This window comes from Lontra canadensis, unplaced genomic scaffold (assembly GCF_010015895.1).
Source record: "Lontra canadensis isolate GAN:19392208 unplaced genomic scaffold, GSC_riverotter_1.0 scaffold36, whole genome shotgun sequence".
NCBI classification, from domain to species: Eukaryota; Metazoa; Chordata; class Mammalia; order Carnivora; family Mustelidae; genus Lontra; species Lontra canadensis.
In genome coordinates this window covers 17,497,172-17,567,463 of record NW_022631030.1, presented here as the reverse complement: position 1 = coordinate 17,567,463, position 70,292 = coordinate 17,497,172, and the positions used below count along the sequence as shown (strand labels likewise).

The following is a 70,292-nucleotide window of genomic DNA, read 5'->3' as shown; positions in this document are numbered from 1 at the left end:
TCTCCTAGGTTCATTCTTAGACCCCTCCATCAATAAATTCCTGGCACAAGAATCCCCATCTCAGGTTCCACATCTAAGGAACCTGACCTTAGACATAATTTACTCCAGGGAAGGTTGTGTGTGTGTGTGTGTGTGTGTGTGTGTGTGTGTGTGTAACGGGGAGAAAGAGAGAGAGGAGAGGGAGAAAAGGACAGAGGGAGAGAGAGAGAGAGAGAGAGATAATGAATCAGATTAATTCAATTTACTGAACACTTTCTATGAACCACAAGGAAAGGGTCAGGGGAGACGTTCACATAGAACAGAGATATTGAGGGAGAAGATCCAGGAAGACTTCAGAGAGAGGACATCTGTCCTGTGTCTTGAAGGATGAATGATAACAAACACAAAGGAAAGGAGGAGCAGCAGAAGTAAAGGACAGAAACTGAGCCTTAGACAAAGCATAGGCAACTTGCCCAAGTTCTCTCAGTGGTAAACACTGAAGCCAGGATCCTACCCCATCTGTCTGACTCCAGAGGCTGCCTTTCTTCTGCATGCCTCTCTCCTTTTGCTTGTCTGACTGTGTGGATACTAAAACTTCTGCTCTCCCTGCCCTTCCTACCCTGTCATGTCAGGACCTTGCTTACATGTGCCTTATATGTTTCTGTGGGCACAGTGCCAAGATAAATGGTTTGTGCTCATTAAATATCTGTTGAACTGAGCTGACAGCAAAACTCCTCTTAACCTAGCTTCACCTTGTCTGTCAAGCTTGAGTAAAAGAAAATTCTCCACTGTAGAGATTTCAAGCAGAAAGGGGCTTAATACAGAAATTTGGGGTCTTACACATTTGTTAGAAGTACAGAGGAAGCAGATTCAATATTGAGATTGTTAGAGTGACTCCTACAGCAATGCAGAATTAGGAATGCTACAGCTCTGAGGTGCTCCTGGGGCTAAGCCCATCAAGATTGAAGCTGCCATTGGCCCCAGAGAAACCTCTGGAGAGCTGGAGGTGGGAAAATAGACAGTAGAATCCAGGGATTAACAGTCAGATGAAGAGGCCGCTGCTGCTGTTTTTGAAACTCAGAAAATGAAGAAAGAACACTGAAAACTCCTACAAGACTATTATGACTTTGACAACCATCAGCAGCCTTACAAAGATCACCTCCATCTCCCATCTGTCCTCTAAATCTTGTGTAAATGCATTTAATGGGTGGCATCTAATTCACAAGGTGGGGGGCGGAGCCATCCACAGGCTTCTTTTCTGCAACGGATGACCCTGTGTTGGCCTATAAGTGACAGGTGAACAGCAAGAAATGTTCCTCAGTCCAAGCAGTTCTAGGTGCTGCAGTGTGGGGGCACAGGGGCATAACTGGTGGTCCTTAGGCCCTTAAGGGAGGGGTTGGAAAAGCTCTGTGTGAGTGAGACATGGCAACAGATTACATGGAGAAGTTTCAAACCATGCACTAGGAGAACATGAGTTTGGAGACTTCCTCATTACGTGGGAAGGTACAGACACTGGTGCTGGAGCCAGCAGGCATGCACAGCACGGAAAATTTTCTCCTCAGAACTTAGACACATCATCATTTGTTGTAATCCCATTAACTCATTTTGTTTTGGGGAAGACTGAGCCCAGAAGGTCTCAAGAAAGAATTTTCCTACTGTCACATAGGAAAATTAGTAGACAAAATTGGAGACAAAACAAAACTGGGCTTTCTCCATAGGTTGAAAACTATCTTAGCCACTCTGTTTTTTTTTTTAAGATTTATTTATTTATTTGAGAGAGAGAGGACAAGTAGGAGGGGCAGAGGGAGAAGGAGAAAGTCTGAAGCAGACTCTGCCCAGCGTGAAGCCCGACTTGGCGCTGGATCTAACAACCCTGAGATCACAACCTAAGTCAAAACCAAAAGTCGGTTGCTTAACTGGCTGCGCCACCCAGGTGCCCCTATCTTAGCCATTTTCAAGGCCTTCTTCTTGCATACAGGAGGTTAAGGTCACCCGCACATCCTTCCAAGGATCAGATTATGCCCAGGGTCTAGGTCTTCAACCTCTGCACACAGTCCCATATTAAGAACTGTGAGTAGAAGTGTAAAACAGTATTCCTTCCTGTAAGCATCTTCAGTAAGACCACCAACAATCTCCAATTAAGATGGCTTTCCTTCTTCTTCATGCCAATTGGTGGATATTATGGGAAGGAAGATTTTGACTCTGTGTTGAATTTTATAGTTCATCCAGAGAACTGGCTGCTTGATGAGAGTCCTCCATTCCTTAACGTGTCCCAGTGAACAAGTTCAGTATGATGGATAGTCCCTTGTTGAGAAAGTCATTAAGGAAATTTAGGCACTGAGAGGATGAAGAGGCTAAAAATCTCTAAGGGCTTTTCTACTCCTCATGTTGTGTATTTCTGTGATTTGACCTAGACGTGGACATGGCATGAAGCCAGTGGAGAGTAGACATGCTTGGCCTCAGGGGCAGGAGACAGTGTAATCTGAGGCCTCAGGGGCAGGAGGCAGTATAATCGGAGGTCTTGGGCATGTGCTTGGGCTGTTTTGAATGGGTGGTCCCATTCTGCACTTGACATTCTCTTTGTGTCCTCATATCTGTGCCTGATGAGATTTGGCTGGTGGCTGTCATTCTGCATTGGCTTCTGTAAGGCTTGGCACCTCATTTCCTATTGTTTGGGGCCTCAGGTGCAGATGTGCTCCAAGCTCCTCTGAGGATGGAGGTGCAGAGAAAGCCCAGCTGAGTTATAATGGGCTCTGTCTGGTATAGAAGTGGCTGGGCATTTCTCCAACACCCCCGAAGAGATTAGCAGGCAGGGCATGTCCCATGGGAGTAGGAGCCAAAGTCCTACACAACTGGCAGAAGAGCTTCTGCTGGTGGTGTGTGTCATAAGCGTGTCGGGCTCATCTCACCATGACTCACAGGCCGTGCATGTTCCTGAGTGTGCAGCTCAGAGGGCAGGTGGAAAGGGGGCTGGTGAGGAGCTAGAATTCTGTTCAAAACTTGGCCAAAACATGCTTTTTGTGATTCCAAAAGGGCCCTCTTCTAGTCAATGGCGTGTGTATGTGCCCCCGTGTGTTAATGTATGTGTGTGTTTGTGTACACATGTGTAGACATATATGAGAGTATCGAGGTCTATATATCAAACTATTTATGTGTCTCCATGTGAATATCTATGTGTGGCCCAGTGCATTTCATGAACATACTCATTCATATGCCTTCTTGTGCATATGCTCGTGTGTGTGTGCACTTGTGTTTTTGCTGTCAAAGTTTGGGTAGGCAGATCTCTCTGCTGGGCTTTGCCTTGGGCCATTGGTTTCCTAGAGGGTGAGTTTGGATTCGTCCTCCCTGTTCTGGGTCGATGGCATTGATCCAGGAGGAGTGAAGAATCAATTGTTATTTGGTTGGAAGGCCTGGCGCCAGAGTGTGTGAAAAGTAATTAGAGGGAGAGGAGCTGATGCCAAGGGCTGGGCCCACTGCTCTTGACAGGGCTGCTGGCCTAGGAGCAGACTGGGGCCCTAGGTGGCAGAGCATGGAGGAGAGGAGATTCATTTAAGGGGATCCAGGGCATTCTTCCTTGCACCCGTGATGCCAATTCAGGCTTCCTCTTTCTACCAGGCTCAGGACAAGCTCTGAGAAGATCGCCTGTGGAGTGGTGGGGACTGGAAGACAAACTTGTTTTTCTATCCTTGTTGATATGCAGCATGGGAACAGGATCTCTTGACAAATACAGTATCTTTCACTCTCTTGTATCTCTTGCATAGTTATAAAAACAAATGTCGTTTATTCAAGACTTCTAGCTTTTCAGCAAGCTTTCACTTCTCTCATTGAGCCTTACAACATAATTATGAGGTGAAAACACAAGAATCAGGCCCCATTTTTTGACAAGGAAATGGAGGCACACATGCAAAGTGATTTGCCTAAGCTCCCATAGGGAGTTAGGTGTGTGTGGGGGTCACAATCCCAGCTGTGGGCTGTAATAGGAGTTCTCCTATACCAATGATTCTCAGATAAGGCACAGACATACATGTGTATGACCTTAAGTCATCTGGAGTGAAGGCTGATGAGAAAATAAGTAACCCAGATGGCATTGAGGATGGTTCTTGCTACATTAAGGCAGTAGTTCCTCAAACTGTAGCATGCCTGAGGCACAAGAAACATTGTAGAGTGTGGGTTCTCAGCCTCTACCTTCAGACATTCTGATTCAGTAGGTCTGAGGCAGAGCTGAGATGGGGCCTGGATTCTGAGTTTTTTTTTTTTTTTTTTAATCACATGCTCTAAATGATCCTACTGCAGGTGACCCAGGAGACATGTCTGGAGAAACATAGCTTTAGGGAGTAGAAGGAGGAGGAAGGATGTAAGGAAGCAGCTGGTTCCAGCTCAGGTCAGAGAGCAACTACAAGGAAATATAAATGGTGGGGCATCTTGTCTGCCTGTGGCAGTTGGAAGAAGGAAGGGAAGCTGCTGGAGAGAGTGGGATCTATAAACCATGAATAAAGAGAGAAGGGTAGAATGACAATTCTTTAAAACTCAGGCTATTCTGGTGTTCACTGAGACTTCCTCACAGTTTTTCCAGATGGACTTAGAGGAGAAGATACAGTAGCTTTCTCAGGCAGTGGTGGGGGGTGGTCCAAATTAAGTTGTATGGAAACATGTTAGGAAATGGAAAAGGAGCAAGAACCAAATAGGGAGCCAGGAGTCCGTGTGTGCCCTCACTGCACTGCTAATTGTGTCAGGCTCACAGCCATTCCTATTAAACATCTGGTTCACTTTGTCAGCTTGAAGGTCTCAAGGAAAGAACTCATCAGCCAGGAGAAGAAGGGAGGAAGAGCGAGGCTGGGGAGATTCTAGAAAGAACAGGAGGATTGGGGGAAAGTAAGAGGTGGGATAACGTAAGGGGTTTAAGCACCCTCCTTCCCTGGCCAGTGACTATTCTATCCTATATGGTAGCCATCCAAGGATCAGGGAAACGGGACTTCAAAAAGATAATCCTCATTATACATGGAATGATTCTTTTCTGATGAATAGAGGATCTTCTTCAGAAAGCAGTAGGTCATATCAGCATATGTCAGGTAGGGAACCAAGGACAGTGTCCAGAGTTTTCCTTTTCCTGAAGTAAGTTGCAAACACAGTTCCTGGTCTCCTATCCTACTCTTGGAGAGAGCAGAGGGACCTGTTCTGATCCACAGGGGCCACTTGACTTGACTGTACTACCCAAGGATCCTCTGGGCAATAACAGCAGTCTTCCATAACCATGATACATCATGGAGTAGGGGACATGTTTACACAAGGGGCCGTGATTGAAGGGTAGTAATAAATGGTGCAGAGGGGAAAGGAGCTGGTGAGACCATGTGTTAGAATTAAGAGGAACACTTCAGGGTGACTTGACAAGTGATCTTCTTAATGTACTACAAAGTAGTTTCACCTCCAACCTGGTAATGGGTTAAGAGTGAAAAGCAATACAGAGATGCTTATGGCTGTTTGTCCCTTTTGGCCTATCCTCTACCCATTTCTCTCTTCTTGGTGTGATGTGCCATTCCCAGATGGCACCCATCCCCAACCTGTTTCCCGTATTCATCTTGCTTCTCACTCCTTGTGCAATTACTCATAGCCTGAGCCAGGCTGAGATGCATAACAACATACCTTCACATTTGTATAATGCTTTGCCATCTTCAAACTACTTTTATCCCCATGATGTCATTTGATGCCCACAACTCACTGTGAAGGAGGCAGTGCAGTTCATGGTTAGGAACCTGGATTCTGGAGGCAGGCTATCTGCGTTCCAATCCTGTCTCAGCTCCTACTGCTGGTGTGATGTTAGGCAAGCACTTTCATTTCTTCTTCTATAAAATGAGGATAATAACCAATTTTTAATATCACAGGGATCCAATGATTTAATCTTTGTAAGGTATTTATAACAGGACCTAAAGTGTAAAGCACAATTAGCGTTACTATCATTACCGTTATTATTCCAGGTTGATAAAAGAGGGAACTATGACTTAGATGGGGTAAATGATCTGCCTAAGTTTTAGAGCTAAAATGTGGCAAGTTTAGGGCTGAACTCAGATCAGCCAGCTCATGGTCCCACAGTACAGCAATGCCACATTACCAAGTCAATCAGTATTCTTTGCACAGACCATTCACCTTCTAGGCTGGAAGTTCATGAGGGATGGAACCCAGAACACGTGTGATTTCTAAAGTTTCCTCTGGTGCACGCCAGGCATAGTTCTGGGAGTGCTACAGTCTTCAAGTCATTTGATCCTCACAACAGCCCAGAAAGGCAGGTTTTTTTAATTCCCTGATCATAAGACTCCAAAGTCAAAGGACTTAGGACTTCAGTGTATCTGACTTCGCTTGCCCTTCTGGATGCCGGACACTGGGAGTGCCAGTGTCCTGAACCTCTGGGAACTGCTCTGGGGATGCAGGACTGCCAGCTGAGGCGCTGTCCACAGTGCTGAGGGATCTCAGCAGGACCCAAGGGCTAGGGAGTTACCACTGCTGCTCATGACTCCAGCAGACGGTGTGTAGAGTGGTTGTTTTGTGTGTTCCCACAATCCTCAGACAAGGGAGTTCTCAGATTTTACATATTTCTTTTTAATCCTCAGAGACTCAGAAATTAGGATGCTGTACAGGCCAGGAGAGTTATCCTTAACCTCTCTTTCCTTTTCCTGTGAGTGAGGTGGGGCACTGAGAATTTGGAGATACAGGACAGAATGTGCAATGCATACATGTACATGTGTGTGCAGGGCCAATGTGTGGCTGGGTGTCTGTGTGCGTGTTGGCTACCTCTGTATGTATTCCTGTGGTTCTGTACAGGGCCCATATATATGTGTGAAAGTGTGTGGGTGGGCAGGTCTGTACATGGCAGCATAGCACCTGTCTGTGTGGGTGGTGTTAGAGTGTGTGTGTGTGTCCCTGGAGTGTGTGTGTGTATGAAAAATGTGTGGGAGGGGGCTAACAACTGTGGTGTGTGTGGTGCCTGTGGCACTGTAGTTGTGAGGAGTCTAGTCTGCTCAGCTTCATCTTTATTCCTCCCTGAGCCATATAACACACAGCAGCATCCACAGATGCACTCACACACCTGCACTCTCAAGCTAATTCATACTTACTTCTTGCATATTCACTGACACACAAGTAACCCATCAGCATTATAATACAGCACTCAAATGTGCATGAAAACACTAACACATGTGCACACAAAACAGAAGAACCCATGTGAAAACTTCTGGCAGATCACACAGAAATGCTCTCTGATTTCCTCTTTCTCGTTTCTAGCCCTGATCTTCAGCTTCCCATCCTCCCTGGAACTCTCCATCTTTTGTTCTCTTCCTCCCCTTCCTTGGGAGTGGCTTTCCTTGGCCTGGTGCTCTTAGTAGATCTATTTACTGGGCTCATCCCTGGACATAGTAAGGAGGGTTACACACGGGCATAACCACTTTTTCCACCAGAAATGTGGATTTGTTCTCATTAATACAAATCTTGGTTACATGAGGCTCCTGCTGGCGCCATCTGCTGGTAGTTGCTACCCAGTGTCTGTAACAGGTTGGGGATGGAGAGCTGGGTACCCTGGAGACAAAAATTAGAGTGAAGCCTAGGGCAACCTGGACACTGGGCTCAGGATGAGTTTGAGAAGGTGGATTTCATGTGGACAAGTCTCCGTGGGGCCTGATTTGGCCAGAAGAAGAGAAGAACTTTCTAGGGACATCCATGCTGGGAGCTTTGGTATGGGAAAACAGGAGATCTCATACATATAAAAATGGATTAATGTGTGTCAGCCTTGTGATGCACGAGGATATGGTATGACATTCACTTGCTCATGTGATCAGCTTAAGAAGATGTGGACTTTGTAAATATGTACAGATGTAGGTATGACATAGGTGTGGTTATATGAAAAGATCCTACCTGATCCTACCTGTGAATGTGTGCACACACAGAGCATCCTGCATTCACGTATGTGATTTTGCATATGTGTGTGTGAGTCTTGAGAGCAATGTGAGTACAATGTATTGCCTGTGTGTGTGTGTGTGTGTGTGTGTGTGTGTAGACATGGATTTTAGTTTTATTAACCTACCATATGGCAAAAGCCTTGGCATTTTATACCAAATCTTTCAATCTGGACACAGGGCCCTGAGCTTGGGAAGTGTCAGCATCTCCTACTCTGCACTCCTGATCCTCCCTCCCTGCCTAGTCTGTCTAGTTTCCAGTTAACACTCAGTTTTCTCCCTTTCTCTCTGTCCTTCTTTAAATACCCATAGTTCATGCGGCAGTTAAGTTCTGGAATTCCATGCATAGAAATTTCTCAGTTACCGTCATCTCAGAGTCCAAAGGCAGTCAAACTAGCCTCCGACCCCTTCTTGTCTGTCAGGGGTACACCAGTTGCCTGGATGATGAATGGTGAAGCATCCATTCTGTCAGCCCACCCCCACCCCACGTGTTTTTGCAGGGCTCATGCCTCAAAGAACCTTCACAAAGGAACAGCAGCCTAGGGCAGAGAAAGGCCCCTTCTCCCCACAGCAAATGTTCTTTTCAGACTAGCCTCCCTCTTGTTGGAATGTTGCAGTGGCTTCTTGGTGTCCCTCCATTAACCTTGGGGAGTTGCCAGGAAAGCAGCCGTCATGGCAGCCTGCCCCTTCATCCCTTCTCTCCACATTCCTCCTTCTATCAGCTCATTGTCCGGGATTCCCTGTGAGACTCTCTTTTCAGTGCCTCAACCGGCCTCCTCCCACCAAACCCTCCTGCCCTGGGCTTCCCTGGCAGCTGTGACTACCCCCAAGTCCACAAGCTTTTCCAAGTTGGTTTCCTAGAAAGGGATGGAGAGGCAGCTTAGCTTCTAAATTGTCAGAAGTCAGGATTCTGGATGAATTCTTCTCCTTTCCCAAATATCTATTTATACTTACATAAATAAATCACTATTTATTTATTTCTCCCATCCTACCCCCAGGAATACACCCTTCTCAAGTATATCCACCAGAATCCCCCACATATCTGGGCCTTCCCAGGTTGGACAATCTTGTCTCCTATGCAGATAAATCTTCACTACCTCACGTTGTTCTCTAGTTTCTAACTACTTAGAAACAGACACTGAGCTGCAAGCAAGGTTAGAAGTTCAGCACCATCTTCTAATTTTAAATCAGTGTTGTAGCAGCTGCTACATGTATACAGCAGCTCATATCATGGGGACTATGCGGCCAGACCACCGTCTTCACTGGGCTTCTGAAATGCCTCCTGCGCACAGTGCCTCTTTAACACCTACTATGGGCTGGCCACCGTGTTAATCCTTTAACTCATTCTGTTCTTCTGAACAATGCTACCGGCTGTCAACTGTAAGTTCTATGAAGGGAAGAACCACGTCTGCATTGCTCATCCTGCACCTGTTAGAGTGCTTGGCTCACAATAGGTACTCAATACCTACTTGTGAATGCCAGCTGCTGCTTAAATGGTTGGACATTCGTGGAATTTCCAATGAGGCTTAGGGAAGTTGCACAAGTTGCTTCAGGATACGCTGCTGGTGAAGTAAGGCCGGGGTGGAGCTCAGGTCTTCCGACTCTGAGTCCAGTAATTGCTCCTTCATAGCATATTTACCTTGTGTCCAAGCACCATGGAAACTTGTTGCTGTGGTACCCTCTGCCATGGATGTTTTTTCTAAGAATAAATCCAGTTCTGTCTCTAGGCTTTCCATACCACTCTGAAGCCCAACAAGGGGAGGAACAGGGAGGAAGAGGAGAGAGTATTGAGGAGTGAGGTCTTGTGATAAGGGGGGCAGTGAAGGAAGGATGGGGATAGGGATAAAAGGGAGGGGATGAGATGGGGGTGCAGCTGATGGGGAGCCGGAGAGGAAGCACCAGAGAGTTAAGGGGGGTTGGACACAGGGAGGGAAGGGCTGACATTTCCATCTGACCTCTGGCTCACGTCTGGTCCCCAGCCCCTCTCTTCCTGTTTCCTGCACCTGGCAGAGCAATGCTTGAGCCAAGGCTCTGGGGAAGGAGGGGAGGGGAGGCAAGGGAATAAAGATGCATTTGGCATCTCTTAGCACTTCTACACAAGGCCTTTTTGTGTGGGGGTTGAGAACTAAGTGTGGAGGGGTCCAAGAATGAGAGGTCTGGGGGTCGAATGTGTGCCAGAAATCGACCCCCTAAAGCCCTCCAGCTGTGGCTCCAAAGCTTGTTCTCCTCCCCCATCCCCAGCCCATCCATGTGTGGGTCCAAAGCAGAAGCACAGGCTTTCCCACATCATTGCTTGGGCTCCTTGTCACTCCCCATCCCCCACCTCCTTACCCATTGGTTTTATTTGAGCCAAAAGAGATGCTTTCTCCTCATCTTTCGCTTGGGCCCAGACTTGCTTCTCACTGCCTCCCTCCTTTCCTCTCTAATTAACCCCACACTCACTTGTGTTACTCCTCTTTGCCTACTCCTCCTCTCACCTTTCTTAGCTGACCTATTTCCTCATTTCCCCTAAAACAGTCCCCGCTCTAAACATGGAAGCTTTCTCAGACATGCCAGCCATGTCACTCATTACCACTTCTGTACGTTCATTTCCCAAGAATCTCAATTGAACACCCACTTTGTGGCAGGTACCGGGGGGACACTAGACAGCAGTAAACTAGATAGACCAGTTCTTTGCTCTCAGGGGGTTACAGACCGGCAGTTTCCCATGACTGCAAGGCCTTATTCGACCCATTCTGTCTCTCATTCTCCTTCATCTGAGGTTTGGCTCACACCTCACTTCCTCCACTCAGCTCTTACTTATTCCTACTGTTTCCACCTTCTTGAGGTTCTACAGCAGTTCCAGCCTGGGCCACCCTCTCTCTCCAGGTTCTATGTTGGCAGTTTATTAAGTGCTGCTAAGGGGGTCATCTTTAGCTTTCCAATCAGGTACTAAGGTCTCGAGTGATAGGAATCCTGGTCTGTCACTGTTGTGTCCTTCTCAATACTTAGAATACTCAATGCTGTGAGTTGGTGCGCAGTGGCTACTCATTAATTGGAGAATTCCTTCTTCCAGTGTTTCTTGAGACTAGGCCCTTGATCTCTCCATTCTAGCATGACCTGCTTCTTGGCTGATTCCCCGTATCCTCCTGATCTTCTGCTAATATCAATCTTTTGCTAATATCAACGATGCCAGCTGCTCTAACCCATGAATCCATACCTCTGTGGAAGCTCCTATACCGTACTAGAATCCCTGACCATTCAGGACGCTTGGGGATAAAGTCAGGCCCAATTTTCCTCCTATATAATGTAACAGAGGCATGGAATTGGGCTATGGCTTGAGACTGTTGGAGACTGAGACAGAGCAACAATATGTAAGAGCCTTTAGATCATTCTCCTGCAATTCTTCACTCCTATCTCTGGTCTGCTGTCCTTCCTGTACAAAAAGAAACTATAACTCAGACAAAAGAATGACACTGATCCCCCCATTTGGTAGAGCCAGAGCTGGGATGATTCAGCAGAATTCTGATTCCCAGCTGTCTTTTAGACTCCTGAATGCCAGAGTGTGTAAGTGGGAACCACTGCTGCCCATCTGTTCTAGCACTTCACTGCTGGGCCTTTGGTCTTGTGTACACAAGAGCATACTCAGGTGGGCCAGAGTTGCCTGGGAGTCCTACAAATCACATTTTCTATGATGTAGCCCTTGGCAAGGTGAGGGTTGGTAAAGATTGATGGTAACATATTCCTGTGGGGCACTTCATAAGGAGGGCTATCATTAGAGTACCTGGGTTCTGTGGACAAATTGGATGCAAAGCAGAGACACTCTTTTCTTCATTCTTAAACTAAGTTATAGAAACAGGAAGCACGCCTTCTTTGAGATTGTTCAGAGCTGTCCTGGAAAGCCAAGAAGAAAGTAGTTGGTATGGCTGAGGGGGATATCTATCTGGTTTTCTGATAAACTTATCTTAAATTGTGGACCCACTTTCTTTCTTGGGCAAGAACTTGTTCCCCTGTCAGCTAGACAGGAAATGAATATAGTGTGGCTCAAATGCCAGGAACAGGTAAGTGTGCACACATATGTGACCAAAGCAGTTTGTGGGAGAGTGTCATCTCCTACCCACTCACTGATGTACTCTATCATAGGCACATGATGGCTAGGGTACAGTTAAGCAATGTCATACTGCACCTCTGTAGTGGTTAGGGTTCTGACAGCCTCTCTTCCACATGCTTGGAGATTCATCTGGATGAAATATCATAAGATGATCCTATGATGATCAGAATAAGTGTATTAAGCCAGAAAGGACTAGATGTGTCTCTGTGCTGGTCACCTCCACCTAACCAAGATATAGCTCTTAGGGGAAACGAGAGCAGAATAGGGAACATTGGATCCTCTGAAAAATTTGAGTCACAATTCAGTTTGAGTTTTATTAAGACAGAGTCTTCAGGAATTTATTTTTGGAGAGGGAAAAGTAGATTGCTAGAGTAGTTACTTATGTCTGGAAAAACAATATATGACCAGAGGCCAGCTGCCCAAGAAACAAGCAGGGATCTGGGAGAGAAGTAAGCCAAGCAGGGTGCCTGTAAAATTCTGTGAACATTTTGAGCCTAGATGGAAAATTTTTATGATAAGAAGTTTTGAAAATCCTGTAAAGCTTTTCTCCACTTCTCCTGTATCAGATCTTAAGATTAGATATTTATATTTTGGAAATCCAATTTCCTTTGTTTATTTTCTTCTCTTCTTCCAAGTTCTTTTAAAACATGCTGACTGGTCCCTGGTGTATTAAGAGAGAAGGAGGTGAGAGGATTTGCTTCACACATGGGTTAGACTTTTATAAGGGTCAAGCATACATCCTTCTGTGCCTGGGACTTGTGGCAGCAGCTTGAATTGAAGTGAGAAAATCCTAAGATCTAGATGATGTTTGCAAACCCTTTCTTTTTAGGGATTTTCTCTAAAGTTTATTTTTGTTTCAAGTTTGGAGATTATTTTTGTGGTAGAGCATATCATCCCCAAGTGGCTGCAACATTCCCTCCCATCCCATGAGCCCTCCTTACAATGAAACATGGACACTGCTGCTGTAGGGACCTACATCCTCTGCCTTGAAATTGAGGCAGAGTTTTGACTCTTGCAGAAGTCAGGCTAAGCCTCTTCTAAAGCTAGGACATAAGGGTAATATATCTTCCATTTGGTTCTATTAGGATGCCAGCTTTTGGAACCCAGCCTCCATGTTGTGAGGAAGCCCAAGCAGCCTGTGGAGAAGCCCATATGGAGAAAACTACAGTTCTGTCTACAGCTTTGGCTAACAGCCAGCATCAACTTGTTATCCATGTAAGTGAGCCATCTTGAAATACAACCTTCGCCCCTAGTTGGTCAGATATCATATGAAGTAAACAAGAGCTGCAGCCACCAAGCTCTGCAGCCACCAAGCTCTGTCTCAATGGTAGATGTTTAGCAAATCGATGACTCTTGTTGTTTTCGGTCACTACATTTTGGTATGGTTTTTATAAGGCAAGATAACTGATACGGTTCCTTAGTTAGATAACCCCTAAACATGGTTTCTGGTGCTTATTTTGGGTAAGTTGCTTTGACTTAGAGCTGCCTCTCTTTCTCACAAGCAGCTGTCCCAACAAGTGTTCTAACCTAGATTCTACAGAGATGTCTAGATCTGCTGAGGAAGCTAGGTGGTGACAGGTGAGTGGGCTGTTGTCTTTGAGTCCTATTTGCTCAGTGGATATGAAGAAGGAGTAAGGATGGTGTCCTCTTCTCCTAGGTTTGAAGCTTCTGTCAGCTCAAGGCCTATGGAGATGTGGAGGTAGGTGACCAGATGTGGTTTTTCATGGAGTAACTGATAAGACTAGCATTTTGTATTTCCAAAAAGAAGAAGGGATGTCATATACCCCTCCTTGATATACATACACTCTGTTTATTAGTGTCATTAATGATTAATCAGGTACACTCCCATGAGCAGCTCCTATTCTTCCCTAATGTCCCTCTTGGACAGCTGGGGTCCATGCTCATCTTGAATACTACACTGGATGTGTCCATGCCAGGAAGGGTCTGCCATCTTTATGGATCCAGAAATTAGCCATATGCCAAGAAGTGAAGGTTTAATCAGACTGAGTCCTCACTGTAACCTGAAATAGTCTAGCTCTTTTGAGCTCATGTGAAACCAAACTGAGGCATGTCTGATGATGATGATGATGATGATGATGATGATGACAGTGATGATGCTAACTTTCCCCTTTGTACCTCAATTTTCTTCCCTTTTCTCTCTGTCTTCACTTTCTTGTTCCTCTTCATCTCCAATAGTCTTATTCAGAAGAAATTTAGTCTTGGGGTGTCTGGGTGGTTCAGTCGGCTGAGCATCTGACTCTTGGTTTCAGCTCAGGTCATGATATCAGAGTTGTGGGAGGGAGTCCCAGGCCTGGCTCTGCGCTCAGTGCATAGTCGGCTTCAGATTCTTTCTCCCTTTTCTCTGCCCCTCCCTGCTTGTGCTCTCTCTTTCTCTCTCTCTCTCTCTCAAATGAGTAAATAAAAATCTTTAAAAAAATTAAAAAGATAGAAATGTAGTCACTTTTTTAGAAAGTTCCTTTGTAGTTCTTCCCAACGCAATTCATGCTTTTAAGCTTTTTATGTTTTTGTTTTTGTTTTTTTCTGCTGCCAACTTGACGGAGTTTTTGATTCTCTAGCAGAAACCTCCACACTGAGTAGGACAAAGCAGATGGCAAAGCAGCAGATACAATCAGGACGGATGGCAAGAGTGGCTCCATCTTTTTCTTTAACTCTGCAGGTCATTGGAAGAACATTTTCCTGAGCATAGATGATTCCCACTCCTCTGCCTTCTTTATGGAGCTGGGACTAGCCCTTGGGAATCCAGCATTTCTCTCTACGCCAGTTACTTGCTTAGAGGTTTTGGAACGAAAGTATTCAGTTATCACTACTGCTGCAAATGGATCCCTGTAATTCTTTACAGACCTGGAACCCTAGGAAAGTATGTGTATGTGTGTTTAGATATATGTTGAGGATGAAATTGTCATTCTTGGGTAAGCTAGCTGGAAATTAGCCTGTCAATGGGAGCTCAGAGCTTCTAATCCACTTCATAATCCCAAGAAAGGCATTGAGGCAGACAAAGGGAGCCTAGAGCAAAGACTCATGGAGAGATGTCCTCAGTGTTATGCTCTCGAGTGTGTTTGCTTGACTGGAGGGGGTGGGTAGGTTGGGATGTTCTGGTTCTCCAGGTTACATCCAGATGCTAAAACTTTATCAATGGGTCTGTTACTCTGCTAGGGGTCCCAATTTTTCATCTCCTGGCTGGCTGTGAACTGAAAAGGCTCAGGTTTCAGGGAAGGCTGTTCCTCCCGCAGTCAAGGCCAGTTTTGATGTGTGGCCATGTTGTGTGGGGATGTGTTTTCCCAGAAGCAAGTCTCCTTCTTGTTCTTTTAGGAGCTTCATGTCCTAGAGCCAGTGCTTTGTGGTCAATGAGTGCTTTGAGAGGGTGAAATTCCTGAGCTCTCCTTTGCTGCCCCTACGTCTTCCTTCCTTGGCCCATAGCCCATCCTAGGGAACTGTGCCACTCTCACATTGCTTTCACTCCTTGAAAGAACAAACATCTCTGCAGCCTCAGAACACTGGTGTGAGGTGATTGTTTATAGTAGATGTTTCCATGACACTCATTTATTTCTTCTGCAGATACAACTGTGTTGGGGGAGGGGATGAGAGGTTAGAGTAGAAAGACTGAGAAATATGGGAACCCTCCAGTTGCCTCATCTATCTTCCTCTGTAGGAATAAGTCCATCTGGCCTTTTCCCTGGGTCCCTCCATCCCAAACCCCTAAACTGTTCCACAAATCCATCTTGCCTTCCTGATGCTGAGATGCGACTAGGTTCCCAGATATGTGGGAAGGGGAGGGATTTTGTGCATGAAGAGGCAGGCTTTTTTTAAGAGAAGGAAAAAACAAAAAAAACTTTTATTGCTAAGAAGTAGAGACTTAGTAATGAGCAACGGTGACCTGCACTGGGGGTGGCAGTATGTGTGTATGTACTTGTGTTCCTGAGGAGGGGGGTCTCTGACACTCCCTCAGCTGGGCCAAATGACTCATTCTAAATTGGAGCGACTTTTGGAGGTCACTTTAGTCATCCCCCTGCCTTCAGGCCGGATGGAGTTTGACTTAACATCACGTTTGGGTTGAAGGGGGTGTATTGCGGAGGGAAGAATATCCGTGTGTGGAAAGGAGTGGGGGAGGGTATCCCGTGACCTCTTTGAAAAGATCTCCAGCGAAGGACGTTCCCTAGCTTTCCCAGGCTGCCTGTTCCTGGGTTTCCCCATCATTGAATCAGCATCATTCTCCAGGGAACAGCTTTTTGCTGGTTAAAAACCGGATGTTGGGTTTCCTGGGTGGGCGGGGGCGACATCCCCTCGGACCTGTTTGGGGGTAATTGAGATTCCCGGGGTCCCGTTTGCAAGCCCGAGAAGCTACCATTCCGTTCACCAGAAACTTGCCATGCAGTGTGAGCAGAGAACAGAGCAGAGCCGAGACGCTACAACGCCTTCTCCCTGGCAATGCGCATGATTCTGCGGCTCTGTGCTCGCCACACTTCAACGCACCTTGAAATGGGCTCGCCTCCTTCGCGCCGCGACGGACAGACATTCGAGCCAATCGGCCCCCAGGCCTGCGAGCAGTGTCCAATGGGAGGACGGCGGGGGCGGTCCCGGAGGCCCGGCCTGGCTAGGCTTCACCGTGGAGCTGGCTGCGCTCTGCCTGGGCTAGTAGTGCAGGTGCCGCTGCGCCGGGGGCCGGGGAGGCTGCGCGCCGAGCCGAGTGGAGCCGGGGAGGGATGGAGAGCGGGCCGCCCGGGCTGCAGGAGCACCGGCGCGGGGCGTAGGCGGGCGCGAGCGGGCGTGAGCAGGCGCTCGGGCGCGAGAAGTGTGCGGGCGCAGGAGCACTTTGCGATAGGATGAGGCTCTTGGCTGGCGCGCGGTAGTACTATGATTTGGTATGTGGCCACTTTGATAGCAAGTGTGATCAGCACCCGAGGTCTTGCGGCTCAAGGTGAGTTGGAGTGCAGCGCCCCTCCTCTGGCCCTCCCCGGCGCTTTCAACCCCTTCTTTCCCGCTTGGGGCTCCCCGGCCCGGCCGAGCGCTGCGCCTTTCCGCGGGCGAGGCTCCTGTTCCAGCGAGGTGCGCTCCGGGACACTGCAGGGAAGGGCTGGGGGCTGCGGGCCGGAGGGGCCCGGCGGGTAAGGGGCCCGAGTCCATACGCTGCCGGGAACTCGGGTAAAGATCTCAGGATTCGGGTCGACTTCGCCCACCTTCGGCCCCAGGACTTCATACCAGTGTGCCAAGACAGGTGCTCTTTGCCGGAGCAGCAGCCTCTTCTGGCGCTGGGGAGACGGCGGCTTTCCTAACTCTGGCTGCCGGGGAGTTTGCGGGTCTTTGGGAAGGCTGCAGCACGCTCGAGCCCCGCGCAGCGCCACCGCTCCGCAGGCGAGCCCTTGCAGGGAGGCGCGACCCAAAGCCTTGGGACTCTTGGCACCCACCGCTAGCTAAACGGACAGGTTTCTGGGCCCCGCGGGCGTCCCCCGCTCCAGCTCACACCCCTTCCGATCACACATCTGGCAGCTGGGAGTTGGATCCCCGTCGCGGGGCATGGGGCGCACGGAGCCAGGAGAGGGAAGAGCTGGTTAAGCGCTTGAGTCCCTCCGCCGGCTCGGGGAAGGAGTGTTCGCTTTTGCCTACCCCTGCCAGGTGTCCGCGCCTGTCTTAGCCACACCTGGGCCCGGGCCAGGCAAAAGTTCCCTGGGAGCGGGCCGCAGCCCGGCAGACCCTACGCCGCCGTTCCCCGCTGAGAGGCAGAACTGGCTGGGGGTGAGGACGGCGGACTAGGGGTCCCCTCTGCTCCGTCTCCTAGCGGAGGGAGGTTTTCCTTTTTCTGATTTTCCCTTTCTGAGCTGGGGGATGAGACAAGACGCAAGCCATCGAGTTGGGTGATGCGTGCGTGAGCGCGCGCGCTTTTGCTTTGGAGACCCGCAAAGCGACCTACGGGCCTCTGGGTGGCACCCCAGGCTCTCGGCCCTTGTATGGAAGTAGGAGCCAGCCTGAGGGTGCTAGGACTCTGAGCTCACTGTTTTCAGCACGCAGACACGACCCAGCTGCGGGCAAGTTCACGAAGCCGGCAGGAGTGGAGAGCCGGGAGAGAACCGGTTGGTGGGTGGTAATCAGCTGGGAGGACCCCGCGAAGAGAGATCCCGCTCCCAGCCGCCCTAGGGCAGAGGGGGTCGCAGGAGGCGCCTTTTACAGCCAGGGTTCTCTACTTATCTTGGTATGTGTAGGGGGAGAGGGGAGTCATTTGAAAAAGTTTCTAGAACGGAATGTCTTCCAAGCTATTTGAGGAAGGGAGTGAGTCTAAAAACCGAAGCAGAGGAGGGCGAAAGGAAGGGTGATTTTGTTAAATGGTATGTTGACTTGGGTGGTTTAAAAACTCCATTTGTCAGGTGGGAACACTGAGGCTAGGGAGATTCAGAAGCTTATGGAGTCGGGGTGGGGGTAGGGTGGGTCCAGTTGTGTATGAGAATCTGCCCTTAGCCTCAGCCTCCTCCTTTCCCCTATGTTCTTGTAGTCTTCCAGTGCCCTCGTCCTCCTCCCCTCCAGTTTTTGGTACATTCCTGCTATGGGACTGTCGCTGAAAGCACAAAAGGAGCTGCTGGGATCTTTGAATAAAAAAGAGACACTGAAAGGAGGCTCTGAAATAGCCTCCATCCTGAGAAGTCAGGGTGAGGGTAATGGACTTTGTGCAAGTTTAAATACAGAATAAAACCAAATGGGTTTATATTGCAGCAACACACAGAATGGCCAGACAGAAGGAAGGACTTCCCAGCATGGAAGGTTGTTGGGCATGAAGGTTATACCCTCTTTCTGGGTGTGGAGAGGTCCTTCTGTCCGGGATGGCTTGATCTGCACCCTTGAGCCTGCCACCCCAGTTGGTCTTGGGGTCCTTTTGGCTTAAAAAGACTATTTGTATGCTGGTTAAGGGCCAAGGTATAGAGTCAAAAGATCTGGTTTCAAATCCTGGCTCTGCCACTATTCTGGCCCTGTGACCTTGGACAAGTTGCTTAACCTTTTGAATGTCACTTGCCTCTGGAAAATAGGATGAACAGTATGAGCTTGTAGGGTTTTCTGGTGAACATTAGTGCTGTAAAGAAATGAATGACTACCTGATATATAGTAAGTGCTCAATAAATGTTAACATTATTATTATTATATTCAGTATCTCTGGGCTCCAGACCCCTTCTCAGTTTCTTTTCCTTGGACCATTCAGGGCATTGGGTGCTAGAAATGTCTTGAGGGAAGCTCAGAAGGCTAACCCTGTCAGGAACTAAGTACCCTTTGGCAGGCTGACCTTGTCTGGGGAGAACCTCTTGTTCCTCTGAATCCCAGGGAGGTGAGCAGAGGATGTGCAGACCTCAGGACTGCTTGGAAATCCTTTCAAAGATCTGTAGAACTGGGAGTTTTGTCAGTGGCCAGAGGCTTGTGGGAAGGATGCAGGAAACCGAGGAGGCAAGCAGGTTATAACATCGCAGCATCTGGAGGGAGGGAGGGGAGACCTGTGTGGCAGGTTTTTGCTCACATGGGAAATACCAGCCACTGTTCAAATGCAGGCTCTGTGTGAGAGCTCAGCTGTTCTCTGACTGGCAGAGGCAACTTCTGGGGGAGATTCCCGTGAGGTAGGGACTTGAAGATGCCACCTTTAGGGTTTGGCTGAAGCAGGGGTTGCTCTATCAGAGGGTTAAAAAGGAATGGGCTCTTAGTGTCAGGTTGGGACAGAGTTAGGGATGGGCTCCCCCTTTTGACTCTGATCATGTGTGTCTGGAAGGTGATAAAAGTCAGTGGAGAGGTTGGGGAGGGTATGGAGAAGATAGGTATCTGGATTCTGGGAGATGGTAACTGGAGACTCAGCATGCCAGACTGAGCAAGCTTGGGGGAGGACCCTGGGCCCTGTTGGGATGAACCTGGGCCTGGCATAGAGGAGAAGTCTGGGCCTTTATTCCCAAGGCTGCCTCCTGTCCACCACAGATTCTTTGGTTGGATTATCCCTGACTACAGTATACCCAAACCAAGAGGGGTTCTGACTCAGATCCTGCTGGTAGAGTGCCCTCTACTCTTGGCCTGGCCTTGACCCTCCGTTTTTCCCTTTGCCGATAAAGATGTGTAGGAGGAGGTGTAGATCAGGAGGCTGCTAGCAAGACCCCATGGGCAGTCCATCAGCAAAGAGGGACTCTGCTCAGCAAGTGGCCAAGTGGTATGTGTGTGTGTGTCCCCTGCACACACACCAAAGGCGGGGGTGTGTCTGGCAGCATGCATCCTGGGAGAAGCTGAGGACGGGATGTGTCGGAAAGGGCATGGCAGAGGGGCAGTGGGAAGAATCAGCTTTCAGCTCCTGGCCCGAGGCCCAACATGCGCCAGACTTGGAGTAGGCAGGTCCCAGAGCTGGGTGGTTTCATGTTTGTGGCTCTGAGACAGAAAGTTGGGATCTGGTTACCCAAGGAGCAGAGGCTGCCTAGTTGGGGAGATGCTGAAACTCAGAATCTCTCTGCTCCTCCCTCTTTCCTGGCTGCTGGCACTGCTCTCCTGATGCATTTTCTCTCCCCTCTGCCCACCCCAGCTAGGGTGTAGCTCTCAGAGTCTGGCCTGCTGCTCTGTCTTCTCCCTTGGCCCTGTCTTTCTCAGCCCTGCTGGCTGCTTGCTCCTCTCTCCCAGCCTTCTTGTGGGCTGGGGGCAGGGGTGGGGGGGTGCTGTGTGTGAGGGCAGGGAGATAAAGGGGGAGGTGGTGTGGTGGGGAGAAAAAGGGGGCTAGGCCTGAGATTTAACACACTTGTATTCCTCTTAAAAGTCTCCTCCTTCCCCAGACACATCCTATGACCTTCTCAGGCTGGGGCCTAGGGTCTCAGGGGGCAGTTTCCTTCTGTCTGCTGCCTAGGATGGGTTAAGTAGCTTTTATGAAGGGTTGATCTGAATTATGAAAGGAGCTGTAATTGGTGTGAGCTGTCTACAGATGTGTGCACATGCCTGTATAGGTGTGCATGTTTGCACACGTGTGTATACATGCCTGTGTTTATATGTGTGCATGTGTGTGTACATACCCTTATGTGTGTGTATGTGTTTACTTGTGTGTTGGCACGCATATGTGTAGAATGCAGGAGGGCAGGGGGACAGTTAGGTTCCAGGCATGACGTGGGGAGCCACTCCCTTCCAAGTGCTGTGGTTGGCAGTGAGACTCCACTCGGAGCAGACACCTTACTTTCCTCATCCCCCCGCTTTGCACCTGAATCTAGGCAGCCCAGAAGTTTTCGAAGTTGGAGGCTTAGCCCAAGGGTCGAATTGAAAGATACCTGAGGTCCCTGAGAGGAAGCCTAAAGGGCGGGGGAGGGGGGACAAAGCCAGGCAGAGCTCCGGGGGACATAGAAAATGGGCCTGTCTTGCTACAGTGGGCTCTGGCATCAGTTCCCTGTTAACCCAGTGCACTCTAGAGTAGAGAAGTGGCTGGATCCCTGGGGAGATGGGAGAGGGTGCTGGGGCTGCAGAGGCAGCTTGTAGCCTGGTCCCCTCTGGGGCACTGCCCACGGGTGCTAGCTCGGTCTGCCTGAGGCAGCTGACCTATTTTTCTTAGGAATTTTCCTGCTTTTCTGTTCTCTCTTGCGTGAATAAGCAGGAGACTGGTGAGCAGAGACAGGGCCTCTGTAAGGGTTTTGGAGAACAATTCCATGTGAGCCAAAGCTCTGAGGGGGGTGCCAACCAGCCTAACTGTCCTTCTGAGAAGAGAGGGGACTGGGACAGTCCCTCAGTCTGTCGTATCCCCGGGTCCTCACCACCCTTCTGGTCACAGGCACCCACCCACCCAGAAGGTTGGCAGATAGCTTGCACACAGGCTCGCCTTCACAAATTGTATGAGGTGAGCCACTGTCCTCATTTTCTGGCTTCAGTGTAGAGAATGCTGGTGCTTCACTGTGAGAATATATGGAGCTTCTGTTTTCTACTTCCCTATCTTGTCTTACCTGAGGGGAGGAGGGTGGCCTGGTGCAGGCAGAGCCCACAGTGCCCTCACCTGTCTGGTCCTGCCTGCCTGCTGGCTCTGGAGTACACGCGTGCACTTGGCCATGCGTGAGTGTGCAGGGTGCAAGCCTCCACCATGTGGCGGGGTGTGGGGGTGGGGTGTGGCTTTGCCTTTCTGCCGAGGAGCCATTAAAGGAGCAGAGCGGAGGTTGAATTACTGACTGCTTCCTGTCAGTGGCTCATGGGGAAAAGGCTCTTGGAAATACAATCTAGCTGAGAGCAAATTAAGGTTGCTAATAGCATCGCCTCGTGGGCTGCTGAGGGGAGCCCAGCCAAGAGGGTTAGGAAGGAGAGGCACCCACAGGAGGAAGGAGGCCTGCAGTTCCTGCCCCTCCCTCCCCAGTGCCTTGCTCTTTGAAAGATGGGAAGCTTTCCTGGTTAGGGCCCGTCTGGGCTCACCTGAACTCCGATTTCCCACCCTGAGAGGTTTGATGGGGAGTGCGACCTGAAAGGGCTGTGAAGACACTGATGGGGAGACCATGGAAGGGCTTTTCTGAGAGCCTGCCTAGGCTGGATATGGGGGCCCTTGCTGGAGGCAGAATGATGGCCAGATGACCGCTAGCCCACCTGCCTTCTGGAAGGAACAAGGACATGGCCAGATGTTTTAGTCCTGTGTCCATCACACACTTGTAGTGTTCGTTGCTCTGGGCAATAGGGAGTCTGTCCTCTGCCTTCCTCAGGCCATCCCTCTGGGTGTGTACCGCTGTGGGAGGCTCCCTGGAAGCCTGAGTCCCGGGCTTCCTGGAATCTCCTGGAGCCTCCTGGCTTGTTGGGGAGGAGCGATTGGGGGACTATTGGGGGCTGTGCCTTTTTTGGACTCAGCAGGGATTATTTTTAGGCTGGCAGATGGAGGTGGCGGTGGCTGTCGCTGGTATTATTAGACAACAGGCCTGTGGTTTGGGAGTCTGGTGCCCAGAGGAGGAGGGGGAGGGGGATGAGGAGGAGGAGGGGGCGGAGGACGAGGAGGAGGAGGAGGAGGAGGAGGAGGAGGAGGAGGAGGAGGAGGAGGAGGAGGAACAAGAACAGGAGGCTGCAGTAAGGACTTGTGCTCATGAATCATGGAGGCTGCTGCTCACCCCGAGGTTTTCCCTTACCACAGCCACTACCAGACCTAGCCAGAGACTGCAGAGTGATGCTGAGCCCAGAACCAGTCAGAGAGCACCAGCTGCGTCCCACAGCAGGCCCGCTGTGTCTTCCTTCTCTGGTGGAGGACTGAGCAGAGTGTGCCGTGGGGAGGGACTGCTCTCTGACTCAGGGAGGAGAGGGGTGGGGTGCTGTGTGTGGGGTGCAGTGCCAGAGAGGCCTTAGTGCCTGGGCCTGTGGTCTGGCAGGATGGTGTCCCTGAGTGTGGGCATAAGGGGGACATGGCAGCTGGAGCCTGACTCCCCCACCTGTCCCCTAGTGACTGCTGAGCCAGGTAGCCTCCCAGTTTGCTCATTTGTGAAGATGAGCTGGTAGTAGTTCTGTCAGGTGGGCATTGTGAGCATTAGGGGAAATTTGTGTTACATGCCCACCCGGCCCAGAGCCTGGTATGTGGTAGATGTTTAGGGGAACTTAGGTTGCCTGACAGCCAAAACTCTTCCTCCTCAGGCTCTTCCACCTTCTCAGGCATTTAGAGTGTTTCTCATTCTCAGGTGCCCTTCCTCCTGTAGCCCTTCCCTGGTGGAAGAGCCCCAGGCTGTGAGTGTCAGGCACAGGAGCCGTGCCAGGGCCTGGATCCTCATGGTTCTATGCCCACAAGGGATCCAATGGCAGCCTGAACTTGGCTACCCACCGGGCACCACCTGGCATAGAGAGCAGGGGATTTGTACCCTATGGGCTTCCCAAAAGGTCAGCCAGACAGCAGGGGCTACCTCGTTCTTCTTTGCTCTCCTGCTTTCTCTTCCCTATCCTGGTAAAACAAATCCAGAGTGGGTTGGGCAGAGCCCCAAAATGCAGATTTGCTCTGCTCAGGGGACTCCTGTTTCTTGCCTCCTCTAAAACAGGTATGCAGAATCCAGGGCACCTCAGGCCTCCTGCCGCCCTCACCCCTGCAGATGCCGCCCTCACCCCTACAGATGCCGGTTTCCCCTTTGAGGTTGGAGCCTCATCTCTAGGGGCTGCTGTAGGCTTCTTTGGTGGGGAAGGGGCCTGGGGGTGTCACCCCTCTTGCAGCCCCTCCTCACCCAGGTCACTATCAGTCCTTCCCTTCCCCTCCCTCCCTTCATCTCTCCCTCCCTCCTTCTTGCTCCCTTCAGAACTGGTGGGCAGTTACTCCAGTCAGTCCTGCTGGGGAGAAGTCCACTTGCTCCCTAAAGGAATCACCTCCATTCTGCCCCCCTCCTGGTTCTGGGGTCCTTTGAAGGCCTGTGTCTCTGTGTCCCCTGTGCCCCAGAGTTCTCTCTCCTGCCCTGGGCTGGGTTCTGCCTGTGTCCAGTTTGCACTGTGCCCATCCCTGCCTCTCTCTCCTTCCTGGTTTCTTGAGTCTTTCACTCCTCAATTTGGGTTTGGTGTCCTCCTGGGTCAGAGTTTATCTCTGCTCCACCAAGCCCCTCTTCCTTTTTTACTGCCTGCTTGTTTACTTTTTCTTTCTTGCTTTGAGCTTTTCTGGGGAATGTGTTTTATTAGACATGCTTTGGCTCAGAAATGATCAGGCTTAGGAAGAAGTGCTTGTAGGTGACGACTGAGAGTGCTGTGTGTGCGTGTGTGTTGAAGAATTGAGGAAGCTGATAAATATTTTAGGATTCAGGGGCACCTAGGTGGCTCAGTCAGTTAAGCATCTGCCTTTGACTGAGGTCATGGTCTTGGGTCCTGGGATGGAGCCCTGGGATCAGCAGGGAGCTTCTTCCTCTCCCTCTGCTGCTCCTTCTTGTGGGTTCACTCTTGCTCTTTCTCTCTCTCAAATAAATATAATCTTAAAAAACAATATTTTAGGGTTCAGAAAACCAGGAAGGTTGGACCAAGAGGGGCTCCCACCCCTCTACTTTCTTCTTGGGAAACACCCTCTCTTTTTTCCTTGGTTAGAATCTTTGTGATGCTTATCTCACCCAGTCCCCTCTTCTGTTGCCTGTCCTTGGTTGAAAGGGTCCTTACACAGAGAGGAGGGGTGGGATTGACTGGCTCAAGAGGGCTGACCTTGGGTTGGGTGCTTAGTCCTGAGCCCAGGGGCCAGCTAGGGGGTGGGGGTGGAAACCTGGAGCCAACACCAGTGCTGGGGGAGGTGTGAAAGAGGCTGCCTCATTGCCATGCGGTGAGAATGAGGCAGCACTGAGCAGCAGGCATTGTGGGGACCCATTTCAAAGCCGACCCACCTCCTGGCATTGCCCCCCAGAGCCCTGAACCCCGGGAGCTGGGGAGCTACAGAGTCAAGCTTTGCTGCTGACGGTGGGCAACTGCCTGCTCAGCAGTGCTGGCCTTTTCCTCACAGCTTCTTCCTCTTGCCTTGGGCTTCCGGGGCCAGGGAAGAAGCCCCCTGCTGTGGACAGCCTGTCTCCCCCATGTCTCCCCCACACCCAGTAACCAGGCCCTGGAATAACTCCTTCCTCTTCCCTAGGCTCCTGTATTTCCTTTTTTACCTCCTGGAAATTCTGCCCAACACACATTCACATATGCATGCACACAGTCACATACACCCATAGACATACTCACACATGCACACACACATTCTGCCACATACGCACTCATCCTTGTCCTTTTGCTAAGAGCTACACATATGCACATATTACACTCATACACACTTATGCATCCTTTTACCAAGAGCTACTCGCATGCACACAGACTCTCATGCATACACACGTTGCTCCCCCTGCTCGCTCACGGTGCCCGCTGCTTGCCCATTCTGAGTCCAGGATCAGCCTTTGTGCTCCTGGAGGCTGGGAGGCAGGCTCTGTCCCTCTCTAGGTACCCCTGGGGTTGTGGGGGAGGGGCCAGCTGCAGCTGAGCTCTCTCCTTGCTTTCCCTGAGGGGTTGGAATTCAAACCTAGCCTGAAGCAAGGTTGGGGGTGGGGGAATTGGGAAACCTGCTGGGGCCTCAGGCAGGTGAGTGCAACACTCTGCTCTGCTCCAAAAATACTCTGTGATCTTAGCTCTTTCTCTAGAAAACAGTGATGTCACCAGTAGCCAATCAGCTTCTAGAAGAGCTTGCCTCCTCCTCCTTCCGCACTTAGGGAGGAGAGGGAAAGGGGGATGGGGAGGGAGAGAAGGAGAGACACAGAGATGAACAGACAGCATGTAGGCAGACATGGAGAGAAATGCAAACACAGAAACGTAAGCACACAGAGGTCCCTCCACACAGGAAAGCTGGCAAAACCCCTTCTCGGTGCATAGGCAAGGGAAATCCACATATTTCCCCCAATACACACACACAGACACACATACTGATAGAGACATGTAAACTGAGAAAGACTGACAAGTGGAAGCATTCACATAGAGTGAGAGCTAAAGAGGAAAAGACAGAGACAGAGACTGGAAGAGAGACAGGATGGCGCAGAGAGACATGGAAAAGGAGTAGGAGAGCGACTTCTGTCTCAGAGCCAGAGAGACAGAGGAGGAGTCAGAGAGACAGACACATAGAAGGAGCCAGAGATGCAGGGGCATGAAGGAAAAAAGAAGAGAGAAGGAGATGGGCGGGAGCACACAGGGGTCAGAGATGCAGTCAGAGTCAGATGCTGAGGCACCACAACAGATAGGCAGACAGACAGAGATAGAAGGACAGGCGGGTGCCATTCTTCCGGGCATATTTTCTGTGGTGGGAGGACCCATCAGCACTTGGCTTTGCGCCTCTAGTAGAGCAGCTGCTGTCCTTGGTGCTGCCTGGAGGGGCCCAGCAGGGACTGGGAAGGGAGGTGAGTTTGGATGGGGAGAGCTGTGGTCTAGTCCGGAGTTGTGTTGGGTAGTGTGAGGGAAAACCGAGGGAGAGGCTTTTCCAGGCTGTCCCTTTCACTGGGAAACAAGCTGGACAAGGTGACTTTGTGGGCATGGAGTGAGTCCTTGTGTGGGAGGGAGCAGTTTCAGGCTGAAGGTGGGGATAGCACGCCTCCTATAGGGGCTCAGGAGCAGGCTGCCAGGCTAGAGAAGCCCTGGCTGGGTTAATCTGTCCTCTGTGTCCTCCAGCTTGGGGGTGGGGGTGGGGGTGGGTCTCGGTCTCTCTCCACGTTGCCCTCCCGATGCCAAGAGGATGGGTGCACCCTATCCAGCTGTATGTTTATCACTGCCAAAGGTGGGATGATTTCCCCTTAGCTGGCTGAGTTCAGCAGTCCCAAGGGCCCCACTCTGTCCCTGCATCCTGCTATCCTAGTGGTGATGTCTGGAGTTTAAAAATTGGAGGGCTAGAGGCCCCTCCTGCTCCACTCTCTGCAGCAGGTGCAGTGGGGCAAGGGAGGAGGGGCCTGGAGAGGCCAGTCAGGCCTGTGGGGTTTTCCCTCTGGTGTTGCCATGAGCAGCCTCTGCTCAGCTTGTTAGGGATTCCCCTGCTCCTGTATGGAGTACTCTTGTTTTGTGCTGCGAACATCAGGCTGAGCTGGGGGTGGGGCGTAGGAGGAGGCTGGCTCTGCGGTTCCTACCAGGCTCTGGTAGGAAGTATCCAGTACAGGAAGAGATTCCATATTTATACTCTCAGCTACAGCAGGCCCCTGTAGCCCAGGCTATGGGTCTCCACAACGAGGTGGAGGCCCCCTCCACTTTCTCAGTAGCCAGACCTCTTAGAACTGAGGCGGGGGGTGTGCAGTGGGGGAGGATATGGTTACGGCTGTGCTCTTTGGGATTTGGGGAGGGAAGATTTGGCTTGCAGGACTGGAAAGAACTGCTTCCTTCTCTTCTTCCCCCTTTCTTCCCCATCTCAGGTTCATGGATACCTGGGGCCCCCAGGGCTGTGGAAATATGAGTAGGGAGGGGGGAGAAAGGGGTTCAGGGTGCACTGTGGACCCTCTAGGGAGTGACTGAGCTCCTTTTCAGGAGGATGGCTGGGTCGCCAGCTGGCCTTGGGAATGGGAGTGGATGGGCAGAGGGCTGCCTCTTGGGCTGCTGGGGCAGGATCTCCTTGTCACCTCCCTTTGTGCATCCTGACTTTGCTGACCCACTAGCTGCCCACGGCCTACGAGAGGAGCCCGAGTTTGTGACTGCAAGAGCCGGTGAGAGTGTGGTCCTGCGATGCGACGTGATTCATCCGGTGACGGGACAGCCCCCGCCCTATGTCGTGGAGTGGTTCAAGTTTGGGGTGCCCATCCCTATCTTCATCAAGTTTGGCTACTATCCACCTCACGTGGACCCTGAGTATGCAGGTAAGGTCTAGGCTGCAGGAGCTCCCCCTGCCCCACCCTATCATCTCTTCTGCCGGTTTTAGCATGGCTGGCCTTCTCTTCAGTGGTCATGGTCACTGTTCCTCCTGCCTATCTCTCTGTTGCCACTTATCTTTTTACAACTGGTCTGTTATCTGTGCTGCACAGTCTCTGCCTCTTTCCTTCCATCCTTCGGACTTCGGTAGGTTTTAATTAAGTGGTGGGGAGGAGAGGGACCAGGTGATGCAGACACAAAGATCACAGCACAGTTAGGGATGTGCAGGGGCAGGAGCAGTGGTAAGGACAGGGAAGCCTACAGAGCCCACCATGTAGGACAGTAGGGCTGCGCTGAAGGGCAGCTCTGTGCAGGAAGAAGCTGAGTCAGAGCCCTGCTGCCCTTGGCCAGGCATGCTGGCAGCAGCTGTGGAGTTTGCTCTGTCTGCCTTGGCCCACTCCCTGCCTCTGGCTCTGAAGTTGGGGCCTCATCCCATCCCTGAGTGGAAGCAAACATTGGGGGCTAGTTCGTGCCATACGGTGGGCACCTGCTTTCTGCCTCCTCTGCCACGCCAGCCTCCTTCCTCCGGGCGCCTTGGGTGTCTTGCTCTGCAGTTGCTCCTGCCAGCAGGGGCCTCGCTCTGAGTCACTGCCAGTGCCTGACCACCAGCCTGCCTGGCTGGAGGAAGGAGAGTGTGAGGTGTGTATGTGTGTGACTGTGCTTATGTGAACATGAGTGTGAGCATGTGTGTGTGTGCATGAATGCATGTGTGTGCTGGGATTTTCAAAGGAAGGCAGGAAGCTGGCAGACTTTGCTTTTATCTTTACTTCTGGCTCCTGAGGTCTGAATTGCATTTCGCCCAGAAAGTTCCATTTCTCTCTCTCTCTCCCTCTTGGACCTATCTCTTATTCTCTTTTTGTTTGTGGTTGGTTTTGACATTCTGGTCTTTAGGCAGATTGCCAGTATTGAGACAGGATGAAAACAGAGACAGTGGTGACATTGGATTGAGGGGTGAGCTAAGGTGGTGGGTGAGGGAGGGGCGGGCCCTGAGGGCTGCTCCTCATCTTGGACTCCCATTCCACTTGGCTCCTGCTGCATCTCTTACCTTACCATCACCATGAATGAGACAAATATGGCTTCCTAATGGGGAAGAGGATGGAGTTAAGGAGAGTAGATGGCGGGGGGAGGGACTTTGCTCTGCTTGCCGGTCCTATCCTCATTCTCGGGCCTATGGGCCCTACTTCTCAGCTCCTGGGGACATTGGGCTCTGGCTAGATGAGCAGTCTGTCTGGCCTGGGCAGCAGGACTGGGAGGGGACCCCACCACTCTGGTCCCTGTGTGTCCTCCCTCTGCTTTATCATAGGGAAGCCTGGCAGACAGGTGCAGGGGGTGAGGACCCAGGGGGGAGAGGGATGTCACTCAGCCTGAAATGAGGTTCAGGGGTCTGCTCTAGGGTCCCCTACCTCACCCTCTTCTGTTTGTACCTTTGTTCCCTCTCTTGCTTCCTCCCACTCTCTTTTGTCCCTCATGCCTTTCCTTTGTCCCAAGAGATCTGTAGCAGGACAGGAGTATTCCAAGGGACTGAAGCTCTTCCCAGTGCCAAACCCAGAGTTACAGTTGCAGCTGGGTGGGACCAACTGAGGCTGGGAGAATAGCTCCATGGCTGGGCTGTGCGCCTTTCCCTTTGCCACCTGCTGCCTGGGGTTGGTGCCGGCTGTTACTTTGGGGCCATGCGATGGGAAATGGTCCGAAGGTTACAATGGGTCCTCTGCCTTTGGCGGGTGTTGTGTTGCTCACCCCACCCTGACGGCCTCCTGGGCTTTTGCCCACTGTCTTCCTGCAGGCCGGGCAAGCCTTCATGATAAAGCATCCTTACGGCTGGAACAGGTCCGCTCTGAGGACCAGGGCTGGTACGAGTGCAAAGTGCTCATGCTGGATCAGCAGTATGACACCTTTCACAATGGCAGCTGGGTCCATCTCACCATCAACGGTGCGTATGGGGCTCACTCCTGGGGACGGGTGGGTGGGGAGCCACCTGGACGGCTATACCCCAAGGACCTGCTTTGGGGAAAGCCTCTTTCCTGACTACCATATCCCTGCTTCAAATCTCTGCTGCAAAGAGGAGTCAGCAGGGCTGGGCCCCATTGAGTTAGCAGTTCCCACCTCTTGCTTCCCCCTCAGTTGTCTCCCTAGAGCTTCTGGGGTCACTGGAGGCACACGGGAGGTGCAGCTCCTCAGGCATGAGGCAGGGTTTGCTGCAGGTGTTGGCATCGGAGCTCCTTACAGGGAGGTCAGAATCTGGTTCTTGAAACCAGAGGGTTAAGGCTTTGTGGAGGCCAAATTTGTATCTGCTGGCTCCATTTCTCAACCTTGGGAAGACCCTGCTAGCCCAGGAAATGCCTTCCCACTCTAGTGGGATTCCTGGACTTCCACCATGACAGTTTTCCTTTTTTAGGTGAATATTTTGGTTCCTTGTTAAATATGTTCATTTGAGTGACATGCAGTGAGGGTCTGTTGTGTGCCTCGCCCACACCAGGTGATGGGAAAACAGTGGTGATGAAGCCCAGACATGGTCCCTGCTTGTACTGGGTTTACTGTCCAAGGAAATGTAAGGATCCTGTGAAGAGTAACCATTTTAATGGCTATCAGGTGTTGATAGCTCACATGAAATGAATTGGCGCTGTATGTTGATGCTTTTCACGCGTTTGCAGAGGCCTCAGGCCCAGTTCCCAGTGCTGGTGAAGGCTCCGGTCTGGGTCTGAGGCTGTGACCACACCAAGCACTGGACCTTGTGTGTGTCCCCAGATGGAGAGTCTCTCTTGTGTCCCTGGGAGTCCTTACTTGGGAGGAGATACTCTGGAGGAGCCAGAAGAAGCTGGAACCGTGGAGAAAAATCTGGAGAAGTGGCATATATGCTTTGGATGTGCCACACACAGCTTGGGTCCTTATGGTTGTGATGTCTGTGACTATAGATGCTGTGGGTGGGAGAGAGAAATTGATGTCGTTCCTGGCTTGGAAGCTTCTGATGGTATCGATCTGCTCTGAAGAACGACTTTGTCTGCCCTGTCTTGTGGGGTTGGATCATTCCTCCCATAGGAGTCAGGCCATGCTCCATGGCTTGAGAACCTCTCCAGGGTCCTGAAAGAACAGACTATTTTAGCCAGGGCACTGGTCTCTTAGCCATTGCGGTTCTAGAACAGTGTTTGTCCAGACTGCCCAACCCGTTCAATGCAGTTGGCTCCTGTCAGTTAGTCCCAAGAGACTGTAGGCTTATTTTAAGTCTCCGGTGGGCTGTCCCCACCACACAGCAAGCTTTTGAGTCACCTCCTTTTGATGCCAGCTGTTGTGTGTGCCGAGAATGAAAACTCATCTTAATATTAGCCCAAGCAAAACATAATTAGGAAGGTAAATCGGCTGCTAAAAGCTTCACTGACTGAACACTGAGCCAAGAGTTCCCACGTTGGTTTCTGTCTCTCTGACACCCTTCCAAAGCTGGGCTGAAATCCTGACCCCCTTTTCTTTTCATGTTATCCTCGCAGTGTCCATTCAGCAACCTGAGACATCAGGGGCTCAGTAGGCGCTCACATGACAGCAAAGTAGAATTTAGTTAAGAATTGTGTGTTCTGCTATGTCCCTGCATGCATGAGTGGGAGTTGATTCTTTGAGAATTCCTAATTGCTTAGAGTGGAATGAGCATGGGACAAGACCCTGAGAAGGTTTGGTTTATTTCACTAACTCACTGCATTCATTTCATGAATCCAATAGCTGTAGGATCCCAAGTAAGTCTCTGAGCATCAGCTTCCGGTGCCTATTTGCGGAGGTGTTGTGAGGATCAGATGAAATGCTGTGTGAGAAAGCATCTTGCAGTGTCTGGAACGTTAATTACATGTGGGTCAGCTGCTGGCCATCCTCTTTCTCAGGAGAGAAAGAAGATGAAATCAGATGAGCGTGTAGTGGCAGGGAGGCAGGAGCACGGGAAGATCCTCAGACTGGAAGATGCAGAGGACTGTGGTAGTTGGAAAGTGGTTGTCAATTCACAACACATCTTGAATCCTGGCTTTTAGTATTTACATGAGTAACGTGTATATCCTGGGCTTGGAGATCAGACTGGAGTGCTCCTTGTAAATCTTGTAAATAAAGAGAAGTAACACACATACATATACACATCTTGAATGTTTTCTCTGTGGCAGGCTCTGGGGACACAGCAGTGGACCCAACCCAGACCTAGCTCTTAAGGAGACTTTCAGAGGCAGCAAGTCCAGGGACAATTGCAATATGGGCTTTGGGAGAACAAAGGAGGGAGAGCTTCTCTGAGGGAATGACTCCTGTGTGCAGACATGTGACTAGGGAGTTAGCCAGGTGCAGGGGTAGAAGGTACAGAAGGATAGTCCAGGCAGAGGGAACAGCATGCCTGGAAGCCCAGAGAAAGGAGAGTCAGTACATTCACGGAGGTGAGGCTGGTTGTTCATAGGGAAGTGTTGGGCAGAATAGCTAAGAATGCTCCCCTCTCTGCCCCAGGTTTCAGAACTAGAGCTTACCATAGAATACTTTGCCCTTACCAAGAAACCCACCTCCCAAATGGGGAGCACAGAACAGATACCTATTCCCCCCCTTCCTTTCACCCCGAGTTCTGGGGTACCTTCCAGCATAAATATTTCCATTATGGAAGGAAAGAGTCTGGATTGCCAGCATTCCATTGCTTCCAAACTAGAATGTTTAGTGTCAGGCATTTTCTGACAGAGATCACCTTTGGAAAATGAAAGGCCAGGGAAAATTAGAATTACAAATGGTCTCATTCCCCTTCTGTGTTTTCCTGAAGACCAGTTGGGTGGAAACAAACCCAATTATTCCTGATCACGTATAAAAGACCCAAAAAGCCCAAGCCAAGTCTTGATTTAGATTGGTGAATTACTTGGAGGAGAGGCCAGCCTGTTTCTAACCTGCACTATTAATTATAGGGCACTTGTAAAAAAGAATTAAGCCTGGAAATGCAGCTGGCAAGCTAACACCTAATTCTGTAAATAATCGAGAGTCAAACCATTATTTTCCTGAAAACTCGAGATTGTTCAAAGTACTTTCCTGATTAGCACCTAAATAATAAAGTAATTATGTAATTAGTAATTAATTTGTCACTTCAGGACGTAATTTAATTTGTTATCTTTTCTTTTAAGCTTGACACCAAAGGTAATAGAGGCTGAGGCTGCATTAGCTATATTTCAAGGGGCAGACTTGGCAAGAGGGGTTCTGTTGGAGATGAGAACACATTCTATTTCAGAAGTTGGGAATTCAGAATCTCCGTATGAGGATTTGGAATGTTTTTTGCCATCATTTTTATTGTATTAGATGTTGGATGAGGATTGCCATGCTTGCCGGTGTCCATTGTGTATGTTTCGTGTGTGATGAAGTGTGCTTCCTAATTCACTCAGTATATCCAGTTCCCCTTGTATGCCCACACTAGGCTAAGGGTGTTGGAAATAATCGAAGAAAGCAGTCTTGTCATGATCTCGCTCCCGGGAAGTTTTGTGTGTTTGAATTTGTGTTGGTTTGTAGGTGTGTGTATGTGTGTATATTAAGTTCAGTCATCCATTCAACATATATGTGTTGTGTGCTCTGTTACATGCCAGGAACTGGGAGAAAAGCCGGGCATGCAGTGGGATTTACAGAAAAGGTCTTTGTTTTCAGGGAAAGTCAGTGATCACTGCTTTAAAGAAAATAAAGCAGTCCAAGGGGATAGAGAGTACTGGCAGTGCTATCTTAGATGGGTTGACCACTTAAGGCAGAGGTGGCATTTTAGCAAAATTTTGCATGAACCAAAGGAGTGAGGTCTGGGTACAGAGAGGATGGCAAATGCAAAGGCCCTGAGGTTGTGTGTTCTTGGCACATTCAAGGAAGACAAAGATGGCCAGTGGGGTTAGAGCACAGTGAAGGGGGTATGTGGTAGCAGACGAGGTTGGCAGACTGAGGGGGAGGCAGGACCAAATACTGAAGCTCTCTGACTGGTTCTCAGGGCAGCACTGTGTGGACAGGTGACATCCACCTCAAAGCTTCTCATAGATGCCTCAGAGGTTTCCAGGGAGATGATAATGATAAGAGTAATGACAAAATAACCAGCATTTCACACGTATTTACATTACAAGATCCCTTTCACAAACTATCTTACTTACTCCTCACCTCAGTCCTGGAGGGGGGCAGATTTAGGTAAAACCCAGAGAGGCTGAGTGACTTGCCCAGGGTTACCCAACAAGTGGCAGGTTAGCACTTTAACTTGGTCTTGACCTTTGGGTACCTTAAGATGAGCTAAAAATGTCCTGCCCCAGCCTGGCATTGTGAACCCCAGGGCTGGTGTTCAACAGTGGGGCCCCTCCTTGTCACCTCAAAAGCACTGATAGTCCAACGGGTTAAGATTGACCTGATTGCCTATGAAAGCAGCTCAGACTAATGAGGCTGAGTCTCTTAACAGCTGATTATCCAAACAGGATGGGATTTTAGTCAAAACTCCAATCAATGCAAGTCGTGATGTGGGGATAACCTGGCATAATCAGAAGAGAATTGAGAAGGGGGTAACCTGCAGAGCAGGCTGTCTTTCTGCCTGGACGCAAGAAAGGGTGGAAGGTTTTCTTTGCAGAATCTGGAAACGTAAGAGTCCTTGTAACCATGGCCTGTGGTCTATGTTAGGCCTAGATGACGCTCAGATAGAAGACATCCTGGAAACGGGGGGCCTGGCTGGGCTGAGGTTAAGGAAATAGGCGTATCAGTGATGATCTTGAGGTGAAAGGGGGATCACAGAACAGTTTGGAGCTGTTGGCAAGTGTGTGCAGGCCGTGAGAAAGCTGTCTTGTTTATTGCTCTGTCCTTAGAGCTAAGCGTAGTAGCCTCCTTATAGATGCTCAGCAAACATTTGTTTCTTGGGAATTAGCCAAGTACAGCGGGAGAAGTTTAGAATTTGCACCCAGCCAGACTGACTTTGAATTTCAGGTCTCTCCTCCCCCGGTAAGACTCATGGGCAGACAATTTTGCCCATCTCCCTCTTCCTTCATTTATCCCAGCACTTTGCAGAGGGTTATCTATGAACACGTGGATGTGGTGCTTGGTGTGTGTGGGTGCTGTACGTGGGGCAGCAGGCTGGCTAACCCCACCCTGGGTCTCTCTGCAGCTCCTCCCACCTTTACAGAAACACCCCCCCAGTACATTGAGGCCAAGGAAGGTGGCAGTGTTACCATGACCTGCACAGCTTTTGGAAACCCCAAGCCCATTGTCACCTGGCTTAAGGAGGGGACACTCCTAGGTGCTAGTGGGAAATACCAGGTAAGTGTGGTTCTCCTTTGGGGCTGCTGTACTTCTTCCTCCTTGCTCACCCTTCCTTTGCCTCCTCCCTCTCCATGGCAGCCTCCCACTTCACGTGACTGGTAACACTCTGCACAGCACACAGTCTGGCTGGTGTCTGGTTGGAGGGAGATGGAACACGAAGTGCCTGGCTCCATATCCCCCTAATGCATGAGCCCTAGGTCCATCTATACCTGGGGGTGGTGCTGGTGGGACCCCAGGGTGGGTGCTGAGCTCTGTCTCTCCTTGGCCCCAGGTGAGTGATGGCAGCCTCACAGTGACATCGGTCAGTAGGGAGGACAGAGGTGCCTATACCTGTCGTGCATACAGCATCCAGGGAGAGGCTGTCCATACCACTCATCTGCTTGTCCAAGGTAAGAGCAGTTTCTCTCCTCTTCATGCCCTGGGCCTTTTGCAGGGACTTTCAGCCCATCTGAGCTGTAGAAGGGTTTTCCCTAGGCATGGCTGGCCCAGCTGGGGCGGCTGGGGAGATGGGCAGCCTATGAGTAGTGGGGCCGGCTCCTCCTGAGTATTGTGCGGCTCACAGCCAGAGCCCCTATGGTGGCCTGCTGTGGCCATCACCTGGGATGGTGGAAGGCACTATGTTGAGTGGGTTTTGGGTTTCTCTCTCTGTCCAAATGGTGTCCTGCCATGCCTCCATCTTCCCCGGGGGAGGGGACCTCTCTCAGGTTCCCACCCCATTAGTGATGGCATCAATAAATAACGACAGGAACTCAGTGCAAACCTCAGACGTTTAAACAACACAGAGGGCATTTTGCAGACCCGGGGTCTGCCTGGTCAGCACTGGGAAATGCCGGTCCACCCGGCCTAGGGCCCCAGAGTGCCCCAGAGGGTGCGCATCTGGGAGGCGGGGTCTCTTTGTACTTTTGTGCCGAGCCCAGCCACTCTTTGCCTCCCACCCACTGCATGCCGGAAGAAGAGCGAAGGCTGGGGGTGGCTGTCTAGGCTGCCGGGGCTGCTAAGACACGTGTTCTTTCTGCCTTCTTCTGACTTGGAGTGTTGAGTGGCAGTGTGGGCCAGAGGTCCCTCTGCAGCTTGGAGAAGAGCTGCCTTCTCAGGAGAGAGCCAGGTGGTAGCTGTGGACTGTCCGGAAAGCCAGCACCAGGGAGGGCTGGGATTTCACCTGCTGTTGACTCTGCTTGCCCCCTGGCTCTTCGCTCTACATCTGCCCTCCTGACCTCTGGCAGATAAGCAGCACAAGCCTCTCAGCTCCTTCAGAGGCCAGATGACTCCTTGCTCTGGATTGAAAAGAATGGCCTTTGTCCCTCCTGCATGTGCCCTGCTTCTGTTCTGCTGGAGAGAGGGATGGGCAGGAAGGGGTGTGTGTGTGTGTGTGTGTTAGGGAAGTTAGATAGCTGGCTTGGGGTGCCAGGATTTACAGAGGCTGGGTGCATGGAGGCGAGGGACACACATACACCAAAAGAGGTGTCTCCAGCTGGTTCAAGGGGCTGGGGCACGCTGTGACCACATCCCAGGACCCTTTGCATCTTGGACCTGTAAGGAGAGTAAGACCTGAGCACAGCAGCAGCTAGAAAGATACCTAGGACAGCTGCCCAGCATATGCTGTTCCTCTTGGGCCAGTGCTGCCCTCCAACTCCCTCCCAGAGTTCTGGGCACACCTTCCTGAGTCATCTCAGAACTTCCTGGGAGGACCCCAAGCTGTCGTGCTCTCCTCCTGCACCAGGTAAGGTCATGTTTATTTCCTCTTTCCCCAGGGCCTCCCTTCATAGTTTCCCCTCCTGAGAACATCACTGTCAACATATCCCAGGATGCTCTGCTCACCTGCCGGGCAGAGGCGTATCCCGGCAACCTCACCTACACCTGGTATTGGCAGGATGAAAACGTCTACTTCCAGAAGTAAGCATGCTGCCCCGCCCTCCCGGGGCAGGGGGAGCTGTGGTGGTCCTCAGCCACCAGGCCTCCCAGGCGCAAGGCCTTTGAGCAGGGGCTGCCATGGGCTGCCCTTGGGCTATGAGAGCTTACAGAGAGGCTATCCAGTCTGTCCCAGGTGCAAGGCCAGTGTCTGCACAGAGCGGCCTTGAAAGGGGCCAGGAATGCGAGGAAGTGCTGGCTCTTCTTGCCTCATTGGCAGGGTGAGGGGACTCTTTGCTGCCTTGCTGTGCTGGCTCATGGAAGACCTTCTTCCCTCCATGCCAACTCCTGCCCTTCCTTGTCTCCTTGTTTGTTTGCAGCGACCTGAAGTTGAGAGTGCGGATCTTGATTGATGGGACCCTGATCATCTTCCGAGTGAAGCCTGAGGATGCGGGGAAGTACACATGCGTCCCTAGCAACAGCTTGGGGCGCTCCCCCTCTGCCTCAGCATACTTAACTGTGCAGTGTGAGTAGGTGTGAGGGAGAGCCACACATGGTAGGGGTTCTAGAAGAGACAGGCTTCATTAGCTGGACTGGATGCTGGAGGACAGCAGGAGACCGAGGGTCATTTGAGGGAACGTGGGCAGAGGAATGACAGGAAGCAGGAATAGCCCAACAGGAGGGCGAGACCTGGACTGGTCAATTGAGGTGAAACTAGCACTTGCTGGGCATCTTTTTTGGGCCAGGCATTGCTACACGTGTTGGCTGATTCATTCCATCAGCCAAGTTGGGTTGGATTCAAGGATGGGCAGACCTGAGTAATTGTCCTTGCAGTCAGTGCTAGCCAGCACCTCTCTCTGGACTGTGAACAAGATGTCTTTGGTGCCTTTTTTCCCCTCAGGTATATGAGGGAGGGTAGGTGACACTGACACAGGGTTAGATTTCTTGTCAGCTCTCCGCCTTCCCCCACTGTGGATAGGTGTGAGGTGAGGGGGACAGGACCCTCTTCTGTGGTGACTTGATCTAGTTCTGCCAACACCTGGCTCCCTCCTGGCTTTCTCCTTGCTCTTCTCTAGGGCTGCCAGAGATCCACACGGATGAGCTGCTCCTCATGCCAGCACAATCGAGGGCTTTTGTGCAAGCACAATAATTCAGTTTGCTAATCTTGAATCCGTCAGCGTAGTCAATGCTTTCCCATCCCCTGGCAAGCTGATCATTGTGAGAAAGGGAGAGAAGGATGAGTAATGAGGATTAATTTCTTCCGTTTGATTTGTGGATGGCCCTATCACTCAGACAACAAAGACGCTGGGATGTTACTGGAGGTGACAGGCTCTCCATCACTGGAGGGCTGGTGTGGGAGAGCCGCTCACCCCCAGGGGCGTGCAGCAGCAGGGGTACAAGGAGGACGGGCTGGAGATGCCTGGATCAGCATTTGAGCTGAGAACAAGCAGAAGAACAGTTGGTGATCCCAGGAGGTGGGGCTGGTCTCTGAAGCCACGCTGCAGAGCTGGGTGTTTGCACTTGTCTCCTGTCGAATGGGTGCCTGGGTGATGGAGCCTGGCTGGACCTTTGAGCTCCGCTCAGCTGCTAACCTCACATTCTCATCGTTTTCTTCTCGATGCAGTAACTTTACTGGCGGGGACAAAGGCAACATTTCACCATTTCCATGGTCGTCAACCTAAAAAGGCTTTCAGCACGCTACATTAGGAAGTCTCGAGTTTTTAAGGGCTATGAGGCCCAAGAAAAGTGATGTGATGTGACCCAGGACATCAGGCCTGTCTCACCTAGACCTGCAGGAGGAAAAAGCCAGTCAAGAAGCTATTTGCATAGGACTTGCTGGATGTGAAAGGGCCGGGGGAAGGGAAGAGTCCACTTGTAGTAGCATCTTGTCTGGCTATGTCACTTGGGCAAGAAGGTGGCAGTGGCAGAGGAAGAAAGCCAACAGGGGTGGTCTTTAGAAGGATCATGAATCTAACCAGGACTAAGCCCCCCATTGGTGAAGCCCTGGGCCATTTTTCTGTCAAGAGGGGTATGTGGTTTCCCTATCTGTCCCCAGTGCCATCACCCACTCCTGCTTGTCCTTTTTTACCTCCTTCTTGTCTTCAAAGAGAATCCAGGGGGTGAGATTTTCAGGTGGGTGAGACAAGGATCTTTATTTCTGCTAAAAAGCAGTGTTCAGAGTATTTCCCATTCATAAACCCTTTGAAAATCTTGGAGGAAAAAAAAAAAAAACTCTACATACAAAAGTAGGAAGCTATGTCTAAATATATAACTCGGCCTGGTATTTATGTAATGCTGTTCTCTGAAGAGCTCCAAATGCTTAAAAGATACCAGCTCATTCATCCTCACTGCCTCACTGGAAGTTCTGGATCTTTCTCCTTGGTAGCCCTCGGAGGGAATGAGGAGAATCGAAAGGTTATGAGTCCCCCACATCACAGGATGTGCTGCTCTTGCTTCTCTCCTGAGAACCTTTCATCTGTTCTGTGGCCAATGTTGAGTCTGCATTCCAGCTGCACAGAGGGGAAACTGAGGCTCGGGGGGTGGTGGTGGAGCTGGGCAACTAGCACAATGGAGAGGAGAGAAAAGAACCAGCAGTGGTCATGCCTCTGAACACCTCATGCATAGAACTGACGTTCCTCTTTTGGCTTAGGATGTGGACCGAGAGCTGTTTGGCATCCAAGAGAGATTTGGGATAAGGAGCCATTGGCGGAGGGTGTGGTCAAGCGTTGACTTCAAGTTTGGAGTCTAGGGGCTGGAGATACAGACATCGAGAGTCCTTGTTCTACTTGTTCTGCCATTCATCCCATGCGTAGAAGCGTTTGAGGAGTGTTACAGATCGGAGCAGGCTAGAACATGCTTTTCTCTTGAAGAATGCAGTCGGCTGGACAGAGAAAGCAGCCCGCAGCCTGCACTGCTTTGGGGTGGCCTGATGTGGCCTCTGGGGTTTGTCCATCTTGTTCCTCATGGTGGTCCCGGCACCTGGCACTGTTGTGAGCACCATGGACACATGCAGAGTTTACTGAATGGGTGGGTGGGTGTGAAGGGCAGTTCCTCGGAGAGACAGTATCTGTATGAGACCCTGAGGGTGTGTGAGGGGTCTTGGCCCCCTGCCAAGATTTCTCACTCCTCGACTTCCCTCATGCCTTTCTTCTCTCTCACCCCACACGAACCCTGTGCAGACCCAGCCCGTGTCCTCAACATGCCCCCTGTCATCTACGTGCCCGTGGGAATTCACGGCTATATCCGATGCCCTGTGGATGCAGAGCCACCGGCCACCGTGGTCAAGTGGAACAAGGATGGCCGCCCCCTGCAGGTTGAGAAGGTGCTAGAGAGATGCATGTGGGGTCACAGTGAAATACAGTCTCTTGCCACTGAGATGCTGCCTCTGAGGGTTTGGTTCCCTGCCAGGACTCCTCCACTTTCCACCAGAAAACTCTGGAGAAGCAGAGCTGCTTCCGGTGGGGGGGTCTGCAGTCTGGTGCAGCTTCTGCCATTCTCCCAGGACACGTAGACAGCCCCTGCCCCAGACTAGCTGGTGCTTTGCCCAGGCCTGCCAACTGAGGTCTGGCCTGGTGGGGGCCAGGACCGAGCTTCTGCACCCTGACCGTTGCTCCCTGCTCTGCTGTCTGTGCTCTGGCAGAACCTGGGTTGGACCTTGATGGAGGATGGCTCCATTCGGATTGAGGAGGCCACAGAGGAGGCTCTTGGCACTTACACCTGTGTGCCTTACAACACCTTGGGGACCATGGGCCAGTCTGCTCCCGCACGGCTTGTCCTGAAGGTGAGGCCTGGGGCTGAGAGAGGCCCCTGTGGGAGTGGACACCAAAACACTCGACTTCATGGCTTTGCTGTGGTCTCCCTAGGATCCCCCGTATTTTACGGTGCTACCAGGCTGGGAATATAGGCAGGAGGCTGGCCGGGAGCTGCTCATTCCCTGCGCTGCTGCAGGGGACCCTTTCCCTGTCATCACGTGGAGAAAGGTACCTCTGGGTTCTGGAGCTCCTTTGAAGTGTGCTGGATGGGCAAGATCTGTGGTGGCTCTGTTCTAACAGAGCCAGGTGCTGAGTAGCAGGGCTGACTTCTAGAGTGATGGGCCCTCTGGAGGAGGGGTGGTGGGGGTGCAGGCAGAGTGCTCGGATTCTGTTCTGTTCTTGGCCTTCTGATGTGTTGGTGGCTTCTCTTCTTCCCTGTCGACCTGGTTCCTCCTTTGCCACCCCGCTCCCACCTTCCTCTTTGCCCCCTTTTTGGCCAAGGTAGGGAAGCCCAGCAGAAGCAAGCACAATGCCCTGCCCAGCGGGAGTCTCCAGTTCCGAGCCCTGAGTAAGGAGGACCACGGGGAGTGGGAGTGCATCGCCACCAACGTGGTCACCAGCATCACTGCCAGTACCCACCTGACCGTCATCGGTACGGGGGCTGTGGGCAGGAGGGCTGTGGTCTGGGTGCTGGGCACTGTCCACCCTTTCTGGGCATCTTTCCTGAATCAGCCCACCCCTGAGCCCGGAGCCTGCCCTGTGTAGCCCTAGCCCTCTGTAACACCCTGCATAAGGGAAGGTGATATGGGGCCTGTCCCGGGGAGGTCTTTTTCTGGCAGAATGTACCCAGCAACACTGCCACACAGAAATGGGGCAGGTGTGTGGGCAGGAGCAACTGCTCAGAGGTTTGTGTCTAGGGCCTAGAAGGGGAGCTGGAAGAACGGAATGAGGGGGATCTGGGAGGGGACCTGTGCGCTGAGCTCCATAGGCTGGGCCTGGCATGGAGGTTCCTGGCGTTCCCATTTCCTGGGATGCCAAGCATTATGATTCCACTTCTTCTGCCTGAGGTGTGTGTCCCTATGACCTCAGCTTGTACCATTGTAGCCTGCCTCTCTGGGGACTGACAGTTGTAACAGTGACCAACACTTTTCAGCGTTTACCACCAGTTTTAGGCTCTATACCAAGTGTGCCCCATCATTTATAACCTATGAGGCGAGAACTGGTAAGTCCCCAGTGTACGTCCATTTGAAACCAAGGCTGGCGTGGATGGCACACCTCTCCGAGCATCGCTGATGAGTGCTGGATCCAGGACTCGAACCCAAGTTGAAGTTCTTAACAGTTGTGTTGTGCTGCCTCTCACTTTGATGTTTGGGAGAAATATGGCTATCTCATGAAGCCAGAGAACTTTACCGGACAGGGGCTTTTTGGCTTTGCCTGTGACCTTCAGGGAGAGTGTCTCTGTGTTTGCCAGGGGAGCACAGGACTTTGGCCTGGGGTGACAAAGGTTCTGGATTCCCTTTGGCCATTTTCCTGATGCTCACCCCACGTCTTGCTAGAAGGACTAGACGGCACAGGGGGACGGGTTTCCTTCTACAGCCCTACTGCGCAGGGCGTCTGCTCCTCTGAGCATCCCTCGCCCCTGAGCACTGCACTTGGGGCACTGCATTTTGCTACTGCGCAGTGCCACTGTGGGTGCCCAGCTCCCTGGGCCCAGTTCATTTCAGTCTGAGAGGACTTCACTTGGTCTCCAGGCACCAGCCCCCATGCCCCGGGCAGTGTCCGGGTCCAGGTCTCCATGACAACTGCCAACGTGTCCTGGGAGCCAGGCTATGATGGAGGATTCGAGCAGACATTCTCAGTTTGGTACGGACCTCTGTGAGTCACCCCCGCATGCTTTGCTCTCTGCTTCTCCCTCCCCCAACCCCCGACTTCAGTCAGTCCCCTAGGGTGGGTGGACGTTAGGAGAAGGATATGGTTCTTCGCCTGCTAGACCTCCAGGCAGCGAGGTGTGTTGATGCAGTGACTAGGTCTTGTGGGGGAGGGGTGTATCTGTCTGAGGGATTTTGGGCATTCTGCATTCCCAACCTGGAAGGTTTGGGATGCCAGTTTAAGTTGTCATCTGAAGTGACCATCGCCCTCTGCTACTCTTCCCCAGCTTATCTCACGACCCCTTTTTGTGTCCTTCGTTCATGCTGCTTTTAGGTCCCTCTGTCCTCTGGAGTCTGGAAGAGACTCCTAGACTTCAAGGTCATTGTGAAACAGCCCAGCCAGAAGCATAGAATCTAATTTTTATTGTCACTTCCCCACTTTGAAGTGGTGCCTGCCTTCTGGCCTTGTCTTCAGCATTTCCATTTTCTGTAGGACCCTGTGTCTCTAGTATGTTTCTATCTCTGCTGTTAATTTGGCCAAATGTAGTGGTTTGAGATCTTTGCCTGAGCCTCAGGGTAGGTAAGGGATCTCAAAGACGCATAAATCAGGCTGAGGTCAGGAGGCACAGAAAAGGTGGAGAGAGGAACCATAGCTGACCTCCTTCTTGTTCCCCAAGGATTTCTCTTCCCACACATTCCTATCCTGAGCCAGGAACTGGCCACCTGCAGCGTGGGACATCCTTGAGCAGGAAGGATGAGTCCTCCCACTTCCTCCTTTTCAGACCTGCCTCATCTGGGTGTGTATTCCCAGTCAGGCTCAACCAGAGCCTGGGAAGGAGGAAACATCCCTGCAGAGGGCGACTGGTGGAAATTCAGGGAGAACCCTTCTCAATAGCAAGGGAGGTTGAAAGGCAGCTGCCCTCTTTGCCGTCATGGTGATTTGGTGGCTATGTCCTGAATACACGAGGGGTTTTGAGTTCTGGAGAGACACAATGCATCTGTATGGTGAGCATGGGGAGCTCTCTAAGGTGCAACCAGAACATCCTCCAACGCTTATCTCTGGTCCTCCAGAGGTGGGGAGCGGTGGCGGCCTGGGGGAAGGGGGTGCTCCTGACAACCCTGCCAGGGGACCACTGCAAGAATCTTGGTGCTGCTGGGTGGCTGTGTGTTCAGGGAAGTGCGTTTGGCATGGCCAAGCCAACTTCGGGGGTGTCCGAGTGGCAGGTCTGGGCCTAGACCAGGGTCTCCCTCACTGCTTGCGGTCCTGCTCCACGCTGCTGCTCATCTGCACCGCTTTGTTACACTTTGCTCACTTGCTTTGGTGCCCGGGGCTGGGTTGGGGGTGCGGGTGGTTGTGAAGTTTGGGGAGGTCTCCTTCCCTCTCATTCTGATTGCCTAACTCTCCCAGTACTGACTCAGACATTTGGCACTAGCTTCTTTCTTGCTGTGCTTTCTGCTGCCTTGGCTCAAACTTCTGAGCATTCATGGTAGTGAGCCTTTAAACAGAGAGGGAACCCGGTGGGCGGGCGTCCGCTAAGTTACAGCTTGAGCTCAGGGCTGCAAGAAGAAAGCTGCCCAGGGTCTCAGTCTCCTAGGCTGATGTCTCCTCCCTGTGGTGATGCCGGGGCACTGCACCTGTAGATCCCAGCCTCAGTGCCTGTGGAGAGTTAGGTGGGCAGTATAGAACAAGGCCTAACCTTCACTCCTAGTTTCAGGGTTCTCCACGCACAGCGTGACCTTCCCCTTGATGGTGAGTTCTAACCATTGAGGCCTTAAGGACTGTGGTCCTCACTGGGGAAGCCCCTGGTTATTTTTGTCATATAACCTAGACTTCCTCAGAAGACTCAAAGCTGGTTGGACAGAGTGAGCCCTCCGGGTTACTTGACATCCCACTTTGGTTGTCCTGGAGAGGGTGTGCAGCTGAGGTCACCTGGGTTCTTTCCCTATAGGGTCTGCCATTGCTGAGTTGCTCATCCTCACCTTCCCATGATGGTACCTGCCTTGTTCCGTGTGTCCTGACTCTTTCAAGGCAGAGCTGCTCTCAGGGTTGTGACCAGGGTGAGATTCTCCCAGAATGCACTTGGTGGTTTGACCAGAATCTTGGGTGTCACTTCTACCTAAGGGTTCCTCTTAGCAGAGGAGGTATCAGCAGTGGCTGGCAATGTGGCATAGCCGAAGTTGGGTAGGTCATCCCACCTTGGTCATTACCTCTTTCTGTCCTAAAACCTGGGAAGACCAGGTTTGCCCACGGCCACCTCCTTGAGGACCTTGCATGTACTCTCGTGTCTCCAGTGTAACCCACCCCACCCCCTTGTCCCCGATCCTCTCTCTTTCTTTTGGCCAGGATGAAGCGGGCACAGTTTGGGCCCCATGACTGGCTGTCTTTGCCAGTGCCGCCGGGACCCAGCTGGTTGCTAGTGGACACCCTGGAGCCTGAGACAGCATACCAGTTCAGCGTCCTGGCCCAGAACAAGCTGGGAACGAGCGCCTTCAGTGAGGTGGTCACTGTGAACACTTTAGGTGAGGGCCCCGGGCTGGGATGTCTTGAGGATATTGCCTGGAGGAGCTGGGTAAGGATGGTAATGGTGGTGATGGTCCTAGCAGCTAACTTTACTGATTACTTTGTGCCTGACACCTTCCTATGTGCTTTACCTAATCATGTCATTTCCTCTCCCAGGAGGGACTTGTCATACCGTTCTGTGGGGTTTGCCTGGACCATAGTGCCTTGTCCCACATCAGAGCACTTTTGGACAGATTGCTGTTAAGGAAGAGGCTCAGCATTTATCCTTCCTTGTTAAGCCACATGTTTGTATCTTCCTGTGGCTTCACAGGGCAGGCTGGAAATCCTTCTTCCTTCTGTGCTCTTACCAATTCTTTCCTCTGGCCCTTGGCCTCATTTGGTGGCCGGTGTGTGGCCAGTTCTCCCCGTTGAATCTCCTAGCCATGCCACCTCTTCCTTCCTGGACCCAGTGGCTCGCTTCATCCCACCTCGAGAGCAGCTGTGAACAAGTGGCACCCCTCTAGCCTGTTCCTGGATCCTTTACTGCCAACAAGGGGTGCAGCAGTGTTGCGATGCTTACCCCTACTCTGGAACTTCCCTCCCTGGCCCTGTTTTCCCACCTGGGCCAAGAAGGCAATTGAGAGCAGACTGAGCTATGGGAAGGCATTCCTACTTCTTTAGAAGTAGATACATATTGTAGTATCTTCTTAAGATACTATCTTATCTAAAAGACTACATTTAATTCTTCCATCTTCCTCCCATGATTCCCCTTTGTTAGCTTGGTTTTTTCCCCCCTTTCCTTTTATGAAGAACTCCATTCCCTCATCTATGTTTTTAGAAGTGCTCAGAAAGTAGGATCATGTGGGCCACTTCCCTTGGGTGAGGAGGGCTCTTTTATGTGACAGTCTTGTCCCTGAAATGACTCATGCATGGGAATGTGACATGTTCTGAGGGGCACGTGCTGAGCCAGAAGACAGCATGTAGAGAGTTGAGGGAGCAGGGACCCTCAGCACCACCATGTCCCTTCTCTCTCTCTTCCCTCTGTGCTGTAGCATTCCCTATCACAACTCCAGAACCCCTGGTGCTGGTTACCCCACCAAGGTGCCTCACAGCCAACCGGACCCAGCAGGGTGTGCTCCTGTCTTGGCTCCCCCCTGCCAATCACAGCTTTCCCATTGACCGCTACATCATGGAATACCGTGTCGGGGAACACTGGGAGACGTTAGATGGTGCCATCCCAGGCACTGATGGAGAGTTCTTTGCCAAGGATCTGTCACAGGTGAGGTGCCTAGGTTTCCCTGCTGCTATTCCCAAATCCTGAAAGTGACATGACTCTGTGGAGTCACCAGCAGCTTTGAGTGACCCGTGTTAGGTGTATGAGGCGCAGCCATGTACTGCTGCCCCACACCAATTTCTTTATTCTCAGATCTGCTACCAAGATCTGGGATCTTCAGGTCATGGCAGCCAAGGTCCCACAGACTCAGGACCGGTGTGTGGCAGCATGGGCTTTTATTGCTGTGAGGGCTTTTCCACGTAAGCCGAGGCCAGGCAGGGATGCTGAGGAGCCCTGAATATGTCACTAGACAGTGACCTTAGCTCCCTGCTAGCAGTCTAACTTGGGCTGGGCAAAGAATTTCCCAGAAGGGTAGTCTTCTAGCTTTGTCCAGGGAGCACCCCTGCCTTAACAATTCAGAGTCCCCAGACCCCCTTTAAACTTAGATCTCTCTCTAGCTGGAGAGAGGAAGCAGCTTATTTCTTGGATATGGACAATCTCATCTGTCTTTCTGTCTTCCTTCCCTGGACACTCATTTAGTGGTAGAATTGGCTCATGGGGGCTCCTGAGAACCCATGTGTGCGTCTCTTTCCAACTCTGCTTTCAGTAACTTATAGTTGTAGATTGAAATCTGCCATGTTGGGAGTATTTTTACCATGGAAATTGGCAAATGCTACAGATCAGGACTTTTTTTTTTTTAAACTGAGAGCTGTTGTTCATCACTTCCAGTAGGCCACTGCCTTGGGTACACTGTAACATGAGAGATTGTTGCAGGGTGGGTGGGGGAGGGTCAGCAGTGGGTCATTCGCTGTCTCAGGTCCCTAGGCTGACAGGGTCTTGTCCTGGGGGCTGTAGGACACCTGGTACGAATTCCGGGTTCTGGCCGTCATGCAGGATCTGATCAGCGAACCCAGCAACATCGCCGGCGTCTCCAGCACAGGTACTTGAAGTGGGGGTTCTCTTACAACTGTAGGGTGTCTCCAGCACAGATACTTGGAGGGGAGGGGGGGAGAGGTTCTCTTACAGCTGTAGGGTGTCTCCAGCACAGGTACTTGGGGGGAGCTTCTTTTACAACTATAGGATGTCTCCAGCATAGGTACTTTGGAGGGGGAGTTCTCGTACAGCTGTAGGGTGTCTCCAGCACAGGTACTTGGGGGGAGCTTCTTTTACAACTATAGGATGTCTCCAGCACAGGTACTTTGGAGGGGGAGTTCTCATACAGCTGTAGGGTGTCTCCAGCACAGGTACTTGGTGGAAAGAGGTTCTTTTATAGCTGTAGGGTGTCTCCAGCACTGGTACTTGCAGGGGGGTGTGTCCTTAAAACTATAGGGAGTCTCCAGCTCAGGTAGGGAGGAGGTTCTCTTACAGCTGTAGGGCATCTCCAGCACAGGTACTTTGAGGGGGGAGGTTCTCTTACAGCTCTAGGACATAAGAGCCATGTGGATGCCCTTTGGGAGAGAGCTAATATGGGGAGGGAGGTTGAAATGGAAACAACTGAGAGCTCTGGTGGAGACTGAGTCTCATCATTTCTCAAGGCCCTCCAACCCATCCTTCTTCTCCCTTGATGGACAGGATTTCTCCAACTATAGAGCTGTATTTATGACACTTTCTATAAGATAGCCACAGGAAGAAATATAGCTAATCTTGTCATGATAGTAGTCATGAAGAACTTGATTTAAGTTCTTTTGTTATGAAATCCCTGTTTCCTCTAGTGCTATCCTCTGTAATGGACTGGGGTGGTGAATTGGAGAGACAACAGGTCAGCACATATTTGTTGAAGGCCTATTATAAGACTGCTTTATAATTATGGTGGTTTTATTTGGAAAATTGCTGTTTGGTGTTGTTTCCTCCACTCCTTCGTCTCCCTAGATTTTTTTCAGGCTAAATAAAGCCAACTCCCTAGCATTTTCCACATTTATCTTTCTTTCTCTTGGCCCTGATCCCATTTCTACACATTTCTCTAGCTACAGTTCCTGAAACATAGCAGAGCCCCTCCCTCGCCCAGTGAAGTGGCTCCCTTGGTATGGGAAGAGGCTTTTGCTTAGTGATTAAGCAATGGCACCATTTCCATGGGCAGTGCTCACACAAGGACCTCTGGGACCAGCTGACAAGGAGCTTGGCCAAGAAGCTCATGCAGCAGGACTCAGAGCTACAGAAGCACCAGGGCAGACAGACTTGGGGAAGGACAGGGGAGGTTCCAAGTGACACCAGAGCACTGGGGCCATAGGGTGTGACTTCTGCCTTATGTTAGACACCATGGCACCCTTGGCTTTTGTCCCTTTCTTCCTTCCTTCCTTCCTTCCTTCCTTCCTTCCTTCCTTCTTTCCTTCCTTCCTTCCTTCCCTCCCTCCCTCCCTCCCTCTCTCCCTTCTTCCTTTTTATTATGAAAGTACCCTGTCTTGGCTTCCCTCCAGGTAGGGGACTCAGAGAGAAGGAGGAGCAGGGAACAGAGCTTACAGTCAAGGCTAGAATAGAAGACTTGAGGGTTTTCATCAGTGAACTGTTCTGTGTTCAGTGGCTTTATGCCTGGCACCAAAAGGAAGCCCACATATTGGGAAGACTCCCCATGGGTGAATGAAGGCACAGCAACCTCAGCCTCCTATCTCTAAGCTCCTCCATTACCAAAGGCTATAACATTCCATTTGCTTACTCAACTCATAAGCGAGATTTGGGTTATTTTCATCCATTGTTATTTTCAGCAAAACGACGAGCTCTGGCCAAATTTATCAGAATCCGCAGAATCTAAAGACTGGCACTTTCTATTATAACTGACTTTGAAGTGGGGTACAGTAGCTGGGGGTCTAGTCCTGGCTCCGTCACTAATGAGCTGTATGGATTTGGACACAGAGTGAAACTAAGTAAAATGAAGTTGGACCTATGTTGAATGTCTCTGCTGGCTCTAGCATTCTGAACCCGGGACGACCAGGACGTGCTCACCCTCCCTTTAGGAATTGCTCAGCTGTGCTGCAAGGACTTAGAAATGGATGGATCTGAATTCTGTAGTCACAACCTCTTCTCTCTGCTGTAGTATTTTACCCTCAAGGTGTCTCCACAGTGGGCTCTAATTTTGTCGAGATGGCATGGCAGAAGGCAGCAAATCCCCAGCAGGAGACCAGAGTTACAGTCTTGTGGTACAGGAACTGATGGGCAATATTTATGCCAGCAAGTTGCTCAAATTCTGCCAGCGATGGTTTCTGTACCTTAGGGAATGAAAGCGATAGCATGTGCTCTGTTGGCCGCCTACGAGGGTATCTGGTAGTATGCATGAGAGCCCTTTACAAAAAGTACTAGCCAAGTAGACATAATTATGGAAATTATTACTGCTATGGGTAAGATACAGATGTGATTCCTTCTTTCTAAGCTCTGTAGCGATCACTTGACTTCCGTAAACTAGTCTCTTCTCTCTCTTCCCCCTCTATCCAAACCTCTCCAAGTGCTAGAGTTGAGCACAGATCCCGAGCCTTAACATTATCTGTTCTGCAGAGGTAGGGAAAAATACTTGGGGGCTTGGTGTCAGAGCAGGTGGGGGCTTTTACAGGAGGGAGGCAGGGGAGGAGTCATGCGTGTTCCTTGCAACCCCCTGCAGACATCTTCCCACAGCCGGACCTGACCGATGACGGGCTAGCTCGGCCTGTGTTGGCTGGAATCGTAGCTACCATCTGCTTCTTGGCAGCTGCCATCCTGTTCAGCACCCTGGCCGCCTGCTTTGTCAACAAGCAGCGCAAGCGTAAGCTCAAGCGCAAAAAAGGTGGGTGTCTTTCCCCACCGGCCTGCTCTACCTGGCCCAGCTCCAAATGCTCCCTGTTGGAAGAGATGGCCCACTTTTAGCATGGGTGCCCTTAAAAACAGGGAAATGGGGTCTTATGGGTGGAACTGCCAGTGGGACTTGATCTGGAAGAGGGAGTAAGAAAGAAGGATGCTGGGGAGGGAGTGAGGGGCCAGAATGGGCGAGAGGACACATGTAGTGGTGGTGAGCACAGGGCTGGGGACTGGCCCCAAAGATACCAAGCATTGGAAGGAGCTGCTCCCCTCTGTGGCTTTGCTCCGGGACCTATGGACGCCTGAGACGAGTTTTGCGTCTCTGGTCTCAGTCGGCTCTCCTCCCCTTCTTCTTCCTTCCAGATCCTCCACTCTCCATTACTCACTGCAGAAAGAGCCTTGAGTCTCCGTAAGTGCCCCTGCTGTGCTAGTGTGTGGGCAGAGGTGCAGGGTGGACACAGGCAGGTGGTTTGCCCCGCTCAGCCCCTTGAAACTATTTGCTTTCCACGGATCTGTGTGGTATTTTTAAGTTGGCCACGTGCACAGAGGGAGCAGTAGTGTGGACAGTCCAAATTAGTGGGCAATCCATTTCTCTTTAGCTTTGGAATGGGTTTCTGTGATGTTTTTTCATTCTAATGGATGTGCCTTCCTAGTGTGTTTCACTTAAGTTGGTACAAAGGTGGGGATACATTTCTTGAGCATGCTGGGAATGAAGTTAGAGGTGCAACTAGACAGAGTGGGGCAGACAGGAAGGACAGGGCAGAATGAAAGCAGAAATGTGGGTGTTCATTCAAAAACAGCTGGGACATATCTAGACAGCGGAGCGTTGAGCAAAGTATTTCCCGCCAAAATATGCGGCCCATTTGCATCCCTTTTTTTGAGTATTGTCTTAAGTGTTTGTGGTGGTCTGTTAAGAGGAGAAAAAGAAGTGGAGGAGCAGGCGTCTCCCACCTCACGCTTCTGCTCCTTCACTCACCCCTGCAGCTTGTCCTCTGGCAAGGTGAGCCCCGAGAGCATCCGCACACTCCGGGCCCCGTCGGAGTCCTCCGATGACCAAGGCCAGCCAGCAGCCAAGAGGATGCTGAGTCCCACCCGGGAGAAGGAGCTGTCGTTGTACAAGAAGACCAAGAGGGCCATCAGTAGCAAGAAGTACAGTGTGGCCAAGGCCGAGGCTGAGGCTGAGGCCACGACGCCCATCGAGCTCATCAGCAGAGGCCCCGATGGCCGCTTCGTGATGGATCCGTCCGAGATGGAGCCCTCAATGAAGAGCAGGCGCATTGAGGGCTTCCCCTTTGCCGAGGAGACAGACATGTACCCCGAGTTCCGCCAGTCGGATGAGGAGAATGAGGACCCGCTGGTGCCCACATCTGTGGCTGCCCTGAAGTCCCAGCTGACCCCTCTGTCGTCCAGCCAGGAGTCCTACCTGCCACCACCAGCATACAGCCCTCGGTTCCAGCCCCGTGGGTTGGAGGGCCCCGGCGGCCTGGAAGGTCGGCTCCAGGCCACAGGCCAGGCCAGACCCCCCGCCCCCCGGCCCTTCCACCATGCCCAGTATTATGGGTACCTCAGCAGCAGCAGCCCAGGGGAGGTGGAGCCGCCGCCCTTCTACATGCCAGAAGTGGGCAGCCCCTTGAGCTCGGTCATGTCCTCCCCACCCCTGCACACCGAGGGGCCTTTCGGCCACCCCACCATTCCTGAGGAAAACGGAGAGAATGCTTCCAACAGCACGCTGCCCTTGACTCAGACACCCACAGGAGGGCGCTCCCCTGAGCCCTGGGGCCGGCCAGAATTCCCCTTTGGGGGCCTGGAGACCCCGGCCATGATGTTTCCCCACCAGCTGCACCCCTGTGATGTAGCCGAGAGTCTGCAGCCCAAGGCCTGCCTCCCCCGAGGACTGCCCCCCACCTCCCTGCAGGTGCCCGCGGCCTACCCAGGCATCCTGTCTCTGGAGGCACCAAAGGGTTGGGCAGGCAAATCGCCGGGCAGAGGCCCCGTCCCAGTGCCCACCTCCGCTAAGTGGCAGGACAGACCTATGCAACCTCTGGTGAGCCAAGGGCAGCTAAGACATACCAGCCAAGGTATGGGCATCCCCGTGTTGCCTTACCCCGAGCCAGCCGAGCCCGGGGGGCACAGCGGCCCCAGCACATTTGGCCTGGACACCCGGTGGTACGAGCCCCAGCCCCGGCCCCGGCCCAGCCCCCGGCAGGCCAGGCGCGCCGAGCCCAGTTTACATCAAGTGGTGCTACAGCCCTCCCGGCTCTCGCCTCTGACCCAAAGCCCCCTCAGCTCCCGCACCGGCTCCCCTGAGCTTGCCGCCCGGGCCCGGCCTCGCCCGGGCCTCCTGCAGCAGGCAGAGATGTCGGAGATCACCCTGCAGCCGCCAGCCGCTGTCAGCTTCTCTCGCAAGTCCACACCATCCACGGGCTCCCCTTCCCAGAGCAGCCGCAGCGGGAGCCCCAGCTACCGGCCCACCATGGGCTTCACCACGCTGGCCACAGGCTACCCTTCCCCTCCGCCAGGCCCTGCAGGGCCTGCGGACAACCTGGATGTGTTTGGACAGACGCCTTCCCCTCGAAGGATGGGGGAGGAACTGCTCAGACCAGAGCCCCCCCCCACCGCCATTACCTACTTCAGGGTGAGTGTGAGCTGGTTTCTCCTGCCCACCTCCACCTGGTCATCTTCCACCCCCCATTCCTTACCCACCCTCCGCCCCTTCCATCAACCCAAATGACAGGGCTTGTCTGGACATGCTGCAGCATCCCTTCGGGAGAGTTCTGGTCCTGGCATCAGCAGGGTGTGGACATGGGGTTGAGGGTGGGGCTTACCTGCCCAGGTACCCTGCCAGGAGCATGAGGGAGCCTCTCCACCCAGCCCAGAGCTCTCAGGAGGCCCCAGGGTGATGGGGAGTGGATGCACATGGGCGTGGGGGGGGGAGTGTGATGTGTCCGAGGGAGTGGTCACCTCAGTTACTCTTGCAGTGGAGGGCTCTCTGCATCCCTGTGATCCTGGCTTTGGGTGATTCCAGGGTTTACCCAGAGACCTTGTATCCAGCCTCCTTTTCTTTCCCGGCCCATCCTCCCTGCTAGGCAGGACCCTGAAGCCTGATTTCCCTGGACCACCAGGCCTGGGGCTCCTCTTCCCAATCTCCTGGCCTTAGCAGCCTAGTGAGCGGGGTCCCCCCCACCCAACAAACTCTCCAGGGGGCACATCCTGGAGGCTGGGAGCAAAATCTCAGGCCTGTGAACTGTGATCCTGGAGCCACATACCCTACCCCAACCTGTGTGCCTCGCAGGAAGCTGCAGACAGACAGACAGACAGACAAGCTCCTGCGATCAGCCTGCCTGAGAGAGCACACTCTAAACTGTAGCAGCTGGTATTCCAGGTACCAGAGTCAGCCTGGACGCCCGTCTGTGCCTCTTTTTCTCTCGTCTTTCTTCCCCTGTCCCCCTCTCCCCTCCTCCCCCTCTCCCTTCCTTCCTCCTCAAGTCTGGCTTTCATTCTGTCTGTCTTTCTTCCTTCTGGATCTTCTTGGGGTTGGCCCAACTGGCTCCAAAGGGTTTGCAAAGCCTCCGTAGGGCCCCCTGGTCCCTCCTGCCCTCCCTCCCTCTCTTTCTTTCTCTCTGGTTCCATCCTTTGGTCTCTCTTCTTGATGTGGCCGCCTGTGCAGGGGAGCAGAGTGTTTCAGAGGAGGATGGCCTGGTCTTAGGCAGGATGGGAGGCGGTTGGAGAGGAGGGAGCCCAGCGCCCTTCCCCTGCCCCAGGCACTCCCACCCTCTCTGGTACCTGGAAGTACAGGTTCTCCTCCCACTGCCCCTGCTCCTGGCAGGCGGAGAAGGTGGCGGAGAGCTCTAGCTAGGACGCCGGCGTGGCGCGCCCACAGGACCCCGTGCCTCCGTCTGTGCAGGAGGTGCTGTGCGCCGCAGCCCTGTCGTCTGTGCTTTGTGCAGCGCTCATCTGCCTCGTCCATCGTGCCGTCTGGTTCTCTGTCTCTCTCCTCTCCTTCCCCTCACCCCATTCTCTGGCCTCGCTTGTGATTCTCTGGCCCCCGTGCTCCTCCCCTCCTCCCCTCTGGGTGTGCGTGGGTGGTTCCCCCACGCCCGTGTTGATAACTGCTTTGTTTCTGATTGATCTCAGCTATCTGGGCAGTGTTGTCGAGACAAGCCTCTCCTCAGCTCAATAGGTAAGGGAGCTCCGCGGCTGGGGCGGGGCGGGGGGCGGACAGGCGGACGGGGCTTCCGCAGGGCCATCGCTTCCTTTACAGGGGAATCCAAACCATGTCCCCTCACCCCCTCTGTGGGCGGCAGCCTCCGCTGCTCTGGACCCCACGGCTTCTGGGTTCCCCACATCATGCTGCTCCCACAGCCTCACCAGGCCACGCTCTGGCACTGCCTAGCTGCAGCTTCTGACTCCCACCTCACATGCCAAGCCTCTCCCAGAGCCTCCCTGCAGTTTTCCTCACTCGGACCCCTGCTGCCCACACACCCAGGGCCTCCTACAGAATCCCCCTGGGACCCTGCATGCACCCGGAGGGGCCTAGAATGCCTAAGAGCCGCTTTGCATCTCTGCACCTCTGGAAACATCAGGCCACACTTAGATCCAGAACCACCCCCGCTTGCCCTGTTTTCCCAGCAACCTCAGGCAGCGCCTGGCCCCCCCCCCACCCCCGCCCCGCCCCGGTTCCATGCTAGTCCCATGCTGGTCCCTCACAGTCTTCTTGAGATCTTTCTAATATTCTTAAGGAACACACAGTTGGGGTGTGGCCCAGCTCCTTCCCTCAACTGGCAACTCCTTCCCTCAGCTGGGTCATCCTCAGGACCAGGTCACCTGTAGTCCTGTGAGGGCAAGGGCAGGGGACTGTCACCATGTCTCATGTCCCTTGCCTTCGGTAGCCTGTTCTTGGTTGTTACAGGACTGAGATATGGACCTCGCCCTCAGGTCCAAATTGCTTTCAAGATCCCTGTAGTAGCCATTCCTGATCTCCTCGGGTCACAGCTCTGGGGTCTTGGGAGGAGAGTCCCAGGGGTAGAGGACAGGCTTCCCCCGCGGCAGGAGGAAGCTGAGCAGTGAAGCGTTGTGCTCTTTCCTCTGCTCTCCACAGAGGTTGGTCCTCTTCTGGCGTTCTTCCAGGTGGAGGTCTCAGGAACTTGGGCAGTTTAGATGGGTATCAACTCTCTTAAAGAGGCTTAGGGTCACCCGAGACTCACTGTCTTTCTGGTGACTAAGATGCTTCTTTTTGCCATGGACACCATTGCCTGTGCCTCTGGGAACAAGCAGAGTGGGAACAGGAGGGCTTCCTGGCTTCTCTAGGTGAGAAGCATCTGCATCCCTTGCACACCTAGAAATGTCAAGGGAGGCTGATTATCCTAACTCAGGACTGTAAGGCTTCGGTCAGAAGAGTGGCCTCCCAGAAGAAGGATTGGACTGCTTTGCCATTTCTTTATGATCTGCAGCTATAAACTTGTTAACAGCTAGGAGGCCGTGGGATTGTGTCTGAGGCTGGTTGGGTACCACACTGAGGCCATTAGCACTGGAGAGCAGGGAGGGTGTCAGGAAGGAGTTATGGGCCTACCTTCTTGAGGGGCCTCCTCTGGCCTCCTGGGTGGATGCTCCGGAGTGACAATGATTGGGACATCCTCCACCTTCCTGCTCTTCCTCCCTGAACCCCAGTTATGACCCTTCTGTCACCCCCAGAGAGGTGATAGCTGCAGCACCAGCTGTTACTCCACCCCTGGAAAGTTCCTGGACCCCATTCCCCGTTGTTGCCGCCACTCCCTTCACCAGTCATGGACCCCTCCCTGCGCAACCTCCCTGCTGCACCAGATCTGAGAGCTGAGCTATCATATTCTCCCTGCTGTGGCAAACCCAGAAACCAAGGGCCGTGATGAGGGCGAATTGGTTCCTTGGGGGCCTGGCCAGCATCCCCAGCCTAGGAGAATTAAGTGCTCCCTGCAGCCTCGGAGTTAGACCTTGATGGTGCTGGGCAGCAAGAGCCACCGCTCACTCCCGCTTGCTGAGAGCCTCCCCCGGGCGCGGTAGCTGCTGGGGCCATTGGGAGGTGTCAGGCTCCTCTTCAGATGCTGTCTTCATGCTGCGCCTTTGCATGTGTCTCCACTTGGTCTTGCTTGGAGAAGGTGTGACACGTCTTGTCTACGTTCGTTCTTGCTCTGTTCCTGTTTCCTTCAGTCTCTCTCCTGTTCCTTCTCCCCTGTACCTGCAGTGGTCTTCCCGCCTCTCCTCCTCTCTCTCTCCCCTTTTTCTCCTCTTGCCAACTCCCATCTCAGAGTGGGGAGTTGTATTGCGTGGACCAGCCCTTTCTGGGGCCTGCTGGGAGGAGGCCGGTGGTTTTCTCGGCTTCCTGTCTCATACCAGGAGCAGCCCTCTTCTCACCTCCCCCTCAAGCCCCCTCTCCTGTTAGTGCCGACCTTGGCCTCTCTAATCAGGTGGGTCTGGAAGGGTGGATGGGGCCCCCCTTTTACCGGGTGGACTGTAGGAAGGAGCTCCCATTTGGAAACAAGTGTCTCCCAAGCCCTGAGGCCAAACTGGGTTTGTCCCCTGACCCCACTGGAGAAGGTTGTCATCTGTCATTACAGCTGAGTGGGAGCTGACCTCTGCAATCCTGGCTTTCTGTTTTGTAAGTGGAGAGTGGGGGGACCTTTTTCCCGGCCATGCCTTGTATACAAGTGGATTTCCTCATCCGCCCTCCATGGTCTAAGGTCAGATGAGCAGTCTGCTGTCAGGCAGTTATGAAGAGGAGAAAAACACCCCTTAAATCACTGCCTCTGCCTGCTGACTGGGGACAGCCCACACATGTTGGAGTGGTCAGCAATTAGGCCAGTAAAAGCAGGAACTGTCCAGTGGATTCTGACTTCTCTGACCTGTGGTTTGCCTATTTTTTGAACCTTTTTGTCTGTGTCTTTTCTCCACTATCCTAGGTAAGCAGAGAGCTAAGCAGCCAAGGCCCTGGGCTAAATGGTTGTGATTTGGGTTTTGTATGGATTTTATGAAAACAGAGAGAGAGAGAGAGAGAGAGAGAGAGAGAGATTCCAGGCAGTTTTTGGTAGTTCTGAAGTGCAGAGAAGCATTGCTGGGATAGAGAACTGAGGTTTACGGGGAACTCCATATGACATGGAAGATCCAGAAAAACCTCTGGGCTTTTAGGCCTCATACTCTGACTTCCTGTGAGGAGGAGAGCCCAAGAGTTTGCTGGATTCCTGTATATACTTTAGAAGAATTGAATTTGATTGGGAAGAGAACAGTGACCTCCATTTCTTAGAGAGCCCAGGTTTGGTTACAGGTTACAGGGTAACCTACTGGTCAACCTCAGATTCACTTACCGACTTCATTCCAGGGATAGGATGAAGTTGCTTAACCCATGCTTTCCACTACCTGACAGACAGCAGCATCAAAAGCTTCATTATCTGATAGGTCCCCTGTGGGCTTGATATTGACTGGGGACATGGTCACCCTTCCTAGAAAAGAGAGGCAATTTGATTCCAAAGGGCTTAACATGCTGTAGGTAAAGTCTGTTGGGCCCTGTTTCACATGTCTTTTCTGTATCATTTGCTAAAAATAAAGATCCATTTTTGCCCCCTCACACACCCCGTCCTTCCAGACATTTGCTTTTATTTTTCCCTCCTGCATCGGTGGAGTGTCTTGGTGCCTCCAGGAGCCTTCTGTCATGTTTCTGTGTTTGAGCACTGAGCCCAAGTGAAAACAGGTGGACAGCAGGTGTCCTGGAAGGGCTGGCGCTTGGCTGTTTCACAAGGGAAAATTGGCTTTTCCTCCTCAATGGATCATTACTGTTTGGGAATTTTTGCCTGAAGATACAACTTCAGCCAGTGTTTTCCCATCCCTGGTCTATCTTACTCTGGCCGTGCCACCGGGAGCAGAGAATGTCAGGGACTACTGCAGCACGGCGAAGTGACCTACCGCTCAAGTGAAGTGTGGGAAATCTGTTTTCTTCTAGAGAGCCTCTGGACCATTTTCCTTTAGGAGGAAGTTGGAAGAGCAGTTTAGCCTAATGTTGAGAGTCGAGTCTCTGTCGCATTTTAACTGGATTAGTAGACAAGCTGCTTAACCCTCTGCATTCAGTTTCTCCCTCTGAGAAACAGGATCAGTCTAGTGTTTACCTCTTAGGGGTATTGTAAGGATGAATGCAAACTATTGTAGAGAACATAGACCAGTGCTGGGCATGGTAAGTGGTAAATAAATACTATGTGATAGAAATGATAAAGGTAATGATATGTTAATTTTAGTATTCGTATTCTTAGAGGTTTCACCTGGCTTGAAAAACCCTAGAAAAACCCTAGGAGTGTTCTGAACCAGTTTCTCTCATGCCCTCTTGGGGCACCCTGGGTTATGTGGTTTAATCACTGCTCCCTGGGGCTGCTTGCTTGTCAGATACCTCCTTGGACCATGCATTGCTCACCTTGTGTGGTCCTTTTGAAGAGGCTGGCCAGGGCCAGGAGACAGGTAAACTGAACGGCTGATTCATACCTTTGATTTTCCTTTTAGGTAGCTGAAGAAGCCCTAGTCAAGGATGAGAAGGGGGTGAGGACATCCTGCCAACATTGCAGAGTCATGCTCCCTCACACCCTAGCCATCTCCACCCTTAGCCCGCCTTCCAGATTCCCTTGCAGCCACCACTGCTGCTATGTAGGATCTCTGTGGGCAGAGTCTGAAGGAGGAGGGGACGGGGAATTTGCAGGTTGGGTCTTTGGGAGTGGAAGACCTCATGGTGAGTTGTATTTCTCTCCAAGACCATGTGTTGCCTGTGTGTGCGTGTAGGTGGGGCCTCTGAGCTCCGTGCTGTCAGGGGAATGTGGAAAATCTAGAAGCTCTCTCTGACCTGAACTTTGGAGGAGCTTCTTGATACTTTATTTACTAAAAGGCTATGGAATGATGACATCCATCAAAGAAGATGGAGGTTGCTTCATTGCCAGTTAATGCAGGAAATCCCAGAGACCAGAGGCTTATCAACAATTAGTCTGTAAGTTTTTTCTTCCTTTATCCCCACGAGTGTGATGAGTACTGGGGAGATGGGGCTGCAGACCTCCCATCCCTCTGTCATTTGTTGTTCTGCTTCAGATTGCTTGCTCACCACTGGGCACTTCTTTTCCCCTCACAGGGTTGGCTGCCCTCCTTTTAATCAGGATTTACCCAAAACCAATGTGATGGAGGTGGAAGAGGGAGATGCGGGGACTGAGGAAGAATGTGATTCACTTCAGTGCACTGTGGCCCTAGAATGTCTCTGCTCCCCTGATGGCATGCTAAGGCCAGCCCTGGTGGGAAAGAAAGAACAACTCCTCTCTCTCCGCCTTTATTCCTTGGGCTCCAAGTTTGGCTTACTTTGAGAAGAAATGACATTGATACCTGTCTTCTAGATTTTCTTTTATGACTCTTGGAAAATTCTCTCCACTATCTACCGGTTGTCACAGACAGTCCATCCTCTCGGCTCCCTTTGGTCTCCTTTGTCACAGGGGCTGCACAGGCTCCAGCGGAACTGTGGGCTCCGTTCTAATCTCATGGTTGATCCATCAGGCACATGACAGCATCCGTCCTGCAGCTGAGGGAGGAGGAGAGACCGACATACATGGTGTTTCTCCCAACCCGTTTCTCTACTGAATCTTAAAATGTAGAGATTCACTGGGAACTTGCTACTGAAGGCAAGGGCTTTGCAAGGCTGCCAAATCTGGCCACTAACTGTCATAATCTACTCCCACCTTCTTTTATTCTCGTGCATGACTGGTGACATCTGAGAGCGTCAGGGAGACCCCCCTGTTGAAATGTGGGTAGATGACAAATATTTGTTGCTGTTAGCTGCTGGGGTTCTGCCTAACTCTGGTGGGCAGAGGGGAAGAAGCCCAGTGAAGCTGGGTTTTATGTACCCTCCATCTCACTGGCTCTTGGGTTTCTCTTTGGCCCTGGCCTTCTCTTTTCCAAAGGAGGACAGTCCGTTCACTGGGGTAGGTTTCCTTACCTCCTGCTTTAAACTGCCCTTTTCATTTAAAGGTCTTTGTTATGATGATTTCCAACAACTTTGGTTACTGAAGCTGCTTTCTTCTCTGACCTTCCTCCTCCTGGTTGGAGTGACATGTGATGAAACTCAAGATTAAAGTCTCTCTCTCCTTTTCTTAGGTCTTCTGGTTGCCCTGCAGATTGGTTTCCATCTGAGGCTGGCCTCCCACTGCTGGAGCTTTCTTCTGGCCTTTCTCCCTTCCAGGAGCAATCAAGAGGCAGGTGTCAAGGAACCACTGTGGATGCCTGGGACTCTGTCCTCCTGTGGGTCAGCTGTATGGTTTTCTTCCAGCCCCTCTTCAGAAGCTCCCTCTTCTGGGAGCTGACCAGTGCCTCTCTAATTGTCCCTTCCAGAACACATCCACCTGCACCCGGGAATGCTGCTGCACCTGAGAGGCTGGAGGCTCTGAAATACCAACGGATAAAGAAGCCCAAAAAGTCATCCAAGGGCTCTTCGAAGTCAAAGAAACGATCCGGTAAATGGCGGATCCTCTCTTTCCCCCTCTCTCTGCTGTTATTGTGAGATTGTTTGGTTCAGGATCCCGTCTTTGGGTTTTCTCTAGGATTAAATCCACCAGCTTATGTTATTGTCTCTTTTTAATATTAATTATCAAGTAATACATAAATACAATTTTCATGTGAAAATTAGAAAGGTAAAGTCTCTGATCATCCTCCTGATTGTTTCCTCCCTTCTGGGAAGTGTCCTTGGCAGGATGCATGCTTTCAGAGACTTTCCATGCATACACCTTGATAAAATACATTGTATTTTTTTAATGCATTTTTAAACAACATAAGTAGTATCTTAATTTTTTTCCACTCTGCCATATATCTTTTGTAACTATCTCTATTTCCTTATATATTTCTTCTCTATTATTTCAGACCTTCTAGTCGGGTGTGGGAATTATGGGGTCCTACTCAGGACTTAGGGGACATCATGGCATTACCCAGCCTCTGCAGGATGACCAAACTTTTCTTAGTGAGATAGAATGAAATCTCCTTATCATAGAAAGGACATTTCTATTGAAATATGTCTGATGTTTATATCCAGCGTTGATCAGTAGCTGCTAAGATAGTGCAAAAAGAATTCAGCCCCTTTTTACACTTAGAACATTCTTTAGTATTTATCATGTACTCTTTTTTTCTTTTAATCAATGGTTTTAGGAATCTTGTCACAGGCTGTCAAAAAAAAAAAAGGCAGCTGAACCGTTTCCTTGCAGATCTTTAATTACTGGAGAGTAACTTTCTTTAGGGACTGGGTTATGGGAAAGTGGTCCTCATAGGCCCCTGGAATCTTCGGAAGAAGTGAGCATTTGTTTCTCACTTAGCCTTCGGGTGGTGCTATTATCCTATTTGTTTATAGATGGGAGTACTGGGGCAGAAGAGAGGAAAATGATTTTTTTAGGGTTTGGTGAGAAATTGGAGCCCAAAGCTGAATGTTCAGCCCCCTTAAGCCCATTGCATTTGAAGAGCCATGTACCTACCTACCTATGTATTTACGTTTTGTTTTGTTTTAACAAAAAGAGCCACCTCAGATGCTTGTACTCCCTCTTGTTCTGTCTCGCCATCCTGTGCCCTGTAATATGTTGATGGCTCTCAAATGTCTGTTTTTAGCTCTGGTCTCTTCCATGAGCTCGAATCTCATATTTCCAGTTGCCTGCTGAACATGCACTTAGATGTTTTATAAGCCTTTGAAATGTCCAGAATAGAGTTATTGATTATCCTCTCCAAATCTGTGTCTCCTTGCTTCCTTCCCAGCTTCTTAAAGATCACCACTCCTGACCTCTCTGCTGGGGGAGCGAGCCTTGCTCCTTCTCTTGCTCTCACACATCCCATCCAATCCATTTGGTAAGGTCTATGCTCCCAACTCTGAGAGCAGATCCTAAATTTGACCACTGTTTTCCACCTCGATTGCTAAAACTGAATTCTGAGTTACTGTCCTTCCCACCCTGATGCTTGCACTCATCTCCAGGTTGTCCTGCTTCATCCTTTGCTCCTCCTACATATATTCTACACTGAGCAACCGAAGTGATCTTATAAGATGTAGCAGCATCCTCTTTCAGTCATGGCAATGTGCACACTCACGCACACACACACATCTGATGAAAACCTTCCAGAAGCTTCCCACTGCAACCAGAGCAGATTTCATACTCGTTACGATACCCTTCTCCATCTTCCCTGCCTTGCTGTCCTCTGCTCACTCTGCTTCAGCTACGATAGCCTTCCTTCGGTCCCTGAAGTACGGCACATTCGCTCTTAAGCCGTGGGTTTCACTTTTGCCCCTCCTTCTGCTGGGAACTCTTCTCACTCAGAGCTTTGGAAGGCTTGTCATTCGAGACTCTACTCCTCTTCTGAAAGTAGAACTGTGCTGTAGTCCTTTGCCCTCACGTGGCCCTGTTTGCGTCTTTCTCTGTAGGTCTTTCAGTATCTGGAAATTTCATTTCTGTATTTTTTAAGTCCTTAATGTTTGTCTCTTCCTTCTCACTCCACACTAAAGTATAGTTTTCTAGAAACCCAGCACTTTACTGCCGTATCTGCAGAAGAGCCGTGCGATAGAAGAGGGGCCCAGGGAGTCTAGGAAGGGCCACACCTGGCTCTGTTGCAAGGATGGAAATCTTGGGTAAAGTCTGTCACTGCTGGGGGACAAGGGGGTGAAGAAAGTGTATTGAGTTCCAATCCACTCTTAGAAGCCCGGATCCCCAACACCTAGAATGATGCTTGGTTCCCAGGAGACACTAAAAAATAAACAGATATTACTCTAATAAAAATTTAAATGCTAGAAATACTAGATAACAGATTTAAATAAAAGTATTTAATATTAAATAAAAGATAAAAAAGAAATGCTGATGGACTAGACCCATCCTGCTTTCTTGACCCTCGGTACGACCAGGGGAGCAGACTCAGGTCATTGGTTCTCAGCACAGATGGCTTTAGAACAGGAGGCCCTTTGGCCACCAGGCTCCAGGGCCCTGTTGAACTTGGTGATTCTTATTCTCCTACTGGAGAGCCAGGATATATGTCTCAGCAGATGAAAATGGTGAGTGTGTGAGGGGACCACCTTCCTTTTCACCCACTTTATTTTTTTCCCATTTGTTTGGTGCACCTGTTCCCTTCTCCCTAGACGGTTCTGCCTCCCAGGCTCAGCAGCTTCCAGATTCCCAGGTTCTGTGGCCCGATGAAGCCGTCTGCCTCCGAAAGAAGAAGAGACATTCTCGGCCTGACCCCTTTGCCCGCCTCTCAGACCTGTGCCACCGCCAGCTTCCAGAAGACCAGACGGCGATTCTTAACAGCGTGGATCACGATGACCCTGGCCACGCCACCTTGCTGTGACGCGACACAACTCTAAGTTGTCCTAGGGTGGTCATGCTGGGCTGAGGGGCGGGGGAGGGAGGATGACGGTGTGCCAGCTGAGGGGTAGTCTGGGGGGCTGCTCTGACCTTTGTTCTGCACTCCAGCGAGAGTGCAGCCTCCTCCAAATCCTGGCCAGCTGGTCTCACTTCAGGGACAGTGGGCCAGGGGCAGACTATAGGTAGAGATCAGGAAGTGAACTGGGGACAGGGAGAGATCGGCCTCCTTCCCACCTCTCCCCACTTCACTGGCTTGATTTTTCTCACCTCTTCAAATACCTTTGGAAGTGAAGAAGGGGAAAGCAATGGCTTTTACTGCTCTCTGCTTCTGTTTCAGTTTTTTCAAGTCCTGGAAGAGGGCTGGACTGCCCACCCCATCTTCCAATTCTACATATATATAGATATAGATACAAATGCATCTGTATGTAGTTTGTGGGTTTCTCTATGTATATATATGTACATTGAAGCAAAGTGCTGTTTATTTCTGTGGTCAGTGAAGGAAGGAGGAGGAGGGCAGCAGACTTGTGGGGTTTGTAAGGAGGATCGGCAGAGAGCCGGCTGGGCGTCCTGATGTCTGTCCAGGGTGTCATTCCTCCTGAAACAGGATTCATGCCTTCTCAGCTGAACTCACCGTTCATCTCTCTACCTTCTCCCTTCCAGAGCAGAAATGGGGCTTGCCATGATGGCCAGCTGCCTGCTCTGGCGGGGAGGTAATGAGTTACCACAGAACTAAACGCAAGCCCTTACTTCTTGGTTCCTAGGTGAAGAGAGGGTGGCCAGCAAAGGGCACACTGGTGTCTGTCTTTCTTCCATGGGTTGGCTCCTGCTACAGAAGTAGCAGCTGCCTAGCAGGTGGGCCGAGAGGCAGGTCCTGCACAAACGCAAGCTCCTCTGTCAGGCCCTCTTGGTGCAGCCAGGGCCGGGGGCCCTGTGGCCCGAGGGCCGGCTCCCATTCTGGAGCCATCTGTGTGGAGTGCCAGGCTGCCGTGGCTCTATTTATATCCTGCCTCTGGCTCGGCACCCTCTGGAGTGCTGTTCCAAAGGCGCTGATTGGATTCCTCCTTTCTTTTTGTGGGAGCTAATTCCCCAGATTGATTAATTGCCACTTGTGGGGAGCCTGCCTGCGGCTCCTTTCCATCTCTCCACGTGCCGCCTGCAGACTCTTCTTTGCCCTGGGCTTTCCTCCAACCCGTGGACCCAAGCTCCAACAGGATGGGATCGGATGAAGTGAGGGTGCCTTAGGTTTCTGGGTTCTGGGGGTCCCCTGGCACCCCTCATTCCCTCAAGGTTTATTTACGTGGAGCTGGCTGAGGCAGAGGGTGAAGGTGGAAGGGGTGATAGGTGGGGGCCTGGACTCTGATCCTTCTTTCTGCCAAAATCTTGTCCTAGTTCAAACTCTTAGCACCCAGAAGCTTCTGTGAGGTTGTCCTACAGTGACTAAAGATGGATCGCTCTCTCTCAGTGAGATAATGGTGCTGCTCAAGAGCAGGGCAGAAGGTCCTGAAGATATATGGGGGTGTGTCTGCTCTTTCCCCTCTTCTTCTGTTGGAGCCTGCCCCCTGGCTGCCTGGGAATAAAGGTGGCTATCAGGTTCCTTGAAGTATTTCCTTCTTGGTGCTGTTGTCTTGGTGGGTTTGGGGACATCTGCCTCTCCCCTGTTGCCTGCTTGGATGTTGGCCACGTCAAAGCCCAGGAGGCTTCTGCTGGTCTCACTGCAGTTGCTAGTAGCTTAGCTCTGATGACCTTGGCAGGGGGAGGCTCTGAGAGCTGGGGAACTGCTCCTTGCTGGGAGCTTCCATCTTAGGGGAGTGGATTCTTCTCTGCCACACCAGCCCTGGTGCTTCCTTTCTCTTGCCTAGTGAGGGGGGACCGTTCTGTCACATGTCACACAACCAGAGTTCATTTCTGAGGGCGATGAGTCATTGTGATGGAGGAGGGAGGGGGCAGTTTCTGGCCCTCATCTTGCTGATTGCTCTACTCTTCTGGGCTGGGCCTGCGCTTTGGGGTGGAGCCTGGACCTTCTGGCTAACACCATTCTCTGGGCATCTAAAACCCCTGACTTTACCACTGGGCAGCAGCTCCAGCGAAACGGGAAAGCAGAGGTTGGGCAACTCCGTCTGCTTTTCCGAGGAAGCACTACCTCTGCTACCGTGCCCGATGAGTGACGCTGAGTACCTCTCCTAGGGCGTGTGGGGAATGGACACGGGTCTCACACTGGCTCACTTTGTAGCCTTTCTTGGTGTGTGGCTTGCTGACCAGGGTGGATCCTGGCTGAAATGTGAATGTGGGATGCCAGAGCTGTAGGACTTCAGGGTGAGTTGGGCCAATCTTCTGATCTCCATGCACTAGGAGTTCCAGGTCCTGAGCTTAACAAAGAAGAGGAGAAGATGAGGTGGAAGGCTTTGCCTCTCTAGGATATCCTACAAGGCTGAGAGCCAGTCTTTGGGCTGAGGTGCCTCAGACTACGGCTGTGCTTTCCCAGGGGGCCCACCAGCAAGCTATCTCCAGGGCTAACAAAGGTGCTTGACTCCTGTCTTCTCTTCTTCCTCTGGCAGTGCCCCTTACCTCAGCACAGCAGACCAAATAGTGGGAGCTGTGCTTTTTGCTGGCCATCCAGTGGCAGTTGTGCTGGGGCATCCCCAAGGCTAGGCAAAGGACACACAACCAACGTATCTCTCAATGGCCTCACACTCACTTCTCCTCCCAAGATGGCCTCCTTGTGACAGTGTCCTTGAAGGCTGGCAGCCTTCCTGCACCCCTGGGAGCTATTTCAGTTCTTCCTTGAAGGGCTGCGGTGGAAATTGGCAGAATATAGTCCCCTCTGTCTGTGTGATGGAGAGTAAAGGTGTCGTAGGTACACACTTCCATGCTGGGTGTGTGCACATATGTGAGGGTGTGGTTGTGCACCTTTGTGTGATGGGGGTGTAGCCATTTCTAGGGATCAAATGTCCTTTGTACTTGGCCCTTGAACAATTGCCATGTGCGCTCGTGAGCTTCCTATGACTTTTGTGCTCCACTCTGTGGGCAATCAAATGTCTTCCAGACTTCCTCTTTTATGGTCTGGTACCTTTGCTGTAGAAGCAGCTCAGATAAGAGCCTACTCCTGCGTCTCAGACTCTTGCCTGCCCCTTCATTCTGCACGCTGACTAGAAACTGTGACTGTTTCGGGTTAAGTGATTTGCAGACTGGGACAAGGGTACATGATTCTTGAAGGAGCCTGAAGCTGAAAGCATGTAGGAGGGTCTGAGATTGCAATTGCTTGGGGAATAAATGAGTAATAAGGAGAAGGCAAATCCTGTTTTTTGATTTCTGGCTGACCACACTGAGTGGGTTTCATGGCTTGCATGGGGTCTTGTGTGTGGATCATCATTTGTGACCAAGTTCAGCATGTGTTGGTGAGCCCCACCACCGTGTCTCCCCACCTGCCTCCCTAGCTTCTTTCCTTGAGAGATGGGGTGGGGGATGGTATGAGAGACCTTTGGAGATTCTACTTTCTCTGTAGGAAGGAAGGGTGCTTCATCCCACAGGGCTGGTGGGGTCTGTGCCCCAATTTGAAGAGCCTGTGTCCAATTATCATGCTCTTAGGGGCATCTCAAGCAGGGGTGGATTGGGGTGAGTAATTATTTAATATTTTTCAATGCTCTCTATCTTTATTTTGATTTGGGATCAAAAATATTTAGGGTTGTACTGATTCCAGTTGTTTTCCTATGTCTTTTACACAGAGGAAACTGGGTAGGGTTCAGATGTGGAATTTTCTGACGAGTTTTGAGGTATTTTTTAATCTTTTTTTTTTTTTTTTTCTGAGTTGACAAAACAATAGCTTCAAGGGAGAAACAGACTTCACAAAGCATCAGGGTGACTTTGCCACTCGCCAGGATTAGAATCCAGCGCCAAGGGATGCATGGCTGCAGCTGTTTCTTCCAGTTTTGTTAGAAAAGCCTTCTGGGGGGTTGGGGTGGGCTAGGGGGAGAATTGTACATAAAGTACATTTTATTACTACATAGAAACATAAGAAAAGAGAAGCTAATGGTTAATCTTGGGCTTGCTTTGCTTGCATGTAAAGCTTTGGGCGCCATCACAGGGATTTCCAGGGAGCAGTAGGAAGGAGTCAAAGGGGAAAGATGGGTAGGAGTGAAAGGCAGCTCCCCTGAATGCATCCCCACTGCTTCCCCTGGGGAAGAATGTGCATTTTCACCAGCCCTTTTGGGCAAGCTCTGCCTTCATATCTTCTCCAAAATAAAGGGAGGCAGGCTCTGGCAGGCCGGAGGGTTGGAGCCCCATGGGGCTGCACTTGTTGCTTTGGGGAGAAGGTCCAGATCTAAACTGAATAAGGGAATTGATCGGGTGGGGTGCTTCAAGAAAGGAAGAGAGTTGGAGGACAGAAAGGAGGTCAGATTCTTTGGCTTAGTGTCTATAAGGCTAGAAAGGGAATATAGAGCTAGGTCAATCGCAAAGTAGAAAGAAGGTGGGGATTCTGAGATACGACAGGCCAAAGCTGAGGGACATTAAGCCTCACCTTTCTCTATGGGGCATATGATAACTTAGTTACCCCTAAGGGTGCAGTGTACAAGTGAGGGGGGCGGTCAACCCAAGAAAAGAAAAAGAGGAGCAGCTGTCTGGGGTGGAGCAGGCTGGAGAGTAGTAGCAGTGAAGGTCATTTGAGGGGACAGATGTGGGAGGGTGATATAGTCATTGAAAAAAGAATAAGGGGTCTTGGCACATAGGCCCAGACTGGATCTTGGAAGAGGTCTTGCTTCTTAGCCGGACTTCCTTGCTTCCTCTAGAATTAGCCTATAACACTAAGTGCCCAAACAAAACATGGTCATATTCTCTGTGATGTCTTTCAGCTTCATGTGTTTGTTTTTAAAAGTTCCTCAGGCCCAAAGCTAGACTTGTCTTGAGATCCCCATCGTATTGCCAGCTCTATGTCATTAGAGAAGCAGGACTCATTCTCATAAGCTTCATTAGTTTGTTTTCATAAGTGGAAGTGGCAGATGGCCTTTTCCCTGTCTCCCATGATCTTAATCTGCTCGTAAGATGTTGCTGGTGATGGAGAGGAAGGACTGGGGTTTGCTTTTTTATTTGTCACCTTTTCTTCTTGAGGCACAGAGACTGCCTTCAGACCATGAAGCCACACAGTGGCTTTATACCTAGAGGTTTGATTCTCACTTTCTCCTCCTTTGACAGGGTATGGCCACAGTCTGATTGACATAGAAGGACAAACGAGTTTCACCCTAAAGTTAGACCAGCTATTCCACTGTCCTTTTTGATGTCTCCAACCCTGCCTCTTTTCAGATCGAGAGGCAGAATTAAAAATCTCTTCTTTAGAAGAAGTCCATAAAAATCAAGCCCAGGTGGGACTTTAGCCCTCCTAGCACCTTGATGTTGGGTTAGGGAGGGAATCCATTACCACCCCTCCTTCCAACTGGTTGTAAAACCAAACTGGTCCAGTGCTTTATTCTGGGCCCCCTGTCTATACTTTCAAATAAGTCTTTCATGAACAAATATCCTCACCACGTGCTCTGTGTTTTGGGTTGCTGAGAGGGTAGAAGTATTTTGGGTTGCTGAGAGGTAGAAGTATTGTTTTAAGCTGATCAAATAATTTCCAATAGATTGGGTCTGATTCAAAGACCCTCCTTACCCCAAAGATTTCTGGGTAGGATAAAGAAAAATTAGGCATTAGTACAAATATCATTAATAGCTTGCCATACCTTATAGAAGGAAAAGTTGCAGTATCTTGATCTTGATCAATAAATATGTTGGTAGGAGAGCAACCAGCAATTGAAATCACTTAGGTATTCTTTTCTGTGATGGGTCTATAGTAGTAGTTGGGGTTTCTGAAGAGGGATGAAGAACTAATTGCTAGCTCTGGACTCCTGGCTGGGAGAGCTGGATTGTGGAGAATTGGGTACAGATTCTCATTTCCTGTCCCTGGTACCTTGGCTGTTTGCCTTTCCTATCTCCCTAGACAGGGACGTGAATGGCTGTCTGGGCCTCTTCCTTTTAGTCTTGAAATGTGCTCCACCATCCCCACCTCTCCCTGGCACTGGATTTCCTGGATTTATTTTAGGAACTAGGGCAAGCTCTCCACCTCCACTCCATATACACACCAGTTAGGCCTTTCCTTTCTTACCCCACTTCTTTATGGCTCCAGGGATCTTGAACTTGTGCATGGTTTATGATGGGGAGATGGTTGGGTGGGGCAGGGAATCTGGGAGGGGAGATGGGTGGGGCTGGGACGGGGGACTTAACATTTTTCAGCCTTAGAAATACTGTGAGCATGCTTTTGGGTGATGTGTGGGGTTTTTCCATAGTAGTGGAAGGGTCAAATGCTGACCCCCCTCATGGGTGATGAGGACTTAGAGGCTTTTT

The 70,292-nt window shown here is 51.3% G+C and overlaps 1 protein-coding gene across 1 annotated transcript; it reads left to right on the top strand.

Moving 5' to 3' along the window:
* The first annotated feature begins 16,656 nt into the window (after positions 1–16,656).
* On the top strand, positions 16,657–64,015 carry IGSF9B (immunoglobulin superfamily member 9B). The gene is given in 21 exon segments (XM_032868965.1): positions 16,657–16,945; positions 28,062–28,259; positions 30,095–30,241; positions 35,405–35,556; positions 35,831–35,948; positions 37,311–37,452; positions 37,788–37,933; positions 40,587–40,729; positions 41,048–41,188; positions 41,271–41,387; positions 41,661–41,811; positions 42,911–43,022; positions 45,372–45,547; positions 46,580–46,806; positions 47,656–47,740; positions 50,387–50,548; positions 50,923–50,968; positions 51,544–53,164; positions 53,166–53,194; positions 60,931–61,052; positions 63,695–64,015. Coding segments are annotated over 21 exon segments (4,308 nt in total). The 5' UTR covers positions 16,657–16,881; the 3' UTR covers positions 63,904–64,015.
* Positions 64,016–70,292: the final 6,277 nt, after the last annotated feature.